The sequence below is a fragment of the Lactuca serriola genome, chromosome 5 (genome assembly GCF_051521515.1).
Source record: "Lactuca serriola cultivar US96UC23 chromosome 5, Lser_US96UC23_V15, whole genome shotgun sequence".
NCBI classification, from domain to species: Eukaryota; Viridiplantae; Streptophyta; class Magnoliopsida; order Asterales; family Asteraceae; genus Lactuca; species Lactuca serriola.
The window spans coordinates 361,949,768-362,021,513 of record NC_136412.1 but is presented as its reverse complement, the minus strand read 5'-3'; the positions used below and the strand labels follow the sequence as shown (position 1 = coordinate 362,021,513).

Genomic DNA, 71,746 nt, shown 5'->3' with positions numbered 1-71,746 from the left:
ACCTCTCATGAGCTCGGAGGCGTAAACACTTGTTCGATCAGTTCATATTAGAGTTAACCCTAAACACAGAATTAATCCAATATTTGTTACTTTTTACCAATTAATCTAGACAATTACAGATCTAAACAATTAGATAACTAGAATGATTCACAAACAATTTAAGTGGCCAACAGAAATTGAAATCAAAATCAAACATTCAATTTAACACAAAATTGATCAAACTAAATAATAATCACAGTTAAACGTAGTGTCTAATGATTAATCATACAAAGAGGTTACGTCTTTGCGAAACTGAAATCATAGTTTTTAGCCTGACATGGCTAAAAACGAATTACAAACAGTAGAAATAGAGTCTAAACGATAAATCTTACTAAACAATGAAAAGAAATTGAATCGTCTCCTTCGGATCTGCGTTCTTCACTTGAAAGTCTCTAAAAATCGCCTTAGAATCGCTAGGAATCGCCAATTAGGGTTACTAGACAAGTCTGTGGCTCTATTTATACGTCCAGCTGCAAAAATGTTGTGCATATGATCGCATAAGGACAACCGTCGATCGCATGTATTACCGAAAACGCATCACGGGCCTTTTAAATGAAGGATGATACCATTTCGATGCATTTTGGCCAACCTGCGATCGCATGAAGTGGGTTTTCTCAATTTTTGGCATGAAAAATCTCTGAAGCGAAGCTGCAACAAAACCTGCGATTGCAAGGACAAAGCTGTCACAACCCAAAACCGGAACGGCGGAAACGTTCTGGGGTGGATGATGTCATGTCAAGTATCACAACACATGCATTATAGTAATCAAAGTATAACAAAACATTGCATTAATAGTAATAATTTTACATGGTTACATTACAACAATTCAAAGTATACAAACAAATATAATAAGTATAGCAAGGTACTAAGCCGTCTTCATCAACAGCTCCGAGGGTGTACCTGTCTAATGCTAACCTGAGATTACAAGTTATTTGAAAAGCGAGTATCAGCATTTTTACAAATGTTGGTGAGTTCATAAGTATTTAGTGACATTTCATTCAAATAGCTTTATAAAGTAATAGTTTAAGTGTTTACTGTGTATTAGAGTTCTTTCCAGAAAATCCTATATTTTCTTTAATAAAGCAGCCTTCTACCAAGACTGGTCAGTGTTATGTGGTAAAAAGTTATTTTCCCTAAATTTTTATCATTATCAAAATACTGAATTTGATTATTGAGGAAAGCAAACGACATCAGGGAATAACATATGCCTCAGCAGTGAGGACTGCTGACTAAGGCAAGGAATCATAGACTCCAGGAAAGTATTGAACGAACGACACGCCTGGTTCAGTCTAACAAATGGAGGCACAGACCCCAGAAGGTACCAAATGAAAGGTACAACTGGTAAGGTCTGAAACAGTAAATACAGACCCCATACAGTATCAAATGAAAGATACGTCTTGTAAGGTCAATACAGTGAATACAGACCCCAGACAGTATCAAATGAAAGATACGTCTTGTAAGGTCAAAACAGTGAATACAGACCCCAGACTGTATCAAATGAAAGATACGTCTTGTAAGGTAAAAACAGTTTATTCAGACCCCAGACTGTATCAAATGAAAGATACGTCTTGTAAGGTCAAAACAGTGAATACAGACCCCAGACTGTATCAAATGAAAGATACGTCTTGTAAGGTCAAAACAGTGCGACTCTGAAAATGAGCTACCAACATACAGTGTAAATTGCTGGTGAAATACATTTACCTTAAGGCCAATGAATTATAAGGTAACCCGGGATACTCGTAACCATACTGACTAGAGTACCAGACGCCCTACAAGCGTCTAAAATATGACACTTGTCACCCGTTGGCTTGGTAGGCCGGGACTGTAGTTAGCAGTTTGGGTGCGGGGTTGTCAATCCCATATAGATCTATACACATAATGTCCGCTCTCCCTACAGGAGATTCTGGTTACCAACTAGACGACGGAGAAGGCCGTGTCCTGAAGATGCATCCCAAATAGTGGGTAGAGACTTCCAAATAGTGGGTAGTGTGTTTCTAATGTAATTGTAGACTAGAGGTAGAGACTCTTAACTGGATTAACTGAAGTAAACCCATATGTCTATGCTTGTGTACATAATATATAACTAATGAATCAAATGACCTTCGGATGGACATCCGATCCCACCAGACCACATCTTAACGAAGAAAAGGAAATAGGGCGGACAAGCCTTCCTAAGTCCTTCAATCATTATTTATATGCATCTATACAAGCACAGACATACATCTAACTACGCTTGAGTGTGTATCAAGTAGAAGGGATTCTTGTGAAGTAGGAGTGTCTAACGAGTGAAGTAGGAGCGTCTAACAAGTGAAGTAGGAGCGGTCGTAAGTGAAGTAGGAGTGTCTAGCAAGTGAAGTAGGAGTGGTCATAAGTGAAGTAGGAGTGTCTAGCAAGTGAAGTAGGAGTGGTCGTAAGTGAAGTAGGAGTGTCGAACAAGTATAAGCGTATCACGAAGTAGAAGCGACAATAAGTGAAGTAAGAGCGTCTATCAGGTATAAGCGACTACGAGTATAAGTGAAATAGATACAATAACAGGTATAAACGTATCGCGGAGTGAAAGCGTTATCAAGTAGGAGTTTAAAATACATGAAAGCAGAGCAGTAGTAACTAACAAGTAAAAAAAATATACATTGTGAAAGAGAACTTTGACGAAAACCTTGGAAAACCTTTATATTTAGGAAAATCGCATTTTGTATTCTTTGGTAAAATCAGTGTGAAAACCTTTAGAAATCCTTGGAACCTTTATAAACCAGTTTGAAATAATTTTAGATAAAACCGTATAAGTAAGAGTTTTGAAACAATTGGAATCCCTTTTTGAAAACCATTATAGTGTCCTACTCGGTTAAACAGTGTATAGTGTGGTAAAATCTTGTGCATGCGGGTTATCAATCACATGTGATTGATATGATAATTGGCATGTTTAACTTGTATCCCCCCCCCCCTATAAAACATGTAAAAACATTTAAAAGGTTCATTCAGGGGTATGAACTCACCTGGTGTAAGTAGGTCCGACGAAGGTGCCGTTTGGGCGTTCGGTGTCACGTAAAGACTCGAACACGCTCAATGCCCTATTTAACATATGATAACATATGTTCACATACAATTAGTATATTTAATACTAATTAAACAAGTATACTCACTCAAAGGAGCGGAAAACACTTTAGTTAAGTGTTTGGGGTGTCCCGGGTAGCGTCTAAAGGTGTGTATGGCTTAGGAATGGAGTTTACTCTCCGAGAGTAAACTCTTATCACTTAGTTTACGGCCCAGGGACTACTCACCATGAGTTTACAGCCGTAAACTCATGGTGAGGGGATCTAGTGTGTTTTAAGGCTTCAATCTTGTTCATGGAATTATTCTAGGTCCAAAACTATATAGTATGAGTGGGTTTAAGGTCTTTAAGGGCATCTTAATGGAGTTTACGGCCCAGGGACAACTCCTAAGGGAGTTTACGGCCGTAAACTCTCATTCCTTGAGTTTAGTGAAGTTTTAAGCCCCTAATACCTTCCTAGCATTTTATAGAAATAGTCTAAGGCCATTTGGGGGGCAAAAACCACATTTTTGGCTTGGTTTGGGGAGTTTACGGCCTTGACACATGTCTGGGCCGTAAACTCCTTTTAATCCTCCAAATCCTTATGTTTAAATGATCTAAACCCAAGAGGATAAGCCCCTAATTAATTTATGTATTAAGTCCAAGGGTGTTTTAAGAGTGTTTTTGGGGCATTTTGACATGTTTAAGGGGTGTTTACGGCCTTGGCATATGCCTGGGCCGTAAACTCCATTTTACACCCTAAATCCTAGTGATTTAATGTTTAAACACTCTTAGGCAAATCCCTTAATTTATTTCCAAGCCTTTAGGGACATTTTGGGGTCATTTTGGCCTCATTTTAGGTGTTTACGGCCTAAGGAGGAGCTTAGGCCGTAAACTCCTCTTTCACAGCTTCCAAGTCTGATTTATAAGCTATAAACACGAATCAATATGTTTAGAACAAGTTAGGATAAGTGGACTTACGATTTGGAAGCGTTTGGTTGCGGATTTGGGGCGAAAATGGGTCTAGAGAGAGAGTGTTTAGGGAGTGTAAAAAGTCTCCAATGGACTCCACTCACCTTTATATAGGGGTTCGAGTCGGGGCTCAGTGGAATTCTACCCGATACTGCCGTTAAACGGGGCTTTTGGTCGCACCCGATTTAGTGGTCGTAATAATAAATTTAACATTTTCCAATTAAATGGAAATGTGTGTTATGTGTTTTTATTTCCTTTTATCATGACTTAACGGCATATTAAATGTAAACAAATGGAATGTTTATTTACTTGACGACCTCTAATTAACGAAACTTTTATAAACTGGAATATTCCGTTAACAGTAACGGGGAAATGTAACGGGACAACTTGGGTTGTCACAAAAGTTGTGATCGCATAGGGACAACATGCGATCGCATGTTCTCATTTTCGTGTCTTTTGATCGTCGTTCCTCCTTCCAATTAGTTCTTGATCATTCTTCGGCAACCTTCCTTAGTCTAGACTCCAGTTGAGCTCCAAAGTATCCATTAACGCAACCCAAACTAGCGTAATCATCCATGTGTTCCAAATTACCCTGAAAAATCATAACAAACGTGAGCAGTAATGGGCATTCTACAAAATAATCACGAAACACACAATACATAATAATAATCAGGAGTTAGTTAGCATTTTAAAACAAAATAACAAGGAAATCATGCTAAAAGATGCATATAAAATGCATCTAACATGCCCACTTTATGGCTATTCGATAGAGTTCTTCGGTCTAGAATTTGGCTGATGTGTATGTGTGCATGATCGTTGCTCGCCATAGGGTGCCAGTGTCTATTTTATCTGATCGAGATGTGCAGTTTACTTCTCGGTTTTGGTAGAAGTTTCATGAGGATCTAGGAACGAGACTGCATTTCAGCACCGCTTATCGCCCTCAGACTAATGGATAGAGTGGGCGGACCATTCAGACACTCAAGGATCCGTTGAGGGCTTGTGTTATTGATTTTGGTGGGATTTTGGATTCCTATCTTCCCCTAGCTGAGTTTTACTACTACAACAGCTACCATTCTAGTATCGGTGCACCGCCTTTTGAGCTTCTATATAGGAGGAAGTGTCACACACCGGTTTGTTGGGGAGAGGATCAGTCACAGAGTTATGGGTAGAACCGAGGTAATTCTTCAGACTACAAAGCTTATCCAACAGACCAGACAAAGATTTCAGACAACCTAGAGCCGATAGAAGAGTTATGCTGACCGGCAACGATCAAACATTGAGTTCCAGGTGGTGGATTTGATGCTTCTGAAGGTGTCACCTTAGAAGGGTGGCACCCCAAATCCATGACTATAAATAGAGAGGTTGGTCAGACCATTTCTGCACACCACTCTCATTCACTCTCTCTACAATCTTAAAGTAGCTTCACTTATGAGCAATCCTCGAAGTCCCAACCCCGATTAAATAATAAGAGTATTATTTATTTTCAATAGTTTTGAGACTATAGGTAATTAGTTTATTATTGTGTTTCACTTTGCATGTTTTGCTTCCTGAATAATTTGATTATTCGAAATTCCACAGTCGTTCATACTTTTGGAAGTAAGTAGAGAATTAAGACTGTCATGAATTGAATTGTAGATTGTCTATGGAGATTAGACATTGCAATGATTGCTATAATATTCATGAATACTTAGAAAACGGAGATTTTGAGTATTGGAAAAACCCACGCTTAAAGAATTACTTTATGGATTATATCACGAGTAATTATGAGACGATAATATCTTATATTCTTAAAATGGAGATATATGAGTTGTAATTTACAAGTCGGTTGTACATTGGTATTGCGAAAACGTATCAGTAACTTGATGTTATAAAACTTAGTGTCATGTGCGATTTGGTGAGTAAAAGATACAAGCATATGAGTCAAAGTTTATTCGTTCCTTTTACCCTAATGGGAAAAGTGATATCTTTGGGCCCTTCCATGATTTGATGTTGACTTATAGTGTTGGGCATAACCAGGACTAAATTGATGTGTTCAATTAGAAGTCTTATAACGTCATTTCAATTTAGGAAATTGGGAAATAGAATTTTAGACAATGAGATTGGTTTTAATCCATATCTTATATCCATATGATATCTTGTAGAATGAAGGAATATTTGATCACTTATCTAAGGACAAGTATTTGATCAGACCAAAGTTCGACGGTTGCATTAGAAATCACCATTTGTTGTTTAATTTAAAAGTTATACTTGTAATTTAGTTTTAGACTTATCTAAGTGGGATAATGTTGGATTATGTGTCTAAACTAATAACTAAATTGGTATACTCTTTAATTATTAGGAAAGACCTTTTGGGTTGCCCTTAAACCTAGTAATTGATTGGAATGCTTTTTGGAGAGAGAGACTGATTTATTAATTTATTATATGATTAATAAAACTATAAATTAAAATAAATGATTTATTAATATATTATGAGAATAATATGTTAATTAGAAATAGTAGTGTTTAATTAAAAATTAATTAGAATTAATTGGATTAATTAAAAATAGAAGGACTAAAGGTGACAATGTTCAAAAGTTGAACATTGACCAAGTCTATGACCTCCCATAAGGGGGACGGTTTCTAGAGGTTTTCTAGAGTTTTTTTTTGTTCTAAGGAAGCTTGGATGCCTTAGGAAGGAAGCAAGAGGATTAGGGTTATCTAAAAGGAACATGCCTTATCCACTACTTTCTTAATACCTATATAAACCCCCCAAGGGTTTAGATTTTCGGAATTATGCTTGCTAGAGCCTCAAGTCCGAAAATGCTCCTTTTCATCCTCTCTCCTATTTAGCCTCCAACTTGCTATGGTTTGGGTGTGAGCCATTAGAGACATAAGACTTCTGGTGCTTGCTTTCCGAAGATCAATCAAGAAGGATTTTTTTATTTGCTATATTATAAACAGAAGGTATGGATTTTTATAATAACCATTCGTCAATTTCAAAAATAGAAATGTACTTCTAGGTTTTTGATATTCAATTATTAGTTGCAAATCATAGTGAGAACATAGATCCGTTAGGTTGCTTGTGAACTTAGGGTTTAATTTTTTCCGCCAAAATAAGATTTGTGTAACCTATAAAACCCATTAGAAGTTTGTTAATCGTACTTGACAAGGAAATGGACTCGTCTATATTCATTTTGTGCAATTTGAATTGACCCAAAATACGAAGGGGTTCATTTATTCTTCAATGACAGACCTTGAATCAACTGTTTTATAATTATTAAAGTTGCTAACTAGAAACTTCTTGCTAGAAGCATCCTCAACGATGTACTTTAATTCAAGGGTGTCCCACAATTCCTTGCACTTTTAACGTTACTATGGGTATCAAATAAAGAATCAAACACACCATTCAAAATATGACATTTGCATATGTAGTCATCGTTGACCCACTCGCATCTCTTTTTGGTCTCTTCCAATGTCTCATTTTCAACCACCTCAAGTCGTGGAGTACTCAACACATATGCAAATTTTAATGTGGTCAGCATGAAGTGCATATTCTTCGGCCAACGCCTGAAATCAATGCCTTCAAAAATTTTGATTTTGTTGAACTTTGTGGTCAACTTGCAGATTGATTATGCCATGTTCGCTATATTAGTTCGAATGTTAGTGTTTTAGAAGGGTTGTGGTGGAGATATGGATTCCTAATGGATTATGTAAGATCGTTTTCCAAATTGATATTTCTACCATATGCCCGAGTTATAAGAAATTCAATATAGAATAATCCAAATGGACACTTACGAATCTAAGCATGGGAACGTAAGTCAAATTGCTAGAGAATTCTGAGTTCATTAGAGAAGAAGAAGAGTTGAGAAGGTTGTGATCCGACTCAAGAGAAAAGCCACATTTTTATACTTGATAATTCGAGTTTTCATCTTCTAAATTAGTTAACTAAATCACAAAATTAATGGCATAATCAATGGTTTTCAAAACTAGCGAGATTTGTCTGTTTGATCATAATCACCCACTAGAATTTAGATTTTCCACTATGATACTAATTCAAAATTTTGATGATCTTTCGGAGCGTTGCCCCTAGATCCCGCTCATTAGTCGGTCAGCAGGGCCATAGCCAGGGGCTCTGCCCTCTTAACCCCCGTAATTTTGTTGTATTGATTTATAATTCGATCTTATATATGTGTACACTCCGCACACACCGAACATATAATATATAGTACAAATCATAAACATGTTACCTCACATAATAATTTCAATTACACAAAATGTTTAACGACACTAAAATCACCAACATGTAGTTGTTAAAAGAGCCACACACTCTAAAACCTAAGAGTTCAACCACAAGACTAATTAGACCTCTAAGGGTCTAACTAGCGGTGCACATTTCAAACCGATTTTTTTAAATCTATCGAAAAAAATTGAACAAATTATAACCGAAACCAGTCTATCAAAAAAATGGTTTTTTAACACAATTTCACTTCAAAAAAATCAAACCAATTATAACTATATATAAAATAAAAATAAATAAATAAATAAATAAATAAATAAATAAAAAACGGTATTGTACATCTAGATCTAACGCATACCAATTAACGAACTTTATTGCTGTGGAAAGCTTACATGAATCCAAAACCAAGAAGTTTAATCCACATTTTGAGATGTGTATTTTATTTCTTTTGCTTAAAAAATAAAGAATACAGTAAGTTATCTTTAAGTCACGATGAAATTTAGAATAGGTACAAAAGGGAGAGTAACAACAAAATTAAAGAGCTTTTCCAGTTGACACACGATTGTAAATAATTGATTCGTTTTTTAGAAGTTACTAAATGTTAGTTTTTTTCGTGAAGTTTATGATAATTCTTTTTAAATGGTATAAACTTTTACAGGATATTTTAGAATATGATAGTTTTTTTTTTCATCGTGAACGATATGTCATTTCTTGGATTTGACTCTTTAAAAAACTGAAAATGGATTTTCTCCTGAATTTTGCAAAAATAAACATTGTAGAAGTTAAGATTTAATCAGGTCATCATTTAAAGACAATTATATAAATGATTATAATATTAGTATATTACTAAAAGTTTAGGGTTAAGCGTAGTGGTGGGGTTTGAAGGAGGGTGGTGTCATATGAACACTTGTATATGTATATAAATATATATAAGCCAAACAATGACACATAATACATGCAAACCTCCTTCTTCTCCTCCTTCAATAATTCAAACCAGAATTCATCTTCTGGTTTTGAAGGTTCTAGATAGCTTTTCTCTTGCTCCATATAAAAAAGAACAAGCAATAAATTACACTAAAATTTGGTGGATTTTTTGGCAACAAAAAAAAATATGTCGAATATTACAGGAGATGAAGGGAGTTTTTCTTCAGCAGAAGAAGCTCAAGGAAAGCAAGTTCAAAACTTGAAGAACCATTTCCATGGCGGAAATTCTAGCAATGCAACCACTTCACTCCCACCTCCTCCTAAAAAGAAAAGAAACCTACCAGGAACTCCAGGTTTTATATATATAATAATTAGTGTACTAATTGATATATGGTGTTAATTAGAACACAAATCCTTTTAGTGTCTTTACGAATTCATATACATATTCATTGCCGAAGTAAGTTAAAGTGATTAATAGTTAATAATGTGAAACTTGTTTTTGTATCTGTCGGAAAGATGTTACCGCCGGTAATCTAATTGGGCATTTTTTGTCGGCAGTAACACCGCCCCCACTTCTTTTTTCACCTGTGGTATTATGCCGCCGGTGTTCTGTGGTAAATTGAACTTTTGATTCCATGGTTCTTGATTGGTCATTTGTAAACTTTTCTTTTTTTAATTTCATAGGTAAAAAATTAACACACAATTATCATAGGCAAAAATTATTAAGAAATACAAATGCTTACATGGTGTCTATATGGCATATCTTTTTCATTGGTAAAAAATTTACACATCCTATAACCTTATATTTCATTAAACTCAAAATGTATAGGTTGAAATAAAAATATATATACTATACAATTCTAGTTTTGTTAAAATTTGTATGTTGTTTACACTTGTTATTATTTTTTTAATACCGTATAATGAAAGTGATTATTATATAATTTTATTTTATTTTTTATTAGATTATTATATAATTTTTTTTAGATAGATAATAAAAGAATATATCTGAAATAAACAAAGCTAACATCTTGTCTTTTCAATTGCTATGGATGAATAGAAGTATTTTTTTTAGATGGACATGTCATGCATTAAATCTTCAAAATACCAATTTAATAAAAAATAAGAATAATAAATAAATATATATAACAAAGTATTAATATTAAATAATATTCACTTTTAAAAAAAAAAATTAACATACAGGAACAATCGTCGACGGATATTAATAACATACCCAAAAAATATAAAATGACTCAATGGATACTAGACGTGTGCCCGCGTAAAACGGTGACGTCAAATAGCTCTTTTGGATGATAGTTTTTTTATGGGAAAATATTATTAAAATTTATTATTAGTTATTAATTAATAAAAGAATTATCAATTTTAAGTAAAATATATATTTTTATAGGTTATATTTATATTGTCTATATAAATTAATTCATATACATGACTTCAATATTTTTATTTTGCTACAAATTGAATTTATTAATAATCTTCCTTTATGTCTTCATATTTTTTTGCAAGTATTAATAATTTATTTATTTATAAATCATTTGTACAAAAAAAGTTTCTAATTTATATCTTTTAAAATTCAAGATATGATGAATACACTTTATAATATGGTATGATATATAGATATAGATATTAAAAAAAAGTTAATTGTTTAAAATACGAACCACATTTATAGACATGTAATTTTTAAATTTCTCACTATTATCCTCATGTCTTCAAATATAACTTAAAAGACCCATTTTTTTAGAATGATTTGTATATAATATTTTTTATTCATAGATAACAATTTATGTTTTAGATGGTTGTACTTTACAACAACTGTATAAAAGATAAATTGTTGTGTATGGCTAAAAAATATTGGGTAGGGATCATCGCCTTTCTTAAATACTTATATAGGTAGGATTATGCACATTTATGATCTTCATAATTGATTAATAAAATTAGAATAATTCTAATACTTAATTAATTTTTTTATTTTGTAACACAGACCCTACAGCAGAAGTTATTGCTTTATCACCAACGACACTCATGGCAACTAACAGATTTGTGTGTGAAATCTGCAACAAAGGGTTTCAGAGAGACCAAAACCTACAATTGCACCGACGAGGCCATAATCTTCCATGGAAACTAAGACAAAGAACTAGCACAGAGACTAGGAAGCGAGTGTATGTATGCCCAGAGCCATCTTGTGTTCATCACAATCCAGCTCGAGCCCTAGGTGATCTCACAGGGATAAAAAAACATTACAGTAGGAAACATGGAGAGAAAAAATGGAAATGTGACAAGTGTTCCAAGAAATATGCAGTTCAATCTGATTGGAAAGCTCATCAAAAGACATGCGGCACTCGAGAATATAAGTGTGATTGTGGGACCATATTCTCAAGGTTTTGTTTCCAAACTAGTGGTTTTATCTTTCTTTTAATATGAAAGCTTATGGATCATGAATTTATGGTTTTTTTTTTTAATGTGCAGGAGAGATAGCTTTATAACTCATAGAGCATTTTGTGATGCATTAGCCGAAGAAAACAACAAGGTGAACCAAGGGATGTTACAACCTCAACATATGCATGATCATATAATGTCATCAAATTCAATCGACTCTGGGAACATGTTAATGGGTTTACCCGATTTTAACAATTATGAACCAAAAGCCTCGATTAAATCATTGCCTCGTCAAGACTTGGTTCCAATGCCATTCAAGTCTTTAAACATGTCAGCAGACATGTATTCGAGTAGTTCCGGTACCCTTTTTGGAAACCCAAGAGGTGGCTCCTCATCGTCTTCTGGGTTACAACTCAGCTCGACAAATGGCTCGTTGGGTTATGGATACTTCCAACAAGATAGTAAGGTTGGTGGACTACTTCCTGGTCTCGCAGGCCATATGTCGGCTACAGCGTTGCTTCAAAAAGCGGCTCAAATGGGTGCTACTGCTACTGCTACTGCAAGCATTGGGGTTAATTCTCCAATGATGCAAAAGAGTTTTGTTACAAGCATGACAGGGTCGGATCAAATCAATTCACATAGGCCAAGGCCTGTATCACCTTATGGAATTCAAGGAACAGGGGGTTATGATACTTTTCACATCCAACCTAATCAAACAACTATGATTGGAATCAATGACGGGAGTACTGAAGGGTATAATCCCTTGCAAAAGCCCGACCCACAAGATTCGTTCGGGCCAGACCCTAATCCAAATATGAATGATTTGGGAATTTATAGTGAATTGCTGATGGGGGGTCATCAAGATCATGAAACTAATCATGAAGATAGAAGTGATGAAAATTCCACCTTGATTCAAGAGAGAGGGAAAATGAGTATGACGTCAAAGTTAGGCGGCAATGACATGTTAACGGTTGATTTCTTGGGGATCGGAGGATCGAGATCACTAAATATTCAGGAACAAGAACAAAGATTCAACCGGTTCGAAGCAACAAGCCAAGCAATGAATCCTTTTCAGCAACAACTTATTCATGGTGAGTCTTCAGCCCATGAAAAACCCATTTGGGAATAACAAACCAAGAGGCATTAATTTTCAAAACTTCTTTTCGATAAGATGAAGTACTTTGGGAGTTTAGGACTCACAATCATAATTGGGATAATGGGACCCGCCAGACTCACACACTCGAAGAGTCAAACTAACCTTGTAATAATTATGGATTCATAATCATAGAGTTAGTATCAACTTTTGCGGAAATGGATAGAATATTTTGATTATTTCACCTAATGTTTTTTTCATATCAATTGTTCAAATTAACCTTTTTTTTTTAACAACATGATTTTACTAAACTAGTAAGAAATTAGAAAAACATTGTTACAAAGAATTACAAACAAAAGAAAGGATAAATAAACACTTTAATAAATATAATATCTAATTAGCAAATAATATGACAAAGTAGAATTTAAGTTTTAGCTATCTTTATAAAACATTTAAATCAAAAGTAATTTGTAAGACAATAAATATGCATAATCATGTTATACTGATTAATGGAAAAATAGATTAAAAAAATAGTTTATTTGATATGTTTTTAAGATAACTAGGTGTAAGACTCATGAATTATATTAGTTTATTATATAAAAAAATTAAATATGACATTCTAAACATTTAAAAAGTTTGAATTTATAAGAAAAAATTAGAAAAATATTGAATTATTAAAATTAAAGTGTTTATTCTTTTAAATTTTTTTAAAAAAATAGATAAGTAAACAAATGAAACTAATGAGGTTTTAATTTAAAAATTTTGAAATTAGAAGGAAAATCAATTAATGAAATTGATATGCATTTATTATTATATTTATTGCAATCAATATATTTAATTAATTATTATGTGAAATTTAATAAAAATGAAAACAACCACAAAATGTCATTTGAAAAAAATTAATTGAAAATAATCACAAAATGACATGTGGCGAAATCAATGAGAGTATGGTATTTGGCAAAAAGATTTTCATTTATTAGAATAGATAATCACTTTAAATATGAAAGAACAACTTTTACTGACCGGTGTTCTTGTTTTTTTTGTTAACATGTGTCCAATTTATCTTTAAAGAGTTTGGGTTGCAAAAGTTAAAAAATAAAATGGATGGTGCTAAAAGGACCCTTTTATAGACACTTTTAGTAAAATAATTTCTTTTTAGGCCTTTATGTTAATATTGTTTTCCTGAAAGAAAAAAAAAAACTTATTCAAAAAGTAATCGATCATTAAATTTTATCATTTTTTAATATTATTCTATTATTATTTTTATTATTTAAATATTACTTATTCTAATAACATTTAAATATTGATATATTTACTTTTCAATTAATATTTTATTTTAATAAAAATGTTCCACAAATACATCTATACAACTTTCTATTTATTTATTAACAAAATCTATAAAGAAATCTTCAGAAAAGTCTCAATATTTTAGTCTAATTTATGATAAAATCTCAAACTAAATTTTGTTTACAGAAAAGCACAGAATACCGATTAAAACTCCGAAAAAAACCCTTTTTGGACGGTTTTGCAGATTTAGCCGGTATTCTGTCTTTTTTCGTTAGTTTCCTTAAAATTTTGGGACTTTTCCGGAAACCACCTGATAACCAAAATATTTGGACTTTTCTAAAAATTACATTGAATTAATGGATATTATTATTTACAAATCATTTATAAACATAACAAATATTTTTATTATAAAAAAGAAAAATACACTTGTTTTTAATTACCACATCAAACTCTCTATGTTCCTCATATGCATCGTTGTGGGTATGATGGTGAGATGTACTCAATGAGTGTTCCTCTAATGTTGGTGTTTCTCTTATGTTGTTTAACTTAACTACCACCCAACATCCATATCCCACACGGTAACAACCATAGGCTAACACACATTTATCAAATGTGAAAAAGTGAATCATGAATGATAGTTTATATGGAAAAAAGTGTAGGGTGATTATCTATTTAAATTGTCATTCAAAGTTTATTTTTCACTATGTTTGTAATTTGATTGTTGTTACCGAATAATGTATGGGAATCAGTTTGCATCAAGTACAATTGAAAACAAGCATAGGCTCTGATACCACTGTTGGGTTTTGAGCATTCTAACACTCCTAAGGTGTTCATGCAACCCTAAATACCTTGGATCTATGTTTTCACTAATTATACATGCAATGGTGTTTCCAAGGTATTAAACCTATAACTAGCATACAATTGTCATAGAATCTAGTTAGGATAACATACCTTATGGTGGAGCTTGAAGTATTGATGTATCTAGCCTTAAGAGCTTGGCCCCAATAGTGTGGAAGCCTTAAGTGGAATCACAACACACCATAGACAAAGGAAGAACTTGAGAGAGAATCTTCATGCATCTAAAACCACCATGAACTCCAAGAATCCTCAAGTGGTGATTTTGAGCAATGAAGTATGTATTTATATGTGGGATTTCTAGGGTCATGGATATAACCCAAATCCATACCCATGGGTCTTATTATCCATGGTTCATGTGGCCCAACTCTTTATGTATCCATACATAAAGTTAGTCCAACATGGATCATAAGCCCAACACACATAAATATAACTAATTAACATAATTAGTCCTCATAGATTTCATTAGTCTCTATTGATCACTAAACTAATTCCAAATTAATTCTTGATCAATACTAATTAACTCATATGATTTCATATTAATATATTATAACTTATAATATATTAATAAATCATATATAACACTTTCTCTCTAAAGTCCATCCTAACAAATTGTCCTGATGATATGCAACCCAAATGGACCATGCTACTCTCGGGTCAAGTACATACCGATAATAGCTATGGGCTTAGACATATAATCCAACATGTTTAATCTCCGTCATTGTTTGGATTGCCCTTAGTTGAAGTTGTAAAGGTTTGTCATTCTATGGTAACTGTCTCTTTCTCTAACGGGTGTAGAAAAGTTGAATTTATCAAAGGATTGAGTCTGTTTGAATAGCGAGAAGGCAATTCCAGCTATAGGGTACAAATGAAATGGTGGCAAGACTTCGCCAACGTCGTTGAGTTCAATAACATTGAACTACAATAGATTAGATCGACATGGACAGTGTAGTGAGTTGATATAACAGTTTATGACACAAACTGTTTACATAGCCCAAAGCATGGATTGATAATGATGATCTTTAAAAGAAGCAAGAAGTCTGTCATAATAGTTGGTATAGAAGTTACATAGAATTCAGAAAACTTGACCTTGGTGTAGGCCTACAACATACCATACAGGGAAAAATTGACAGCATAGAGGTTTAGTGAAACAGAAATTGCTAGACGGGAATATTTACACGAAAAGAGTACTACTTTGAGTACGCATGAAGGTTTTTCCACAAACCAAAAGAAGGAGTGAGTAGAGTATATTGGCGACGGGAACTGTTCTGCTGAGCCTTTTGACCTGCCAACTGATGTTCCATTCGAGCAAACGCATATCATACCTTGCATGGCATGCTTTAAGTTCCCTGACTTCAGTTTGAGTTTCAGTTAGCTCTCTCTGCCAATATTCATTTTGATTTATGATTCTACCATGAGCTAATCCTAACTGTCGGATGCGAACTGTATTGACTCTAGTGTCCCCATCATTCTCCTCAATTCGATGGATGGTTATCCTTCCTTGTTCATCAATGCGAGCAATTCGGCGAACCAGTATAGGAAGGACTCTATCTGCTGAGCCTCCCTTGCTCAGATTGTAGAAGCTTTGGTCTCCATTGTATGGAAGGGGTTGACCCTGTTCACGATTCCACCTATTCAGGTTGGTTGCCCATAGAGGTATCGAGCCATGAAATTCCGGTCGAGGATTAAGATTTTGAATTAGAGCCGCTAAGGGTAGGTTATTGTCCTCGGGATTTGGGTCTGAGTCTTCTTGCATTTCTTCTTCTGGATCATTCTCTATCCCTTCTCCACTGTCTTGGGTCGGGTAGTAGGGGCCTCCTGGTAGGTGGAATCCAGCCATTGTGTCTGTACGAGAATAGGGAGATAAGGATTTTCTAGAACTAAGGCACATAAGGTTGAACATCAAAGTTAAACTTAGTGTATGCATAAAATACTCCTATAGTATTCTAAATGTTATGTTTGATTCTAAGGTTTATAAGTCGGGTAAGTTTTAGATTTGTTGTCCATTGTAGCTATCCCCTGGCATATGCTAGTCGGCTCTCGGACAAATATAGTTGATCATGATATATTCATCCCAGTCCCGATTACATATCTCAAGGCATACCTATATTGTACAACTCATCTCTAATACTTCTATATTGTTTTCATTATGATACTGGCCCTGTTATATAATGTATGCATGTATACTTTATAAAAATTTCATTTTAAAAGTATAACTCTCACTCATAGTGTTTTTGCTCAGTTGTGTTTATAGTTGTATATCAAAAAATGGTTTTGATATACTGAGTTCACTATAAACAATGCTCTGATACCAATCTGTCACACCCCCAAACCAGAACGGCGGAAACGTTCGGGGCGGAGGACGTCATGTCAAGTATCATAACAAATGAATAGTAAAGAAAGTTCACACCACCATATTATAAATATATTTGAAAAGGTTACATGATTGTATGTGTTACATGTTTGCAAAAGAAATCAAATACAATATGGTGATCCAAAATATGTTACTAACGCCGACATGTTAGTCTTCAAAAGTAGTTGCTACCTGGTTTAGCGGTTTCCTGAGAATACAAGTTATTTAAAAGAAAAAGTTGGTGAGTTCATAAGTAGTATTTTAAGAAATGAATGTCATTCGAAAGTTCGTGTATGTTTTCCAGAAAATCCCTTATTTTCTATAAAATGTATGAAATGAGTATGAAAGATCGTTGTATAAACTATATGTATTTGAAACAGGAAAATCCCTTATTTTCCTAAAAGTGAGATTTAGTCTCAAATGAGAAAGACCGTAAATTGTAAGCAACTATGACATGCTTAAAAGAATGATGTATAGTCGTATTATAAAACAAAACTATAAGAAGATCGTATTTGTAAATGAAAAGTGACTGTAATAGTCACTTTCCCCGTGAAAACATAATACCATAATAATTGTCTATCCAGTGAGTTTTTATAACCGTACTATCATAATTTTCCTGTAGCGACGTTCTTCAGGCGTCGAAACGTTATGACACTTGTCATCCCGTGGAGTGTAGCTAGCAGTCAGGGCGCGGGATCATTAGTCTCGTATAGATCTATAAACACTTGTCACGTTCTCCAGACGGAAGATTCTGGTTATAAACAAGACTTCTAGCGGTACCTTAAAAGGTATATTGAAGATGAATGACTCACGAATTCTCAATTAAGTCACGTATTAGAATGAATATGTTTGTCTCTGAAATATTACCCTTTTCTATAGTTTTCACAAGGCATAATAATGATTTGTATGTTCTTGCATGTTTACGAATGTTATAGTAAAAATGGTTACCCTTGATATGATGCCAACATATAAATAAGCTTATAGTATTTATAATCATGTTTTATTACGAGAGGGTAAAGTAAGGTAAGATGTTTTGTATGTTAACCGATCCATATGATAGTTATTAAAAACAATCTGAAAGTTATAACGAGAGATAGATGTTTTCACACGAGATTAACCGTGTGTTTACTTGTATTCTCCCCCATAATGTGTTAAAAGCATTTAAAAAAGTATTTAAAAACGTAGAAATGGGGGTATGAACTCACTTGATTGAATTGGTGGTTTGAAGAGGTTGAGACTAAAAATCGAGCAGAACTTCGAATGGAAAAGCTGATTTCTTGGGAATCTCGGGACGTCGGGCCTTGCGTCGTGTAATAGGGGTTTATCGGGACTTGCAGGTAGTTTAGAGGGGCTTTAGAGGGGTTCTAAGGTGAAATAAATGAGTAAGGAAGCAAATAAACCCGGGCAGCCTCGTATGACCGAACCTCGTACGCAGGGCGTTCTTGGCTCGTACGCAGCGCGTTCAGCAGCCCTTGACGTCATAGCTTACTTTAGCTTCGGACGAAGCACCCAAATGTGACCCGGAGCGACATGGACGAACCGAGACCCAACTTTTCCAAACGCGGGGCGTTCATTCGGACCATCCTCAATAATTGAGTCCAGAACCTGTAAAATCTGTAACTTTCGCGTACGGTCTCCGTTTTCGACGTTCTTTATATCTCCACGTAGGTGAGAATGTACTCTACAACTTTCATTTACACTCCGTCGGCTAGTTTTGACTTTATTTTTAATTATTTATTTTTAATAGGCCAGGACAGGAAAAGCCTGTTAAAAATCCAAAACTTCTTCATTCGACGTCCGTTTTCGTCCGACTTTTTACCGTTGTAATACCATTAATGAGATCTTCGATTCTCATTTAGGTCATGTTGGCAAAAATTCGCTCGATCTCTATTTCAAGTTTTTAGCTGTCTACTGCTATGTCTGAAACTTCGAAAAATCATAACTTCCACATACGAAGTCAGATTTGGGCGTCCTTTTTATGTATATTCATGGTTTAATGATATCTACGACTTTTATTTAGATACTTAAGGCTAAAAAGGTATTTTATTGGAATTTCTCATTTTACGCTTAACAGTGTTTTACCGGTATTGTCGCGGATTTTCGAGCGGTCATAACTTCTTCGTTATAACTCGAATTTTAGTGTTCTTTATATCTTTTTGAATCCTCGTTATGATATCTACTACTTGGTACATCCCAATTATGGTTTTATAAATGTTTAATTTTTTACCCTAATTTGACTGGTGTTACAATATATAAAACAGAATCCCATGGCTGTACAGTTTTTGGTTCGGGCAATAAATCAAATTTGTTTCAATAAACAACTATATGAGATGACTAATTTCTAATAAGAAAGTCGAATCTCGAGTTACTGAATCTAGGAAAGTCTGAAAACTGCATGATTGGGGACAATCTTGCTAAACCAAAGAAGAAGGTATATGAGAAACCTTTGAAAGTTTATAAACGATGGAAGCAAAAATAAGATACAAACAAGGAAAATTTAAAACTAGATAAGGAAGTTAAAACCTTTTCACCTGTGGCTTCTCGAACCAGGCGTGGGTCATTTGTAAAATGTTCACAAAGGGTTATAGATGCAACATATAATGGTAAGCAGATTAATGTACTTCGTAAAAGAAAATTGGGTGATTGGAAGTTTGATACATGGAAGTGGTCCAAAAAGAAAAGGACTAGTAGAAATATGAGACAAAATGCAAAACTGACAAACACCTATTCTATCTTCTGTAGTTAAGGGTGTCAATGATGAGATGGAAAAAGGGAAATTCAAGGAAGCTTTTTTCATGTCAACTCTAAAGATGAAAGCACACTTTGCTTCCATATACAGGTCAACCATCTAGAAAGAAACTTTTCAAAGAGTTGCAAGTACATAAATTTGATGTTAGCAACACTAAATGTGTTTCAGCGAGGATAAAGATGATTCCGAAAACTTTAAATGAATTTGAACACTCATTCGAATCCATACCAGCTTTAGGTGGTGAGGAGAAGATAAAAGATTTATCATCAAATGGAAAGAACAAGACACCATTCATTATAGATTAATGTTGTTTAGTTGAATTTTCTTTGAAATCGATGAATAAATTAAGTACAAATGTCAATTTATCGATTTTGAACAAGTTCGTTCATTATCAAAATCGTTAAATTCGGTACATTAACACAAGATCATTATTTTCGGGCTAATGCATGTCAATTAAATCAGATTATAATGAAACCAATAACTAGAAACAAATATGTACACAACAAGTGAGATTATAGTGTTCTATGGAAATAAATTAGATAAGCAATGGTAAAACCTGAGGTGGAGCTGGAAATAAATGAGGTTAGATGAGAAGCAGGCATCCTGTGGTCGTACAATTGCAAGTTTAGGGCAATAAATCAGATTACCGACTTCCTTTAAATCTAGCGATTAGGTTTTCTAATTGTTAATATGCGGAGGGAGGCGAGCAGAGAAGAGATAATCGATGAATAACACGAGAGCGAGAGAGATTGTTGACTGATAATTTAGTTTTTATCATATAAAAAACCGATGGTCGATGTATTTGTTACACATCCGGTGATCTGTTACGAATCCGACAATTTGTTACAAATCCGTCGAGGAGATTGGCAGCAACAAATCAACAACTGATCATCGGAGCATTAGTTACAAATTCGGCGATATGGAGATTACGGAGTGTTCCCAGAGGCAGGACGAAGGGGAGAGAGAGACGGTCAAAGGGGGATAAAGAAGGAGGGTAGGGGTCGATCTGATAAAAGGTTTGACCTGTTTATGCCTGAAATGCCCTTGATTTAATTTTAATTAGATGACCCGTGTCCTTTTTTTCCCAAGTATTACAAAACTGCCACCCTTTTATTATTTTAATCTAACGATCTTTTTTTAGTTCTCAGGTTCTCGGAAAACTATGAGTTCTCAAATGATTCTTCCTTTCTCTATTTTTTTCTCTCTTTTTCTCTCTCTTTCTCTCTCTCTCTCTCTCTCTCTATATATATATATATATATATATATATATATATATATATATATACACACACATACACTAGTTGTGAGACCCATGTATTAGATGAGTTAATTTAAAAAATTAAAATAAATATAAAGGTCTAAATATTTGAGAACTTTAAATTTATAAGAAAATAAGAAAAATAATGATTATTATAATGAAAATATTTTTTATATTTTAAATTTAAATAAATAAACAAACAAACTAATGAGGTTTAATTTTGAGAAATTTTAAATTAAAAGGAAAGTTCATTAATGACATTGATATCTATTTATTATTATTTTTATTGCAATTATTACATTAAAATATTACGTAGAATTTAAAAAAATTAAAAAAAACTTATAAAATAACATGTGGAAAAAAATTTAATTAAAAATAACTACAAAATGATATTTGACAAATTAAATAAGAGCGTGACAAGTGACAAAAGAACATTTATTTATTAAAGTATATATATATATATATATATATATATATATATATATATATATATATATATATATATATATATATATATATATATGTTGTAACAACCTATAAATATTCGTATAGTTTTTAAATGGGTTAATGCCTTAAAAACCATTATTTATACGCCTTCGTTTCAATTTAACCCCAACTTTATTTTTTGTTCTTCATTTGCCATTATATTTTAGAAAACATTTCATTTCCGGGCTCTTGACCAGTCACCAACAGGTCATAATGATGTGTCGATTTTGAATTTTTCTTAATTTGCATTTAGCCCCAATATTTAGGTATAAGTTTTCATTTAACCCCATTTGCCATTGTTTTTTTTTAGAAAAACTTTCATTTTAGCCCTTAGTAATTAATAGGTATTTTCATTCCTTTGGTTTCTCAACAAATATCATTAGAAACATTTGTTTTTTAGATGAGTTACAAATGAATTAACAATTTTATATTAGCATGTCATATTATTTATTAGATGTCACAGACTCAAGACATACACTAGGTCTTTTTTCTTCATTTTAAAATACATGTGTACATTAAATTAAATACAACAAACACTGATAATCCAAACAAAGAACCATTAACTTACCAGCTAACATGCCCCATCCCTTAAAAAGAAGGCACATATTCGACTATTTAGAAATATATAATTTCTCAACAAATATGTCAGTAGAAATAACCAATTGTTTTTAGATGGGTTACGAATGAATTAACATTTTTGATTAGCTTAAAGATTTGCATGTCATATTGTTTATTAGATATTACAGACTCAAGACTTACACTAGATATTTTTTATTTATTTTAAAACACATGTGTAGTTTAAATACAACAAACACTCATAATACAAAAAAAGAGTCATCGGCTTACTAGGTAACACACATCGCCTTTAAGGAGAAGTCACAGTGTGAACTCTTACTTCTATTTTTTTCCTTTTCCATTTTAAGTTATTACGTTTTAAAATATCTATTCGTGACTGGCTAAGGGCTAAAACGAAATTTTGTCTAAAAAACAATGACAAATGGGGAACAAAAAAAATGTTATAGCTAAACACAAACTTATACGTAAATGTTGGGGCTAAATACAAACAAAAAAAAAAATACAAACCTGACACGTCATCATTACCTGTTGATGACCGGTCAATGGTCCAAAAATGAAACGTTTTCTAAAATATAATGACAAATGAAGAACAAAAAATAAAATTACGGTTAAATCGAAAAGAGGGTGTATAAATAATGGTTTTTAAGGTATTAACCTTTTTTAAGTACAATTAAGTGTATTATTGATATCTTGAAAAAGTTTATGTTTCAAGATCGCTCAATTTTCAAAAATCCCATTTAAATGTTAAGTGATAACATTCTGCATATGATGAGTTAGAGAAAAAAATATTAATGGGAAAGATAAAGAGAAATTTAGATATGTTCAACAACAACGTCTTCAAGGAAAAATATGTTAGGGTTTTAAAGAGATTTTGAAATAGAAAATATTGATGGGACTAAAACGTACCTAACCATAAGAATGAAGGGGGCGTATAAAGCAACCATTAATATTTGAAGGTGATAAACTATAACTTTGGTTTTTCTTTTGTGCCCTAGCGTACACACTATACACATTACAGCCGCCGCAGATATACACAAGCTACACTATAAATAAATAAATACACACAACCGATTCGATTCATTCCATATCCCCATCGGCATCGCTGACCAGATGTCAAGGTAGCTCTTTTGTAACATGCTTTCGATTCGTCTCATTTTTTTTTAGTTAATAATCTCTCGAAGTTGAGATGCAGTGATGCTGAAAACTACCTATTTTATGAGGGAAAACTTGATTTTCTCCTTGTGATTAGAAACTACCAATGGATCCTTCTGAGCATCATCTACTATTTATTATCTTATTTGTGTTTTTTTTTCTTATTTAATAGTATATTGATTTTAAGTTTTGACATTGAGGTGATGAGCAAGTTGTCGGAAAACATAATGTCGATCTAAAAATACTTCCAGACTACAATTATCTGATCAATGGTTTAAACTTATGTTTCTATTATTTCATAAATTTAAGAGTTCTGAAGTTTATTGGTTTTTATTATTAATAATTTATTTAACGTCTTCTGGATTTTGGATTTGTATTTAAAGATGAAAGTAATTTTCCCAGAGTTGATTTATTAGGTTTATGTTTAAAAAGGGAAATGATGGAAGTGATGATTATTTCCCCAGATGATCGAATCTGATTATACTGTGCGCTATTTAAACATTCTCCTTTTCGGAGAATCCAAGCCAGAAATCTGATCCGTCTATTTTCCAATTTGTCTATTTAATTTGTATTTTAAACAAAATGCCTTTTTAAAGTCGAAAAGTACTTGTGGACGACAAATATTTGATGGTGTATTCGTAAAGCAGTAACCAAGTTAATCCTGACTTGTTTTTGTTAATTTTGTTGGATTCATAAGAACTGTATATTGTGTTGAATAAAAGGTGGAAATGATGATTATTTCCCCAGATGATCGAAGCTGATTATACTGTGCGCTATTTAAATATTCTTCTAAATTATTAGAAGAATCCAAGCCAGAAATCTGATCCACTTTTTATTTTTCCGTGTCGATAGTTATCTTGAGACAGTGATGACTGAACGGTGTCCACTTTAACACCGCCTCAGCAAAAAAAAAAATTGCCGGGTGGCAAATCTAAATGGTGAAGTGAACACATTTTTACCATAAGATAATAATCATGTTACAAATCCAAATTAAATGCAAAACAAACTCTAATTGTAAAAAAAAAAGTTAATGAAATCGTGACAATTGTAATAACTGGTTTTGCTTGTGTAAAAAAATTTACAACAAAAGTACATATTTTAATCAAAAAGTTTTGTAATTCTGTTGTCTATCGCGACTCTTTTTTTCATTGAAATGATCTGGCATTGGTGACAATTGAAACTAAATCTGGTTCTTTATTGACGACGATTCATTTCATGGGGACTCATTATGCAAGTTGCAAGATGAAGGTAACCTGAACCTGCGTAGGGATAGGGTTAGGGTTAGGGTTAGAGTCGGAGGTGTCCAGCGACTGCAAGATATGGCGCTTGGCTTCTTCTGCCACTTTGATTGCATCACTGTTGTAATCAGAACATAACCAGTTAGTATATTTAATTACTAATTACTGTTATTATGCAATTGGATAAAATAAAAATCATACCTAATAGTCTTATCTTGTGGCATGGAAACCTCGATTTGGACCAAAATCTTGCCTTGCAACTTCTGTTTTCTTACGTGCTTCACATTCATTTTCTGAGACGAATCGAAACAAGAATATACCATTAATTAATTGACAACACAACAAATCCTAATCATAACCATTCTAAAATAATTTTCACAAATAAAGCATATAGTCATATCATTTCTCAAAAATGCTTGATCAAATTTTTAAACACAAACTCATCCTGAGACTTGGATATGTATTTTTCTGGAACCCATTAGAGAATCAAAAACATTACTTTCATATATAAAAAAAAAGGGTGAACAAATATACCTGAGAGAAGTTGGAAGTGAGCATATCAGTAATCATTTCTTCAATCCTATTTTCTTGTTGTTGCTGGACATGAACATGAGTAGTAGTAGTAGTAGGCTGAGAAAGTTTATTGTTAGGCTCTGCAAAGTCAAACATCAACAAGTAAATAAAAGAAAAGAATCCTAGTTTATTTTTAGTTATAAAGTATGCAATAATCAAGTAACATAATATACCCAAGTGTATGAAGACTTCGGAGACTTGAGGATGGCAATTCTGAATCTGGTAACGAACAGTTTCACCAATTTCATGTGCTGTTCTCACACTACACAAGGGATCAACCTGCAAGTTCAATGCAATCAAACAAACAATCCCTATCATTGTATCTGTATGTAAGTATGAGGTAGGTAAGTCACCTGGATCTTTACATCAAGATACAGATACGAACCAGCTCTCCTTCCCCTAATGTGTCTGCATCCCTGTGTAATATGTTATATATATATATATATATATATATATATATATATATATATATATATATATATATATATATATATATATATATATCAGACCAAAGTATACAACAAACAGGTCAAGAATAAGATGCCAGAGACAACTTACCTCCACTCCTTTGACTTGTAACACTGTCTTTCTGATTGGGTCCAAATGATGAGATGGTATTGCAGCATCCACCAGCTCCAAAATACTGGACAAAGGATTTAATAGGTTTCTAGTCCTCGGTACAATTTGTTAAATATAATATTACCTCTCGTAACCAGTTTGGAGTCCAGCCTTTAGTATCATGCCAGAGACAACAAGCCCAGCAAGGGGATCAAGAAACCTCACCCCAACAATAGATCCACCTGAATGAATGAATGAATGAATACCCATTTTTCATATGTTAAAATCAAAGTGCTTAATGTTTCTTACCAACCCCTATAAGAGCAACAAGTGATGAAACAGCATCTGCACGATGATGCCATGCATTTGCTTTCATCAATCCACTGCCAGACCTCTCTCCTGCCCTCTTTGTTATCCAATATAACCTGTGCATTGCATCCATTGAATTCATAAACTCAAAACATCTCTCAAGGGATCTATCAGAATTAGAGTAGGAGTACAGACCCTTCTTTAACAGCAATTGCAACAATAGTAGTATTCAAAGCTAGCACAGGATGATTCATGTCAATCCCATGATCATGCCCCCCACCTATATGTTGATCAGAAGCTGCTGAGTACAATACCCCCTGCAATATGAAATTTCATTACCTTTCTTATATATTATTATTATTATTATTATTAATGATTAATGATGCATCTGTCAATGTCATAGAAAAAAGAAAAACAGGATTATATATTTATATATACCACTAAAACATCCAAAGCATGCCATGCAATACCCCCAGCCGTTACTAAAAGCACGCCAGAAATTCCAAGTGCGCCTAAAGTCTCAAACTTACCATGCCCTGAAAATCAAATTACTTTGCAAATTATAACAAACATAAATTAAACGAATGTGAATGTGAAACAGATGTTAATGTTGTTATTCAAATCCTTAATCCCACTACAGAATCTCAAACTCAAACACATATCATCATCAAATACTATTTGTTACTGAAAGTGAAAACACAATCAATCAGGCAACACAAATAAATTTTATCAAAGGAGAAGAGAGTCGGTACAAATCAAAAGTGACCATATGGGTGTTCTTTGTCCTTGGGAACCCTTGAAGCTCTAAATGATACCAAAGCAACACCACTAAGCACCTGCATCACATCAAAAACATTACTAGCTTTTACTCTCTCATTAAATGCCACATACTGCCTAAATAAATTAACTCTTCGCAAAATTAGTTTCATATTTCAAATTCAAGATCTATTATAGCAAGTGCCAGAAGCGAATCATGTTTGGTGTATCCTCTACTTGCTGCAACAAAATTGAAATCGATTTTGCCCATCGCATTATTATGTGGACATGAAAGTCAGAACATAGTAAGCAATGATAATTACTGAATTTAAATATTACCACATCGGAGAGAGAATGAGCGGCATCGGCGATGATGGCGGTGCTACCGGACAAATAACCCGTCAATACTTTGCCGGCAGTTAACCCGATATCGGAGAGTAGTCCGAGCCTGAAAATCCTCTCGCCTTCTTCACTGGTTTGCTCGTGGTGGTGATGAGAATGACCGACATGCCACCTCTTAGAGATCTTTAAGCTATGATTTTCAGGGTAGGGGGGAGATCGATCGTACAACCGAGGAATCAAAGGGTACACCGGTTTCTTATGGGCAAATGATGGAGGAATGGATCGTGCCGATGAATTGTGAAATTTTTTGAGGAGATTTACACCCAAGGGTCTGAATCCCATGTTCCTAAAGCGATAAAGGAATCCGATATTTTTCTAGCAGGAAAATGCTTTCAAATGTTTTCCCTGCCATCTTTGCACATTCATGCCTCGTTCGATAACAGTTCTTTTGGATTTTTTTTCTTCACTATTTTAAAAATAAATAAATAAAAAAAGAAAGTCCATTTGTTTTAAAATGCCACTAATGTTATTTTTTATTTTTTATTTTTTTAACATTCTAGAAGCATAAAATTGAATTTTACCTGCTAAACAATCTATTAAACTTGTTATAACAGGTTTTGTTTAGGGTGTTTGGCTTGTCTTTTTTAGAGACAAAAGTTCTTTTTGGAAAAGTTATAAAAAATCAGGTTATTTTAACTTTTTCAAAAATCAATTTTCCTTTTATCTAAAATCCAAAGATAGTTTTTAAAATTTTTCTACCAAACTGATTTTTGAAAAAGTTAAAATAACTTGATTTTTTGTAACTTTTCCAAAAAGAACTTTTGTCTCTCAAAAAGACAAACCAAACACCCCCCTTAGATGACTAATTAACGCATCAGAGGCGAGACAACTGACTAGACACAACTTAACACCCCGTTCCCTAGTTGTAAGGAAGAAAAAAAGGGAAGAAAAAAGAAAGTAAGGAGAGAAAAGAAATAAAAAGAAGAGAGAAGTGGAAGAAAAGTTAAACATTTTTTTTTCTCTCCAAATCCTTCCAAATCGGAAGGAAAGTTAGGAGGTAATAAATCTCAGGAACACCAATTTCTTTTACTTTCATATGTAGGCATGTTATTTTGTTACCTATAAAACCTGGATAAAAAAAGTTTCATACCTTTTTTAGTAGGTAAAATTCGACTTTATGGTCCTAAAATGCTAAAAAAAAATAACATTGATCACCTTTTAAAAAAAATGAGATAAGTTCGTTGGTTTAAAATGACATTAACCCTAAAAAAATTAGTCTGGTTAGTAATCACCAAAATAAAGAAAATTAAATACCAATTTTTGCTTTTTTTAAGTAATCAAGTGTTTATATGTTTTGCAAAATAACAACGTATTTTGTAATGTTATATTTGAAATCGTTATTCATTGGGTCACTCACATCATTAACACAATCTGTTATTATGGTCCCTCATATATATAACATTTCGGACAATCACTCTGTAAGTGTATTTAGGACTAATGAGATTCTCTCCATCATACGTTTTAGAGGTGCAAAAAAACACATTTTAGACTTACTATTTTCTAAAGGATGTCGTTTGATAGCGAAGAGCTCGATGCTCTATGGGTATGTGTAGTTATTTCAATCATAGAATTTAGGTTTTCAATTGTTATGTGATTCCTAGAATTATGTGTCTTGTTTGTACTTTATTAAAGGGCATATTCTGTTTAAAGTAGTTGTAGGTGGTATGTAGATTTTTTGTGTGAATAATATTTGTATTATGACCTGTTAGTCTAAGTAAAAACCTAGAAAACATATCTTGGAACATTTCAAATTGCGAATAAATAGTCTGGAATTCATAGAACTAGTCTGAAATACGTAAACACGTTCAGACTGTAGTCCGAAACATAGGAAAATCTATCATTACTTGTTATACAAGGAGGTAGTGACGAATCCTCGATCTTATGTTGAGGCGTTGCAATTTTCGATAAACGACTACTGGCTCTGGTTTTTATAAAAGAGTTTTCTACTTTGTTAGAAGCTTGCGGTTCGATGAGTAATTTATGACTCGTTTATTGTCCACACAATTCAGAAATCACATGTTTCCATTTCTCTTGGTGTTGGACTCGATGAAAGTTACTAACGTGTAATCCACTTAATGAGTTATCTGATGAAGATGTAATTCAAGCGTTCTTGTTTTATATTTTAGAGCAAGGATTTTATGGTAAATACCCTACGCAGGCAGTTCATGACGAATACCTTGCATTGATATCAGATATGGGGACGAGTAATCAAGGATTATGTGACATTCTATAATTTTCAACACAAATTAAAACTTTTCTTTACGCTTTAAAAATCATTTATTTATATTTGCAGAAAATCCCAGTATGAAAAAATCATTTTGATTACAAATGTTTGTTTCCAAAATGTAAAAACCCAAGGATGTCATAATCAATACATATACATAAGTTACAACGTAAAGACCTAGTGGTCCTGAATACTATTGCAGGCTGTCTCTTAATCACTCAACATGATAATCAAGTTCCAGTGGCTTAAGTCTTGATACCTGTGATGCATATGAACTGAGTGGGTCATGTTAGGGAAACCTGGTAAGATACATAGGGATTTCAACCCCACAGTATTGATACGATAATATTCTTTAATTATCAAACCCGCAAAACCAATCGCTGCCATACTAAATCCATATTGGCTTATATTCCTACATATCTATTCCTACCGATCCTCACATATCCTAGTCCAAGATTATCAAGGAGAAATTATTTCGCCTAATAATCCGTTAAAAGATTGACTAGACATTTAGGGGTTTCATTTCGCCTAATAATCCATCAACATCTATGCTGTCTGGCTCATAGCAATAGTCCGGTTGTCTATTATCATAGAAAACAACCTCGTTGTGTATTCTTATAACAGCCTTGCCTATGCACCATAGTCTGATACGACTACCTCCACAATACAAAAAATGACCCGATTTTGCAAACCAAAAATCAGCAATTTGATACTCGCGCACTGCAAGCTCCGCTCAACAGAATGCGTTGCGACTCGAACTCTCGCGACATTTTCAAGAAAAAAAGGGGGGAAGGAGGAGAGTAGTGTACTACCACCACTCGTGAAGCGTTTAGAAACAATCGTGACGAGCAGTATGAATCGACTTATTATTTCAAGAAAAAATATTAACTATTTGATCGAGTTGTCTTTTCAGATAATCCCTCTAGGTCTGCGATACTCATAGTGCGCCAACAACAAACTCGCGGAGAAAAGCTCGGACTGTAAAGCATTTACAGGGGCCTTGCAAAGTGTGAACCATTGACCAGTCACTCAAAGTTCTCATTTGGCGGGCATAGAAATATAACTCCCCACCTGGTGTTGGCTGCGGGTCTCGTCCCCCTCACCGGGGTGCGCGCACAACGCTCAGAGCGTCTATTTCTATTAACAACTTTCAGTTGTGACTGGAACGCAAGAATCATGGACCAAGTGTGTTGTATTTATTTACAGACTTCGGAGCTCAGCAACGGTCTTAGAAACTGTGTGGCGAGGTTACGGTTCTTAGCTACCCCGACCCGACATTCTATCGACATCATAGTCGCGTAACGCTCTTTAGCAGCCCCACTCTACAAAATATTGCCAGCAATAATTGCGATGCATCACGCCGATCGGCTCGCACTCCTCGAAAGAAAGGAGTATCAAGTCAGCTCAAGCTGCATAAGCAATGGTTGGCTCTTCGCACAACCCCACGGCTCTCGTGGTCGAGGTTCGGTCATTTTCTCTATTATTTAATGCATTGGTGCTTTATCCAGTTCGATCCGATTGTCAGCAACCCAATCGCATTAGACTAGGGGGACTTGACGACATACGGTTTATATGACTAAGTCCAGTCCGATATCATTGGCCGCGTACCAATAACATCAGACTGGGGGGACTTGATGATATATGGTCCATTAGCATGTCCTAGACTGATCTAGAGCGCCAGCTTGGCCTGGCGCGCTCCTGCCAGCCCTGTCTGGCGTTCCCTTGCCAGCCTTGCGTGGCGCTCCCTTATCAGCCGTGCTAGGGACTCTCCTGCCAGCCCGACCTGGCGCTCCCATGCCAACCTTTCCTGGTGCGCGCCCGCCAGCCTTGCCTGGGGCGCACTCGCCAGCCCTTCCCGACGCCTCTGGGTGGCCTTGCCTAGCTCATTGCTAGTTGGTCCTGAATTGGTTTAGCCCAAGGCCTGACCTAATTCCCTTTGACCTAGTTTTCCCCTATAAATAGAATAGTGCCTCCTCCATGAAGGAGGACCTTTCCCTAGATTCTTCCTCAAGTGGCTTAGCCACCACCAGACTTCCCCTACGACTCAGCCACTACACTATACTCCAGTCGGGTGGCTCAACCGCCACCTGCCGCCGTTAGCCACCATACACCACCACCAACACTAAGATGGTTCTCTCCAGCTATGGAGGACCATCTCAGATCTACCAGCTGATCTAACTTGATCGTCGGAGTTCGCTCCCGGGGCACAGTCCCTGGGGCGACTCTAACGTATCTCTTTGTTGTGACCTCGCAAATCCGTCTCTGGCGTAGAAGCATCTCCTCAGAGCAGGTGGTTGGAGTCGATGTCGCATCAATGACAAACTCGAGTTATAAGAAATTATTCGGTTGATGGGCAAGACAAATCAAAAAGGAAGGGGCACGGGTCTTCTTCAAATGCATCAGATTTTGGCAACGAATATGAGGAAAAGATAAAGATATTTCATTGATACAAAATTAAATTTTGTTGAATGTTTGACATTTAAAAAAAAATAATATCATCAATGAAAAAAACTAGATGATAAAAATACAAATAAAATTTCGCTTAAAGCTTAAGGTTATGCAAATCACCGATCATTTTTTGGGATACATCTTCCAATTTGCTTTGAAGATGAGGAAAGTGATCTATCAAAAATATTTCCTCGTGGATTGTTTTGTGCTTGGTCTTTTTTTTTTTTAAAATCTTGTTTTTTTTTTTAATTATGTAATTTCCAATTTTATTAATATTTATTTTTTAAAACTAAAGTAACTGTATTATGAAAAAGAGAAAAAAAAAAAGAGGTGATAGAAAAATAAAAAGGAAAAGATGGATACATCTTTCTAAAAAAAGTAAAACTTATCGTCCCATATCGCCTAGGGAGAAGAGCTTATTAGGGTTTATAAACACTGTTCGAACTTGATGATCGCCGGACTTGGTTACGCGAGTCTGTTACCCAAGTGGGGGCATTAAGGTGGGTTTGGAGGGGATTCCTTGGTGGGTGGAGGGGCACAAGCGACGCCCGAGTCCAAAGGGAAGTATGAGGTTCGCATAGCGGTCGTCAGTCAGTCTCTTTGAATGGTGTCGGTAAGGATCCACGGTATAAATAATTAACGGGGGGCCCGAGTGCAAGACACAACCGTGCGCTGGTGGCGCGGTCTTCAAGTCCTGAAGAGAGTGCGTCACTAGAATATCTGTTTCACCCAGGCTCAGGAGTGCCTGTGGCGTACGAGCTGACTTATCAGAGCCAGCAACCGGCAACGCTATTGACTGGATAAAGATGGTGTGAAACCTTTACTCATCCATGGACTTGGGCTCTACTGTCTATCCTCCCTCCCATCAAACCCCAACTCCCGATCTTTTTTATTACTGTTGTTTGCGACCATCTCTTTCTGTTCTGGGAAATTTGGCGATGGATGACTTTTGTTCTTAAACCATCAACTTGTTTAATTATTTGTAACATCAAAAGAATCAACAATCAACATTGCTTTTCTTTGGACCCTTTTCCTTCTAATGCTCTGCATTAATTGGATAGTTTCTGATAAGAACAATGCTATGGAGATGGACCCTTGGAATTTATACATGATTTTCTCCATCAACTTTTACTTAAAACAAGCACATACAATTTTATCAATCTTTCAACTGAAAGGACAAAAGATGTCTATCTATGGAGTTATTGTGAAAGCATTTTACAGAGTTTTTTATTGGATAAGTATTGTTAACTAATCTTAAAAGTTCATAATTTGTTAAAATCTGATATTTTTGTAATCCTTGCAGTTTCTCAAAGTTGGTTGCCATTAATTACAGTTTGGTGTTTTACTGCTGCCATATGGAATGGAATGGAATGTTGCTGCTTTTTCTGAAGTTGTCAAAGTTGGCCTCCTGCTTCTGTTTCATATAGATGTCTCAAGATTCATTGCCTTCTGAAACATATAGACATATTCAAGAAGACTCAAAGCTCAAACTTACAAAAAGTCAAAGCTCAAAAGTCCGTGTTGTTTTTTAACTTTAAAATCCTTGGGGAAAGAAGAATTGATGCTATTTATGTAATATTTTTTGTCAAAAAGATTATTACAAATGATTAAAGATAAATATCTATATTATATGTAAGAAAACAAATAGATCAAATTATAAGAGCATGCTCTTCTCCTTTTTGTGATTGTAGATGTATAAACAGTTTTAGCAAATACAAAGTATTAAAGATGTTGTTTATCAGCTAATAGCATTTTGACACCGTATAAACTGATTGAAACACTTGTTTTTTATAAATTCTATTTTACACTTGTTTTTTATAAATTCTATTTTGCCACCGTGTAAAAACTGCTAATGAACACTTACATCAAAAAGCATGTGTGTGTGTGTGTGTGTTTCTAAAAAAAAAAAAACACAAACCCAAAACATCCCTAAATATCTGTCTGTCTGTCTGTCTGTGTGGTTTTTAGCAGGATTGCAAATAAGTTGAGTATGGATGCAGCTTTCTGATGACCAATATAGTTAGATATGTGTAAAAAAAAGAAATTAAGTGGTACAAAAACGTATCCATAGCCTCCTATTTTTACATGAAACAAGACACGCATAATTTGGATTTTGTTTAACCAAAAAATGGAAGTCACTAGGTGGTTGCAGCTCCTACTGAATCCGCAAGCTCTTCCAGTAATTCCCTTTGCTCCATAGAAATACAAGACTGCACCCACACAACAACAACAACATAAATAAAATCATAGATTTTGAAACTGGAAATTAATTTAAATTAGCTAACCTGAATTGCAGTCTCAATGTCACCATCAAGAAATGAAGTGAGCTCGAAATTCATCTTCAATCTGTGATCAGTAACCCGGTTGTCCTGTTTAAGGAATAAAGATTTGTTAAGACTACAACAACTTGTGTCATTTTCAAAAAAATATTAAAAGAAATTATAATACCTTGTAGTTGTATGTGCGGATCTTTTCTGAGCGTGCACCACTACCAACCTGAGATTTTCTTTCATTTCTTTGAGACTCCTGTTGTTCCTTTAGTTTGATGTCATACCTACAATCAAAATTCAAAAGAAAAAGAAAAAAAAATCATGGATTATTAATTATTATTATATATATTTATAATTGGATTATTATTATTATTATAATTTCTTACAGTTTTGCTCTTAACATTTGAAGCGCCCGGTTTTTATTTTTAAGTTGACTCCTTTCTTCTGTGCAAAAGATTCTGATTCCAGTTGGCTTGTGGAAAAGATCCACTGCTGTTTCAACCTTATTCACATTCTGACCTGCAAAGTAAAATCAAAAATCACATGACTCAACTCAACCGAACCAAAATAGCAACCTACTTTTTTCATTACATGAAATATTATATTATTATTATTATGTTTGTTGACTTAATAATAATAATAATAATAATAATACCTCCAGCACCACCAGACCTTGCAGTCGTAAGTTCAATTTCTTTTGGATCAATCACCACATCCACCTCTTCAGCCTGAAACCAGAAATCACTGATTATAAAAGCTAAGCTGACGTGGCAGTGGCACAATCATCAATCTACCTCTGGCATGATGGCCACAGTGGCGGTTGATGTGTGAATACGACCTTGGGCTTCTGTTTGAGGAACACGCTGAACCCTATGGACACCTGATTCATATTTCAGTTTACTATATACACGTGCACCTTTCACTTCCATCACATACGTCTTGAATCCTCCTCTTTCAGCCTTATCATTATATTAATCAAAACACTTCCATCTCAAACTTATAAAATGCAAAAACAATATGTATGTATGTATGTATTATACCTCGGAGCATGAAAGTGGGGTGTATTTCAATGAGTTTCTTTCAGAGTACCTCTGGTACATACGAACCTATATTATTATATGAATTCATAAGTTAGCATGCATAAGCATATATTATTAATGCCCAAAAACACATCTCTCATCTGACCCATGTTATTATTATTATTATTATTATTATGTTTCTATGCAGTACCTACAAGGTCAGCAGCCCACAGTCCAGCCTCTTCGCCACCTGTACCAGCCCTAACTGCAAAATAACAACAACATTTTATTACTTCAACATTTTACCAAACCTATAGTTTATAGTATTTGCTAAATAACACACCTTCAAGCAATATGTTCCTAGAATCCAAAGGATCACTTGGAATCAACAGCATCTATCACAACAGACCAAGTATCCATCAACACTACAGCAACTAATCAAAATCAAATTCAGACAATACCTTAAGTTTCTCCTCAAACAATTTAAGCTGCTCAGATAAAGATTCAATTTCAGAAGCTATCATCTCAGCCATCTCTTCATCTACATCGGCATCTTTTGACAAAACTGACAAAGAAAAAAAAGGTAACCACTTGGCAAACAGATCCAACTCATAAACAGGGACAACATAGTGAACCAAACCTTTGGACTCTTCAAGTTGTTTCTCACACTCCTTGAATCCTTTGTATGTTGCTACAACCTACAAGTTCAAAGCATTTGGCAATCGTGGTTGAAAGAAGAGCTATTTGGGTGTGTATGAATTATGATGTACTTCACATTACCTCATTGAGTTCAGACATAGATTGTGCCAGCTTTTGGTACTCACTAGGATTTGAAACCACATCCGGATCTGCTAGCTTAACCTATGTCAAGATTGTCATTAACATAAATATAATGAGGGCATGAAATTTTTAGTCAAAATATAGATAATAATAACAATCTAGAAATGTCAAAATAAATATGTGCAGACTGTTTCCAACAGCTTTTGTTGTGCTAGAAACAATATCATTTATCTATATTTGCACCAAGGTTTTCCTCTACTTTTGACTCTTGTACACCTACTGCCCATTACAGGTTAATAAATACTACCTATTACTCGACAGCCTTTGGTATGAATAGCTTCTCTATTACTGCTCATAAAAGCCATTAAAAAAATCGGGACCCTCCTGCTACACATTAATAACATGAATCTATTCTCAGGGATTCTGAAGAGACTCGTTTTGACATTCATTCAACACAGTACTAGTTGACAGCTAGCTCTCTTTAAAAGCATTTCTCCATTCTTTTTCTGGTGGATTTCTTCTTATCAATTTGCGTTCTATTTCGAAGCATTGTTGTGCTTAAACAACTGACAACGCAATCAGTTCTGCCCTAATTCCCGGAAGAATATACATAAACATATGATACTTTGACACACAGATGCATCGAATGATAACATAGAATTACCGATAGTTCTTTCCAAGTTTTCTCAGCTGATTCGAGTTTTTTCAGAAGATAAGGCTCCTAAAATCACCACACAAAACACAAATATCAATAACATAGACCAAATAATCAACAAACCCCTATCTTCTGCTTCTAAAAAGAAACATCAAACAAAATTCGAACTTTACCGCCATGCAAACGATTCTCGTAAGAGGTTTGTGATATCGCAAAGGCCGAACGGATAAGAACTTTTGCGGTAGCTCGAAACGAGGGCAAAATTGTGATGAAATTGAAGAGATGCTTCGAGTCGTGGTCATTTGGATATTCATGGCTAACAGAAACACCATTACTGGACACAGAGCTCTCTTGTGAGCCGTCAATGGCTTTGAACGGATAAAGTGAGCTCCTGGCCGGATCCAGTACGGATAAAACTTGGATCCGAACCCGGTATTAGTTATGGGCCGTCGCATACAACTTTGCTTGGACTATGGGGCCGGTAGCCTATTCATCGTGTATTCGTGTAGTTGTTATTCTTTCGCATAATCGCATTACAACTTACAAGTAAAGACTTGATTTTGATAAGCTCACTAATTTCTTGTCATTTTAAGAATTTTTCTTAAAATCACATTATGTCATTACGACAATCTTCTCAACAAAAAATACCATTTAATTATAAGATATACCAAAATATATCCCTATTTAAAACAAAATATGTTAGGTGTAGGAAAAAAAAATCAAATGTTCTAACTCAAACAAGACTACTATTACCAATGTTCTCAACACAGATATCTTCGATGCATTATACCGAACAAGGAATGTCCTTACCAATGCTCCCAATAAATTTATGTTTGGTCACGCAAAAGGAACTCCAAATTTTACTCAATCAACCATACAATTAAATTATAATTTATACCAGTATATATTATACCTTTATAACAAATTGCAGCAAATTTAAAACGTTCTACTCAATCAAGAATACAATTAATAGTGCCGAAAACAAACACATGTTCGGTATCTAGGAAGAAACTTCAAACTTTTTATTGTTCTAATCAACCAAGAATATCAATACAAATGCTGATAACAAATATATGTTTGGTGGAAACCAAATAAACATTTATAATGAAATTTATCATATGATACATTGTCAAGTATTCTAAAATGCTAAAACCAAACTCATTCGTCAATGACATCTTAAATTAACCTACACAATTGCAAACTTCTGCGGAGAATCTAACAATCCACATCCTCTTAGTGAATCACCACCATTATGTCGTTTGTCTCTTTTAATGGAATCGTCGTTATCAATCACAAAACTGGCATGCAGAGACAGACGATGTAATTTTCATTAATAACTTATATCTATATAAAAAATTAACAAAACATTCAGCCAAAAATACACACCTTATGTATTAGACTATGCGATATTTATTATAAGTGTATAGTTAGAGGGATAAATGTGTAACTTAGAGGCTTATATATACTTGTGTAATTATCATTCAGAATACACAATACATATACAATTCATACCATATTATTATGGTATTAGAGCCAGCCGAAGACCTCACAAAACCCTAGAATCTGTCGCTGCCCTCTCCTCTCAAAATCACTGTTCACAAAGGCATTGTTCACGAGACTACTGTTCAAGCGACTACTATTCACGAAGGTACTGTCACGCCCTCTTCTACCTCCGATCAGCGTCACCTCTGTTGCTTCTATAAAGACTCTCACACATTTTTCTTCTAAAGATAAAACAACACACAACTATCGCAAATTCAGCTTTACTCTATCTCCTACAAACTATAGGAATTGGAAAGCTATGATTCAACCTTTTTTCCTCACCAATGGCTTACTCGACTATATCGATGACACAATTCGTCGACCCACTACCACAATACCATCAACAGAAAAAGATGTTGCACCCATTCCTAACCCTAGTTACTTGATCCGGTTGTCGAATGATACCTACGTCTGAATGTTACTCATGTACACAATTTTTGAGGCTGCCTTTCGACATGTATATGGTACAACTTCTCATTATCTTTGGCTATATCTGGAATGAGCATACGCCCCACATAAATCCTCCATAGAATATACTCTTAAGACATAACTTCTTAAAATTGAGATGAAAGGTGATGAGACCTCTACTGCCTACCTTACCAAAGCGTAGGAGTACTCTGCCGCATTAGCAAACATCGGCAAACCAATAGATGAATAAGATCTGGTGATGCTTGTTATTTTAGGGTTACGAGAAGAATACTCTCGCCTCAAGTTCACCTTGCTTGGCAGGGAGAACCCTATCACCTTTTCAGATCTGTATGGATTGTTGGGTGATCATGATTGTTTACTCCGAAAGAATACTCCATCTCCACCATATATGCAGGCCTTTAAAGCTACCATATCAAATTGTCTGTCTTCGATTTATCCATACACGTTGCAGTCTCTTCAACAATTTATGGCTCAATTAGGCCTCAACATTCACCCAAACACACTACATGCTCTCTATTCCAACGAAACTAGTAACGACAATTCAAGCCACAGTCGCAGTAACTACAACAATCAGGATCGTGGAGGACACGAAGACAACTACAACAATAATCAAGATCGATCTCAATGTGGTAAAAGTCGCAATCAGTTTTGTTGGGCCTCAAATCAGAACATGGTGTATGGGACCTGTGTAACGTCCTAAATATTACTAAGTGAAATTTCATTTTAAAAGCCAAAAGAAACATCATTCATTCATTTCAAACCCATCAGAACGCGATAATGTATAAAATAGTGATCAGAATACAAAGCATGTCATAAAATGCGGAATGCTGGTGGAAGCGGTGTGATCATGTCAGGCCTCCCTTTTCGAATTGGAAGTACCTGTAACAATAACATAAAGCTGTAAGCACAAAGCTTAGTGAGTTTTCCTAAAATACGACATACATATAAATAAGCCCCACCCATAGCATAACGGGCCCCGCCCAAATTGCATACGGGCCTCACCCTCAGCATAACGGGCCCCACCCCAAATCTCATACGGGCCCCGCCCACAAATATATATCTAAAAATACATACACATACAAGAGTCACAAAGACAACAAGCACATACAGGCATAACAGTAAGTGTCACAAAGACAACTATCATCCTACAAACATAAACCAGTGGGCCGACATTGGTGCCTTCGACTCATGAGTACAGTGAAGGAACTCACCTCTCAGATGATAATCAATTGTTACTGCTCTCCTTGATAGTTAAGACAAGTGCTACACCACACCTAGATAGTCACACAAGGTAACTCTTAGGTGTTGTTTGTTTTTTCGAAACGAAAATGCCTGAAGTCTGCGGACCACCTCTGCAACTCTCTGTAGCTGAAGAGGGGGACCAAACGGCTACAACATTTATAAAAAGTCGGTTTGATTTTTAACCTTTGCAGATTGCTGCAATAAGTTAAAGGAAATTTTATAAATATGGTTTTAGTAATGTTTTAAAGAAAATTTTTAGTCGTAATTTTTGGGTCGTTAAATACGTGTTTCAGGTACTTCTCAGGATCACGAGAATGAACTGACTTGATTGTACATACATGAATTGGAGATATGTTTTGGAGGATCATGGATTGTGTTTTAAACAATTTATGAACATGTGTTTTTGATAACTCGATATTTGGGGGTTTTTGTGACTGTGTTAATGAAATTATTGTGATTTTTAAATGAAAATTTTGTTTGGAAATTTACGGTGTTACAGGTAGTTTAGGTATTTTGAGTTGATTAATTGAGATTAGGTCCTTGGTTTTGGTTAGGTGATCGTTGAGCTAATTTTCAGGACCAAGATTTATTCAACTTGCATTCAAAATGAGAGGTGTGTTTTCCTCATTGTACCCATGGGTCGAATGCACCAATGCCGACCCACTAGATTATTTATCTTGGTCGGGATAGTGATATGATAGTGTAACTGTTCAATAGACCCGTATGATTATCTGTATTTGCTGGCTCTATGTTTATGTTTATTTGTTGCATATGTCGACATGTTGTGTTGGGTTGAGGCGATCTTGCTTTGTGTTGTAGGCCAAGACACCCGGGGATGATCGGATAGGTTGAAGGCCCTGTGAGGCGGTCCAGTCAGGCCGATGACCCATGGAGCGGTCCGGATAGGCTGTAGGCCATGCGAGGTGGTCCAGTCATTCTGAAGGCTCGTAGAGCGGTCCAAATAGGCTGTAAGCCCTGTGAGGCGGTCCAATCAGACTAGATGCTCATATTGTATGCTTGTTTGTTATGTGGTGTGCTAGTACTTTGGGGGAGCTCATTAAGCTTTGGCTTACTGTTTTAGTTTATCGTTTCATGTACTTTAAAGGATCGTGGGAAGGCAAATATGTGATCTTATGCAACTTCCTGTTTTATGTCTCCGGGTCTTGGGGAAAACTCTGATTTGAAATAATGTTTTTGAAACAATGACTCTTTTTGTAAACAATATTGATTTATGGTTGGTTTTGAAAATTTTAAATTTATTGTGATTTTTGGAGTGTTATACAAAAACGTCTGAAAATGCCACTCATGAGGTCTGGAGTAGCTCATACTCAACTAGATCAAGAATATTGGACAAAAGAACATAAAACTAAGGACTAACAAGATTTAACAAATCATTCACCAAGTTAAGAATTTTATACCTCCTGGAGAATGCTTGGGAGGTGCAAATTCCATATCTACAATGCTTGAAGCTTTGCAAGCAACACTACCAACTTATTCTTCCTTCAAAAGCACCCAAAACACACTTTTAGCTTACAAGGCACAAATATGGGATTAGGGTTTCAAGGGAGTCGTTTGGAGAGATGGAGGATGAGAATATAAATGATTTATGGAGGTTAATGTGTTTAAATAGGGCTCACACTACAGGGGAAGCCATATGTCACGACCTTAACATACATGTTTTTATGAAAATTTAGTTTAAATATGTGATATGTAGTTTTCAAGCGGGAAAGGTTATCACCAACAAAGAAATTAGAAAAAGCATACACGGTTCCCTCCTTCAACAATTCTTTCAAACTTGCGAATTAAAGCCTTCTTGATGGTAGTTGAGATACGGTTTCCATGAAATTATCATACAAACAAACGAAGAAAAGAACTATACCAATGCAAACCAAAGGAAAAAACTTATCCATGGTAGATTGATACATTCTCATTCATTAAAATTATATCAATGCTGTTCAATTCATATAAATTCAAGTAAACATGTTGCTTCCATAAACAAACAACACTTCCTTTGAACTTCAATCCATCGGTATGAACATTCAAGTCACTAATCAACTGATATTGTGAACCCATCTCAAAAAACCACAAGAGTTCCAACGGTTATATCTAACACAAAAATTATATCTACAATTGATACATCCCATATGTCATTTATACAAACAACTGCCATCCTAGATTAATGAGTAGACACCTTAACAACATATGCGGTTATAATACAATTTAAATGCACAATAAATTGAATGACATATGAACAACCCAATATAGCCTCTAGAAGAACTTGTAAACGCAACCCACTCAAGGGCTTCCCCAATCGAATGACACATCGAAAAACGACTACTTACCAGAGGTTGTTTTTTTGTAAATAACATCGACTTAGACATGTAACCTGGCCTTGAAATATGATGTTTTTGATAACTCAACAAAATTCTTTTTTTGTTACATAGGATATAGATATCCAACCATACATCATTGGTCACATTACATGTTTGAACATCTAACTCAATGGCATATTCCGAAGAGAGAGCATATATTGGTTGGTTTATTAATTCCACATAATTAACAGAATTTTACAAAGATAGTTGTTTACGAAATAGATAGTTATAGTATAAAATATGGTCATTTGATGATATTGTACCTGCCATTTTGAGGTAGTAATTATTCCCATGGGTTCTTATATTTAAGTTATAGCATTATATCACAACTTTATAATTAAATCAGATATAAAAGTTTTAGCTTGACAAAATGAACAAAATTTGATCTAAAATAAGTAAAAATTTTAAATGTGTCATAATTTTTATGAAAAATATAGATACTCACCGAAAGAAAATACTCCGTGTTAGTGTTTTTACCGTATATATGCAATGAAGTTTTCGGAAAACGGATAGAAAGTAGTATATTTTATTTTGGGGCAAACATATGAGAGGAATTTACTTCATATTCATACATCCAATAATTAGAACTCCATAACCTAATGCAAATGACGGAATTGCCCTGTGAAACCACACATCTTTACTGCCGCACCAACACCAAAACAGTAAAGGCAGCCACAAGGGTTGTTTCGTAATTACCCAAACAGCAGTGTCGGTTACTCATCTTGTTTTTCTTTTTCCACCAAACAAAATCAAACAAATAAAGTTGCACTTGCAAATGCATAGAATCGAAGCCCTTCAAATAAAGTTGATGCAGTCAGAGCATACAACCAGCAAAATCACCACTTGATCGAGCTCCAGTTCCTCGATCATTTAAACAAATCAGCGAGCATTAGTCGCTGGGAGTGTGTGTGGCTTCGATTGTGAGTTGATTCCGTTGAAATCTTCGTGAGCTGTTGTAAATAGGAACTCGAAAACCTAAAATAAAATGGAGCTGTACGGACGGAGCACGGGGAGAAACGGGTCACAGACGGATCATACCCAACAACCCGAATGGATACAGCCGGGGACGGAGACGGGACTCGAAGGTAATGCTTCCACAGCTTAGCATTTTACAGTTCCAATTTTGACATTGTTAGAAGTTTTTTTTAGGGTTTTGAACAATGTACGAACTTTTTTTGTCTGTCTGTGTGTTTGATTGATTTTTTGTTTCCATTGGTAATTTGATTTGGGGAATGTATGTAGAATCGATGAGGCGGTTGGGGTTGTGGGGTGGAAGAGGAGGAGAGTTTTATCCGGAGCGACCTGGAACGGCGGATTGTGCTTACTATATGAGAACTGGGACATGTGGATATGGTAGCAAGTGCAGATATAATCATCCTCCAGATCGTAGTAGCTCGGTAACCCCTCCCTACTTGTTTGTTTTATAATCAATTATCATGTCCTGTTAATGATAAAGTGCATATTCTTTTTTCAAACATGATGTATTATTAACCACGAAAGCGATGTGTCTTGAACAAAAGACAAACAGGGTAAAAAAGCAAGTAACATGCATTATGAAGCATTGCATCTAACTCTATTCCTCCATGGACTGTAACTTTGAGCTGTGATATGGTTTTAGGCTGGAGGAGCTGCAAGAAGCGTAGGAGGGGGAGGAGCTTACCCAGAGCGGCCAGGAGAGCCTCCATGCCAGGTACTCAAACTTGCACATACATACACTGAAATTTGGATCTGTTTTTCTTTTTATTGATAGCGTTCCATCTGTTTATTTGTAGTATTATTTAAGAACAGGCACCTGTAAGTTTGGTGCATCCTGCAAGTTTCACCATCCAAGACATGCAGGTGGATCATTAAGCAACGTGCCACTAAATACTTATGGATATCCATTACGACCAGTAACTATTTCTTTTCTCATGCTAAATTCTTTCTTCTTCTTCCAAAGCTTCCTACCTTAATTTTTGTTTTTTTAATGAAAACAGGAAGAGAAAGAATGCTCCTACTATTTGAAAACGGGGCAGTGCAAATTTGGTATAACTTGTAAATTCCATCATCCTCAACCCACTGGCGAATCCATGTCAGCATCGGCATCTGCACGTCCATTTTATTCGACTGTGCAGTCAACTTCACCTGAACAACAACAACAACAACAACAACAGTTTGTGGGGGGCCCAGGAGGTGGTTATCGGGTTGCAAGTGCAAGGCCTCCATTAGTTCCTGGTTCTTACGCCCCAGCAGCTGCTTATGGTCCAATCTTACTTTCCCCTGGCATGCTTCCTTTACCCCCTAATTGGAGTCCTTACTCGGTAAGAAACAATATAATTATTGGAGTATAAAACTGTGTTTTCTTCATTTTCTATTTCTACTTCTTCTTATAGTGTCAATAGTTTACGAGATGCAGGGACGTGTAAGCCCGGTCCTGTCTCCGGGTGCTCCTCAACCTCAGCCTGCTTCTGTCTATGGAATCAATTCTTCTTTTGCAGGAGCAGGAGCAGGAGCTGGAGGACATTTCCGTCCTTTACCACCACCGTCACCTGGCCCTAGTCAAACTGAAAGGGTGTTTCCGGAAAGACCTGGTCAACCTGAATGTCAGTACTACATGAAAACGGGTGATTGTAAGTTTGGAGCCTCTTGCAAGTATCATCATCCACCTGACTGGGTCTTATCTCAGGCAAACTGTATGCTCAGCCCCATTGGTCTCCCTTTGCGTCCGGTAAAAGCTTCTTGTATAAAAATAAATTATTAACTAAAAACAACAAATTACTCAAACAAACTCTTTTGTGGATGTGGATGAACAGGGGGTGGAGGCTTGCAATTTCTACATGCAAAACGGACACTGTAAGTTCGGGCGCACCTGTAAATTTGATCATCCGCTTCCAGGTGCAGTCACCTATGGTGGTCCATCAGAATTACCAATTCCTACGATTCCAGCCTCCATATCATTCTCAGAAAGGTCCAAAATGGACACCATGTTTACTCAGGGTCAGACCCAGACTGGGTCTTCACCTGAAGTTCAGATTTCCGGTCAAACGTCTCCTCAGACAAGGTAGTGGTGCTGCTGGTGGATTTAGATTATTCCACTTGCTACATTTGTCAGGTGTTACGTATAGTAAGTAAGATATATGTGGTGAAGTGTGTTTATTTATATTATTATTATTATTATTATTATCTGTATAGCAAATATTGATGCTGCTGTGTAATTTTGAATTTATGACACTTTTGGTTGCATTGAATCTGATCTGGGAATAAAAGGATGAGACAGAAGGCTGTTAAGTTAACTAACCATTTTTCTTACTTTTAAACTGTGTTTAATAATTTCCCAATTTGGTAGTGGGGATTGGGTTCCATTTTTGAAATTAGTTAACCATCTCAAATTCGATCAACTTAAAATACGTAATTCTTGGTGTATATTCTAATGTACGTTATTTATTTTCTTGAGGAAATGACGAAAATATATTATTTTATTTAATAAAGTAAGCAAAAATTGAATTAACCAAAAATAATATTCGATCTAATTTTAAAATATAGTTCCAATTCAATCTAAAAATGAAATATTTTTTTTATTAAGTTGGAAAGCAAATATTATATTCTACTGGTTACATCAGAACCAAACAAAATTAATTTAGTTACTAGTAAAGTTCAAAAGAAGAAATAAAAAACCGGTTATATAAAGGTAAAGTTAAAAAGAAGAGTTGTATATAAAAGCAAAAAGATTATTTAGTAAAGTAGAATTGGGGGAAAAAAAAATTGGGTTATAGATCCACCGAAGTGGGTAGCCTTAACCGGATGTGTGGTAACAGGTAAGCCCGAAGGCTGTTCCCGTCCCTGTCAGGGGAGATGCCAACCATCTCTCCTTCTTACGAACACGTCATATTGTCTTCCAGTTTACTTAATAAATCCCTTTTTATTTTATCACAAATCCGATGTGGGACGCTTCTTCAAATGTATTTATCTAGAATATCAAGTTTCGTTAGTCGATTTGCCATATTTTCTAGCGATTTTCTCGTTTCTACCGAAGAGTCATCGATTTGAAGATGATGCTACTCCTTACTGATCCTTATTCCAGCAACTAAAGGTATAATTCTCTGTATTTTTTTTTGAGCGATGAAGAACCCTTATTTCATTCTTTGAGTTCGGAATTTGCATTTATCGATTGCTATTTTGTACATCATAGATGATTTAAGTTTGAAATTATTGACTGCTGCATTATATTGATAGACGATAGAAACGTACTGGTGTTATTGTGTTTTTTTCTTTTCTGATTTTTTTAAAGGACAATTTTGTAGATGGATTTGAAAGTTTGAACAAGCCTAAATTTGTACAAATGGCGATCATTGTGTCTCATTAGGAAAGTGAGACTTCATATATCAGTAATCTTCTGACCAAAAATGATGACGTGATAGTTGTTGCCATGACTAATGTTCATGGTGAAAACAGTTTGAGATCAACGTTTTGAGAAGTTATAAATTTTCCAAATTTATGTTGTTGCTTCAAATTAAAGTGGTACAGATGATGATGAAGATTATAAACTCGATCCTGTTTATTAACTGAGATTGTGATCTCATGTAGCTAAGGATTCTCCATTCATGATCTGTTAATTATTATTCAAAAGAATAAGAAGTAATGTCATACATATTCTGGATTAATTGATACATTTTGTTATATGACAATTAGATTAGAATATATATATATATATATATATATATATATATATATATATATATATATATATATATATATATATATATATATATATATATATATATGTTAATTACAGTCATCTTGCAGACTCCATGTGGACACAACTCCTGGTTGAAATGCTTTGAGAAGTGGATGACACAAATGAAGGCATGTATCTATCTAGTTGTTAGGTAAAATATTACATTTTTTATTCCATCATTAATTAAGATGTAGTTCTTAGATGAAGCAAATTATTTGCAGCTTCCATTAAACATCATGCTCTTCGACTTCTTTAGCAGTTAAATGATTAGGCTTGTTGTTGAATGTTGAGATCTACCTAGCTATATCTTAGGCAAGACATAACCTTTCTTCCAATTTTGCATCCCACTCTTGTCAAAGCCATAACCCGGCCCACATGCATGAAATACAAGATTTGACAGAAAACCTTTTTTGCATTTCTTTGTATGCTTGCTAGTAAACCAATTAATGACCTACTAATTAATAAGATCATGAAATATTGATATTTGTATGATGACATTTCAAAAGATTTCTATTATGGTAAATCAGTAATGGTGCAAATTTGGTCTTTGTGTTTAGCAAAAAGTTGGAGTAGGTTCTGTCAGGTACAAAAGACTGCAAAGAACATCCAATAAATTATGTAGGTTATTTATTTTGATTCATCTGATTTCTTTGTGTTTAATTTTTTGGTTAAATAAGCTGAGAAGACGATGAATAAATTTTTATTGATTCAAGAAGATGAAGCTTAAAACCAATTCAAATCAGCCAAAATGAATTCCAAACATAATCATAAACATTGATATTATGGATTTAAGAAAAGGAATATCAAAACACATTTAAACATCAATACAATCGAATATAGTCATCTTCAGCCTATGAAACCCACTCTTTCTGCAAGTAACCCAGATTTTTTTTGAAGATCAAATAGAACAAACCCACAACTAAGAAGAACAATGAAAAAGACGAAAGAAGGTTTAATATTAAAATTCAAGATCAAATCTACACAGAAACAAAGAAATACTTGTGCTTTATCTTTTTTCTAATAATCAACACATTGCATACAACTTTAGTTATTATTATATACCTTACATACACCTACTATTTTAGTCTTAAATCTACACATTTTATCCGAAGCAAGATATAAACCCTCAACTTATGCTAAAGGGTTCCTATCCCTATGATACTGCTATGCCAAAGTCCATTTTGTAACACTTAGAATATTGTTTAATGTTTTATTAACAAATGAAGGGCAAAAATATAAAAAAAAATGTTTTTTTTTCAACATGATAACATAAATTTCTTTCCAACTTTAGAACACACCTAATCAATTCTTTTTCCATTATTTTTTCATCGATTTCTTTACCTTCCCTTTCCTTAATTGTAACTCGAGAACAAGGCATCAATGAATCATCAATGGGATAAAACTCGAGAACATGAATAGTTCCGCATGTGGAATCTCACTAAGAACCCAAAACAAGATCCAAACAAAACGGTGAAAATGAATAGTTGCTTATGTTCCGGATTAAGATAAAATTTGTCTCCTAGCAATGATAATTTAAACTGACTAAATCACCATGATAATTGGTCAACTAGATTTTACAACTATAAAGACCATTCATATCAATTTTTTCAACACAATTTAATATGTTTTTATGTTAATGGTATCGATATGTACAATCACTCACTAGTCACTACAAGCACCCAATACTTAAGGGTCAAGGCCCTCTTCGTTATATAGCCCATTGTCATGGGCAAATATCTAATGAACGTGTTGACCGAGAAGACGAAGACCATGCCACTAGATTAGTTTGTCATTAGGTTCAAAAGTAGGGGTGACAAAATGAGCCATCATGTCGTTTTTTTTTATTTTTTATTTTTTATTTTTTATTTTTTTTTCTTCTGATACGACACCACACGAAGTCGTGTTTTTTTAACTAACACAAAAATGTACCAATTAAAAAATGACAAACACGACACGACATGACAAAGATAACATAATATAACAATTAGTTTATTTAACTAATATTTAATCATACATAACACGACAAAAGCGAAAAAACATGTCAAAAAAATGCTAAATCGTGTTGAATTTTGAACACGATCACAAATACGACACAACGCGATATCGTGTTTTTTACACTTAACACAAACATAACACGAACATGAATTCAAATTTCATTTTCGTCCAAATTTCATTTCGTGGTGTGTATTTTTATTATGATGTGTCATCAATTGCCACCCTTATTCAAAAGGGCCCCGTCTAAATTAATGACGTTATTAGTCTAGTCGTTGTTTGGCCAAGTCACTGAAGAGTTTGACAATGAAGGGGACAATAGCAGGTTAGACACAACTGGTCATGAGGGGGGGGGGGTAGGGGCTATTGTCGCTTCCCTGATGAACCCATGACAAGGTTAAACCAATTGTCATACGTAATATGGGACCTCGGTACGTTACACATGCAAGAAGTTGTGATATCTTGTTTTGGGACGTTTCTTAATTCATGGTTTGTGGATCGTAATTCGACCATGTAAGGCCTTGGGTTTTAAGGGAATGGAGTTTAGACTCTATTGGATGTTGTTGGTGTTGGATAAGTAATTTAAACCTTGGATTGTTCGTTGTAAGCTAAGGAATAAAATGGGAAAGGTAATGTTTTAGGCTTCTTGCATAAATTACAGATTTTAGTTCGAGATGTTTTTAGTCATAAGTAACTAGATAGAGTGGTGGGGCTCGTCGATACCTTTTTGTGTATATAAAGATCATCAAAAACGGAGTTGAAACAAGAAGTTATGGCTGTTTGAAGTTAGGCAAAGGGTGTCTGGTAGTACGCAACGCGTATACAAGGGAGTATGCAGGGCGTACATGCTGAGGGTGGGATGTGTTTTTAGTGGAGTACGTAGGACGTACCCAAAGTTACACATGACGTAATTCCGCAGTGTAAAAACGCTAATTTCAGGGTTTTGAGCCATATTTAAGGTCTCTAACCCCTAGGGGGTCCTTCCTATCATGAGTCTCCACCCTCTTAAGTCTCTGACTCGAAACCCTAGCCTCATCTCACTTATTTTGAGCCGTGGTATAATTTATGAGCTTATTTCTCCATTAGAAGGTGGAATCTTGAAGAACAAGGTGGTGGCAAAGTGTATGGAAGAAGGATTCAAGCATAGATCCAACAAGATCACATCATTTTTGGACCATTGTGAGTAAAAAGCCTCAAACTTTCTCATTAGTTTCATAGATCTTGTTAATTGCATAAAGTTTAGATATTGAAAGTTTGTGACCTTGTTATGGATAAAGTTGGAAACTTTATCCATCTAAACATCATATTGATTCAGATCTGAAGGGCGGAGACTTGGACTTAATGGATTAAGTTAAGAAAGATGCATTTTGGTCATTTTTGAGACTTAAAAACTAGATCTTGTTTGTTTGTGTAACATCCCGAGTTCAGGAGTGCAAGTTCAGGGTTCAAAGTACAAATGTGAATGGTCAACTCGGCGAGTCCATGGGTGGACTCGGCGAGTAGGGTCGCGATTCTGGTCGTGTGTTAAGTGGCCAACTCGGCGAGTCGGTGGCTGGACTCGACGAGTTGGTGCTGTGTGGAGAAAACCCTAATTCCGGGGGTTGAGCCTTATATAAAGGACATAATACCCTCTCCCCAGCCTCCTTACTCTCCCTTGAAGTCCAGAAACCCTAATACGGGTTTGTGAGTGAATTAGAGAGCATTTGGACCTTGAAGCAGTGTTTGTGGAAGAGATCTTTGAAGGCTAAGAGGCTTGGAGCAAGGGGCTTTGCAAGGTTTTGGCTTATTCTTCTGTTGGAGTCTTCTTTGGAGGTAAGGATTCGTTGCTTGAGCTGTTACCCATCTAGATCTATCATTTGTGGGATTTTTGGGAATTTATCTAGTGATATCTTGAGTTTGGAGGTTGGATCTGAGGTTGCTACCTCAGATCTAGAGTAGTGATGATCCAAAAGAGCATAAAGTCCCTGTTCAAGAGCTGTTGATGAAGCCTTTTAGTCCCAAACCCTAGACCTAGAGTGTATTATGCTTAGATCTCCTTGGATTCACATAAAGTTTGCCACTTTACATGATGGATGGCTTGTATAAGAGTAGATCTATGGATTGGAGACCCTGCATGGCTTGGAAAGACAAGACCGAGTCACATGGGTGTACTCGGCGAGTTGCATGAAGACAGGCAACAACTCGACGAGTTGGAAGAACAACTCGGCGAGTTGGTTGAAGATAGCCTTGGACTCGGCGAGTCTGGTCGTGAGGTCCTAACCTTTTTCTGGTTAAGTTGTGAATCGGTGAGTCAAGGGATGACTCAGTGAGTTGAGTATGGATAGACTCAGAGTTGTGGGACTCGGCGAGTCTTGGGGCGACTCGGCGAGTTGAGTCGTGTTATGGGAGTTTCAGAGCATGGGGACTCGACGAGTCAGCGGGTTGACTTGACGAGTAGAGTCAGTTAGGAGGTTGACTTTGACTTTGACGAAGTGTTGACCAGTTGACTTCCAGGGGTATTTTGGTAATTGTTGGAATTATTTTAAGTTCAGTGGTTTGGTGTTGGCTGGTGATTGAGATCGTGTCAGTGGTCGGAGCAGCTCGGTCTTGTCTTTTCAGTCAGCAGTTGCGAGGTGAGTTATCCTCACTATATTGACAGGGTCTACGGCACCAAGGCCGGCCCTTTATCGGATTGTAATCCGGGTATCGTTGTTATGTTGTTGCTTTGCTATGTTTGCATCCTGGTAGTTAGGGTGGTATATGTTAGAGAACTGGTTAAGGTCGGTATCCTGGTATATAGGATGATGCTATGCTAGTGACCGGTTATGTCGGTATCCTGGTTAGGATGATGTTATGATATGTGATCAGCTAGATCGGTTTGATTTGGATGTGAATTGTTATATGATTGAATGTTTATGTGCACATGGTTGTTGGATTGGGGTTGGGTTGAGGTGGGTCCTGCTTTGTGCTATAGGCCAACATACCCAGGGCAGACCGGTTATCCCGAAGGCCCAACTAGCGGTCCAGATAGGCTGTAGGCTCCAAGAGGGCGGACCAGACGTGCCGAGGCTCGGAGAGTGGACCAGGCCGACTGAAGGCCCGGTGCAGGCGGACCAGTCATACTGTAGACTCAGAGAGTGGACCAGGTGGATTAGAGGCCCGGTGCGGGCGGACCAATCACACTGTGGACTCGATGTATATGGCTAGACTCGGAGGGTGGACTAGGTGGATTGAGGCCCGGTAGGGCGGACCAGTCACACAGTAGACCCGAAGTGCATGACTGTTCTGTGTTCTGTTATGATATGGCATGTTATGTGTATGGTATATGTGGTTGGTATTTTGGGGGTATCTCACTAAGCTTTCGAGCTTACAGTTGTGGTTTAAATGTTTCAGGTACTTCAGGAGACCGTGGCAAGGCAAAGGCGTGATCGTACCGCTTCTCATGTTCTTGTTTTATGATATGGTTCTGGGAATACTCTGATAATAAATGTATTAAAAACCTTTTTGTAATAACTTAATGAAACTGGGTGGTTTTTGAAAAGTTTAAATTGGGTTGAAATTTTTAGAGCGTTACAGTTTGTACCGTCCAACTGGATAAAGTTGGAAACTTTATCCATTATGAATCTCTTAGGAACCATAAAAAATGTGATCTTGGTCCTTCTATTTCTTCCATGCAAGAGTTATGATGTCTTTTCTAGCCTTGAAAAGTCATAAATGTGGAAACTTTATGACTTAGAACGATGTGTTGGGTTTAGATCTGAATTTGGATGAAAAGTCTTTAAGGAATAAACACTTAATGAGAGGAAGTGGGAATCTGCCGAGTACTCTGGGCGTACCGAATGGTACGCTGTGCATACCTGGTTGATGCCCCACAATCTGGCCAATGGTGCACTACGCTGGGCATAGTGGCTGAGTACACTGAGCGTACTCAGTCTATGTTGACTTCCCTTGACTTTTTGACTTTTTGGCTTTGACCTTTGACTTAGGGACTGGCCAAGTTTGACCTAAGGGCATTTTGGGTAATCTGAGTAGTAGTTGGAGTTTAAGGCCCAATTATTTGTATAGGTGATCAGTAGAGGCAATGTTCGAAGCAATATTTTGTCCAACTATCTTTTCTGACTGTGATGTGGGTTTTCTTCACTGTAATGTTGACCTAGTAGATTATGTATCCTGGTTTAGAATGTTGCTATACTGTAGTGATTTGATGAGATCTTCATGTTTTTCTGTTTGTTGTTATATATTTATCTGTTGCATATGTCGACATAGTGTGGTTTGGGTTGAGGCTGTATTGCTTTGTGCTGTCGGACAACAAACCCAATGGCAATCTAATTGGGAGATTGTGGGCCAGAGTAGTAATTCAATCGGGAGATTATGGGCCAGTAGCAATCCGATCGAGATAATATGGTCCAGAGTGGCAATCCAACCGGGAGGCTGTGGGCCAGGGTAATCCAGTCAGGAGACTGTGGACCCATAATGCATTATGTATATTGTTTTGGTTGTGTATGGTACCTTGGGGGAACTCACTAAGCTTTGGCTTACAATTTGATTTTATGGTTTCAAGTACATTAGATGATCGGGGCAAGACAAAGGTGTGAATGTGCACATCATCCTTGGATATTTGGTTGATTTAGGATTTCAGGATACTCTAATTTGACTATGTGCTTGAAAACAATGTTTTTGTACGGTTTATGGATTATTAAAGGGTTTTTTTTTTTTTTTTTAAAAATGAAAATTTTTACTCTGGATTTGGGATGTTACAAAACTAGTGTTGAACTTGAAACCGTGACATCACGATGCAAATGTATTGGTTTTATTAGGCTTAAATCAAATGGGCTAACATAATCATACCTTACCAGGAGAAAAAAAGGATTTGGAAATATAATTTAGACAAAATTTCATAATTGGTCTGTGTGATTTGCAAAATATCTCACTTTGAGACTTTCAAGGAAAATGTCACGTCGGTGGTCCCTGTGGTATGCAAAATTACATGAAAGGTCCTCATGCTGTTAAATCTAACTTTTCAGCTATTAGATTTTAATGAAAACGAGTATTTTACCCTTGTACCAAATTTGCAATATACTACAAACCTCAAGGAGCATTTGTGTAATTTTGAAAATTTGAAATTATATATATATATATATATATATATATATATATATATATATATATATATATAATATTTTAGTTATTTATAGTTTTTCTAATATTTTTATTTATTTTGATTCAAGTAAATGAATAAAACTTCAATTTAAAATATACCGGGACCCAATTTTCCCCTATTTCTGAAGCATATTATACCCTTCCAGGGTGAGACATTTAGTAGAACCATATTACCGACCTGAAATTCCAACTCCGATCAGCGCTAGTCAGGGTAACTCTTCTGCCGACTCTGAGCTATCTGCAGTCTTTGTCTGATCTGGTGAATAAGCTTTGTAGTCTAAAGACTATGTCAGACCTTCCCATGACTCTGTGACAACCTCTCCCCAACACACTGGGGTCAAAATCTCAGATCATACAAGAGCTCAAAAGGCGGGGCATCAATGCTGGAGTGGTAGCTGTTGTTGTAGGAAAACTCTACAAGGGGTATGTAGGAATACCAACTCCCACCAAAATGTATGACCTAAGCCCACAACATATCCTCAAGTTTCTGGATGGTTCGCTAACTCTGATCGTCGGTTTGTGGATGATAAGCAGAGCTGGAATATATCCTCGTGCCGAGTTCCTCGTGGAACTTTTGTCAGAATCGGGAAGTAAACCGAACATCTCGGTCTGATACAATAGAGACCGGAACCCCATGACGAGCAATAATCTCCCGAACATACACATCAGCCAACTTTTTGGCCAAGGAGCTCTCCCGGAGGGCCAAAAAGTGGGCTCTCTTGGTCAATCGATCCACGATGACCCATATAACATCAAATCCCTTGGCGGTCTTCAATAACTAGGTGATAAAATCCATGGTGATCTGTTCCCCCTTCCACATGGGAACCTCTAAAGGTTGCAGATTGACATGTGGTCTCTGATGCTCGACCTTGACCATCCTACAGGTTAAGCACATCTTAACATACTAGACTATCTCCCTCTTCATACACGGCCACCAGTAACTCAGTCTCAAATCCCAATACATCTTGGTGGCACCCAGGTGTATCGAAAAGCGAGTCTTATGAGCCTCCTCAAAAACCATCCGTCTGATCCCATCAGAAATTGGAACCCAAACCTGACCACATTGGGTCAACAATCCCCGACTATCGGTGACAAACCTGTCAATCTCTCCCCTGATCCTCTCCTGCTTCCAGTTCTCCTTCCTGGCTCCTTCTGCCTGTGCCCCTCTGATCAAATCCAAAATTGGGGAATCAATGGATATCCTCATACACATCTCTCCAGCTGAAGATCCCGCCGACTTGCAGCTCAAAGTATCCGCAACTACATTTGCTTTACCCAGATGGTAAATGATCTCGCAGTTATAATCCTTGACTACGTCAAGCCACCTGTGCTGCCTCATGTTCAGGTTCGGCTAGTCAGTAAGATATCGCAAACTCTTGTGATCAGTGTAAACGGTACAACAGACCCCATATAGATAATGTCTCCAAATCTTGAGGGCAAAAACTACTGCCCCCAACTCCAGGTAATGAGTAGGATATCGTGCCTCATGCGACTTCATCTGCCGAGAAGCATACGCAATCACTTGTCCCTTCTACATAAGAACTGCCCCCAAACCAATGATGAATTCATCACAAAATACCACGAAATCTTCAACACCCTCCGAAAGGGTCAATACCGGGGCCTCACATAACCTCTGTCGCAGCGTCTGAAATGCCGTATGCTGCTCAGGGCCCCATCGGAAATCAACTCCCTTTCTCTTCAGACGAGTGAGGGGTACAAAAATCTTAGAGAAATCTGGATAAATCTCCGATAATATCCCGCCAAACCTAATAAACTCCTGATCTATGAGCGAGATTTCAGAACATCGCACTGCATCAAGGCCTCGATCTTAGCCAGATTGAACAAAATCCCATTTTGGTTAATGGGATGTCCCAAGAACTAGACATCTCGTAAACAAAACTCACACTTCAAGAACTTTGCATATAACCGTTCTTGCCTCAACACTCCCAAAAGCTCTCGAAGGTGCTCCTCGTGCTGCTTTCTGGTTTTGGAATACACAAAGGTATCATCAATGAACACAATAATTGATCGATCGAGCATTGACCTGCATACCCGATTCATCAAATCCATAAACACTACAGGCGCATTGTTAAGCCTAAATGGCATCACCACGAACTCGAAATGCCTGTAACGAGTCCGAAACGTGGTCTTCTCCACGTCCTCCTCTCTCGCCCTCACTTGATGATACCCCTACCTCAAGTCGATCTTGGAAAACCAAGATGCACCCTACAAATGATCAAAGAGGTCGTCAATCCGCGGAAGGGGATAATGGTTCTTCACCGTCAACTTGTTAAACTCCTGGTAATCATTGCACATCCGGCGTAAACCATCATTCTTCTTGACGAACAGTATCAGCGTTCCTCACGGCGAACTGCTCGGTCTGATGAATTGCTTGCTTAACAGCTCTTGAAGCTGAGAGGCCAACTCTTACATCTCAGGTGGTGCCAAGCAGTACGACGCCTTGGCAATCGGAGCTGCACATGGCACTAGGTCAATCCTGAACTCAACCTGCTTCTCGGGAGGCACAATGGGTAACTCCTTCGGAAATACATCAACAAACTCCCTGACAACCGGCACATCTGAAACTGAGACCTCCTCTCCTACCCGAGTATCAACTACATAGGCAAGGTAACTTATACACCCATAGTGAATATACTGCCGAGCCCTAGCCGCCGAACAAAACCCTGATCCAACCCCTGTACCCTCTCCGTAGATAACTAGTTCTCCCCACTTGGGGTTCGAACTATCACTCGCTGACCCTCGCAATCGATCATAACACCAAACCTGCTCAACAATCCATCCCCTCTATCACACACACATCCCTCATGGGGATCGAAATCATATCTATCGGATAAGTGACCCCAAAGATCCTCAATACACAACCATGGTATACTCAGAAACCCCATGATCGTTGGCGATAGAAACCTGAAACGGACACTCCAACTCACTATGGGTCATACCAAAATCCATACTAAAAGATCGAGACACGAAGGACCCACTCGCGCACGAGTCAAATAACACAAGAGCATGCAAAGAGTTCGCTAAGAATGTACCTATTAGAAACATAAACATAAGAATACCATAAGTTAATCGACATAACAATAAATACAAACATAACTGTTACAATGTATTGCGCTGCCCTGGCCTCCTCGGCAGTGAGCTGAAAAGCACGACCCCAAACCCTCGGGGGTTCCGCCCTACCTTGGCGCTCATCGGTGATCCTCAGGGTGGTGGGCGTCAGGCCTTATGCCGACTTGGCGGCGAGCAATGGACAGTTGACCTTTACAAGATGGACCTGATCACAAGGGTAGCAAATCCTGGTGTTCGGTATCGGGGCTGGCTGGTGACAATCCATCGCAAAGTGCCCCTCGTTGCCACATTTTTGGCATCTGGAAGTAGATCAACAAGGACCCTCATGAACCTTGCCGCACTTGCCACAAGTGCGACCCTTCTGACTCCCAAATCTCACATCAGCGACCTTGAACTGTTTCACCGCAGGCTGCGATTGCACCGGAGTCTGCCTTTGCTCTCTTTGCTCCTCTGTCTAGAGCTCCAACTCAATCTCCTGCCGCCTAGCGGCATCCTGTAACTCCGCAAGTGTACTATAACACTGAGTAGACACACACTAGCAGATGTCCGTCTTGAGCATGCTCTAGTACAGGGTCATCTGAGCTTGCTCAGAAGTAGCAAACTCAAGGAAAAACAACACTCTCGCAGTAAACATCTTGGTGATCTCGGTCCAGACTCCGTCCCCTGCCTTAGGTCCAAATACTCCCGGGCTAATCTCTCTCTCTCTCTCTCTCAACCAAAGGGACATATCTCGAGCGTAACATATCAGAAAACTAATCCCATGATACAACAACTCTCTGTTATGGAGTGTATGAACTAGTAACCAACGTCCACCAATCCTCCTCTCCAGACCGAAGAAGGTTTAGAGCGCACTTGACCTTCTGGTCAATCGGGTAGGAGCAAGTAAAGAAACATCCTTAACGTGAGACAACCACCTTATGGTAATGATCGGATACTAAACCCCATCAAATATCGGGGGATTCATATTTTTGAAGTCCCGATACTAGAAAGCTCTCCCCCTCTAATCCCCATAGTAGCAGCAACCTTAGAAAGTGCAACATATCGGTCATCAAAGAACTCTATCTTGGCGGTATTGATAGAACCAAACAACTTTGATATCTGGCCCCAAACAATAGAAACAACCTCAGCATGAATCATCTCCCTAACTTGCTACTCAGACAATCCTGGCCAATCCTGATCACCCGCTCTTGCTCCTGATCCAGATCCTGACTAAAATCGCCTTGTAACCACCACACTGAAAATAAACCAGAAAATATCAGATGAGGTGTATATCATACCACATGAACCATTCCACAACAAAACCCTAGGGGTTGTGACTTCCCTGCTACGCGTACGGGTGTCCTGTGCTTCCAGTAGTACGAGCCCATACTAACTTCCGCAGCTACCTGTATTTGTCTCAAGAGATCACCACAACAACCCTAACAGCGCACACTAGAATAATCATAAATCCTATTCTCACTCCCTAGAGAAAGGCTAGATATTCCTCAACTTTTCGAATGACCCCACATAACTCATCCTTGAAACTTCCACCAACCCTGCAGCACTCATGTATGCTAATCATACATAACACTGAATCCTATAGACAGTCGAATACTTGATTCTACCTTAAGCCCACAACCAGAAAAGGAACAAGAAATAGGGCAAAATCAAACATTCTCAGGCTATAAAATCTTAGTTATGTATAATTTTGATGCATATACTAAGCAACTACATTAATGTTGTGAATTTCATTGAAGAATAATCCTAGGCTATCAAGCATCATATAATCAGGCAATTCTATCATGCAAATTCCTGAAGATCCCGAGCCTATCACTAGAATGTTGTTCTATCATAAACATAATAACAAATACCTGTGTGGTAACTTGGGGTATACTTATTGGCTCCAGTTGATCATACACATCACGTCCTTCCTTGGTTACTTTTGAAACAATTTAAAAAAAATCATTTTAAAACTTTTACAGTTCCTTAGTTTGATTCTGGATTCACACAGATATTCCTCAAATTTGCTTAAACCAAGGCTCTAATACCAACTTGTAACATCTCAAAAATCACAACAAATTTAAACTTTTCAAAACAACCCATTTAGTAAAAAGAAGTGTTTACATAACCATTCTTTCCAAAAACATTATTAAAAAACAGAGTCTCCCAAGATAAAAAAAAACATAAAACCAACGGGCCGCTCCGGATACGGTGGTTGGAAAGAAAATGCACCAATATTTTTTTGTCCAAGTAGTAAGCATCCATTGTCCATCTGTATTTTCTATGTGGTCATCTAGATCTCCTGTTCCGTCAGATTTTCTAATTTATGGTGTATTTTCTTTGATTGGTAGTTCATATTCTCTTATACTTCTTACTAAAGGTGAATTGTCGAACTGTAGGACCCATCTAGTATTTGCATCTCCATTTGTATTGTTGCTTCTGTTATGGACCACCAATGTGGTTTGTTTCTAAGGCAATGATTGTCCTTCTGGAGGTTGACGGGCGTATGTTTGCTAGTGTTGAGGCGTGCAATATGCTTGATAGTGTGCATACAAGAATGGTGGTGGAAATGGCATGTATGGATGCGTGTTTTGATGTCTTGCTAGGGTGTTCGTAAGTTGTTGTTGCAACAAAGGTGGCAATGTTTTGAACATTATTGTGAGTAGTAAGTCTTGTTGGTCGTCCAGTTGTACTTCCCTTTACCGTGCTTAAAACGTTGACCGTCTCCATCGTGATTGAGGTTGTTTGCCTGACTTTTTTTTGTAACACCCCGATTCCCAAGTATAAATTTTATAGCTTTATATTCATATTTGAAGGCCTACTCGATGAGTTGGATGCCCCAACTCGTCGTGTAGAAAAGGATATGGCCGCGTGACATAAGGGACCTATTCAACGAGTTGGAGGACCCAACTCGACGAGTTGGAGCTGGAATGTGAAACCCTAATTTCCAAGGTTTTGGACCCTATTTAAAGGCTCATTAGCCACCCTTTGCCTCTCTTATCGTCCCCTCAACCTCAGAAAACCCTAATCATGTATTACTCCTCATTTTGTGTGTGTAAAAGCTTAGAAGGTGGTTTTTGTGAAAGAAACTTGAAGACTCAAGAGCTTGGATCAAGGAGAAGCTTGTAGATCCAGTACATACTCTGTCTTGGCTTCCATTTGAAGGTAACAAGTCGTTACCTTGATCATTCTAGTGTTAGATCTCCTTATTCAAGGGTTTAAGGCCATTTTTGGCATATTTGTGTGTCATTTCTAGTATTGAGCATGATATGAAGTTGTAACTTCAGATCCGGACTCCTGTAAGCCTCATAGTCATAAAGTTATTGAATTTATCAAGCTTTGGCCCTTCTCTTTGGCTTAAACCTCTTCCTTAGCTTGGTTTTGGCATTTAAGGCTTTGCATGCACGTAAAGTTTGCAACTTTACGTGGTAGCCATGCCCTAGGAGGCTAGATCTACAATTTGGAGCCTTGGTTTTGCTTAAAAGTGTCTGAATAAGAAAAGGACTAAAGGGACTCGATGATTTGTTGTTGGATTAGGTGTCTAAGCCCATAACTATAATTTGTATGTACCTGACCCGATAGCAGCATGATCCATTTCGGGTTGCCTTCACCAGAACAATTTGATAGATGGATATTTGAGTAAGAGGTTATTTATGATTTATAATGTATTATATGTATAATATATTAATTGAGGAATCATATTATTTAATTAGTATTGATCAAGAATTAATTTAGTGATCAAAAGAGACTAATTAAATTGATACATATGAGTTGGATTAATGATCCATGGTTTGATTTATGATGGGCTTATTGGTTAATCCATGAAGTATTTATCCAAATAAGATGGATGGATATGGGCTAATGTGTATGGATTAGGGTTACACATGATCCTTGATATTCTACACACACACACACACACACACACACATATATATATATATATATATATATATATATATATATATATATATATATATATATATATATTTACAAGCCTACAATCGGCTGGACTTACTATTACTTGTATTATAAGAAGAGAAATCGGTTTTGAGTCTCCTTAGCCTCTCTCATATCCATCTAGATGTTTATTGGTGTTTGTGACTTTTTTGAGGCACAATAATTGGGGTGCTAAGCTCTTGAAAGGCCAAGTCTTACTAGCTACATCAAGAGGTAATCTTCTAACTAGTTTTATTATGTTGTTTATGTCAAATTGCATACTAGTTAGGCTTCGTGCTTTGGAAACCAATATTGTGTGTATAATTAGAGAAAACTTAGATCCAAAGCATTAGGGTTGTATGTGCACCGTAGGAATGTTAAAGTACATAAAACCCAATAGTTGCATGGTCAACTCGACGAGTCGGATGAAAATTTCACGTTTTTGGTTTTGCATGGACTATGCGAGTTAGAGAGATGACTCGATGAGTTGGTTAGGGTTTTCCCGACATTTTGGACACTACATGGACTCGACGAGTTGTCTGGAAACTCAAAAAGTCAACTAGGGTTTTCACGATTCTTTGAGTTTTGAAGGAAACTCGACGAGTCAGTGGTTATAGTCGACGAGTTGGGTCAGCATGGACTGTTGATCTTGACCGTTGACTTTGACTTTGACCAAGGGTTGACCAATTTGACTTTTAGGGGTATTTTGGTAATTTGGATATTTATGGAAGTGGATTATTGGTTGCTATAGGTGTTGGTGTTTGGAGCCGTGTTTCGGGAGTTTGATATTTCAGTTCCGATCGACATTGTGAGGTGAGTTGTCCTCACTATACTAACAGGGTCGAAGGCACCAATGCCGACCCTTTTTGGATTTATATATGGGTTTATTGCATGATGATATGCTTAGTGACCTGTTAGGTCGGTATTCTGGTATATAGGATGATGCTATGTTAGTGACCTATTAGGTCGGTATCCTGGTATATAGGATAATGCTATGATTAGTGATTTGTTAGATCGGTTTGACTGGTTGTATATGCTAGCATTGATATCTATGTGTTGATTGTGTTTGAGGGTGGGCTGAGGCAGACCTGCTTCGTGCTGTAGGCCAACATACCCAGGGCGGCCTGGATAGACTGCATGCCCGGTAGGGCATATCAGTCAGGCCGAAGGCCCGAAGAACGGTCTAGACAGGATGAAGGCCTGGGTAGGCGGACCAGACATGCTGAAGGTTCTGAGAGTCGGTCATATAGACTGTAAGACCGGTGAGGGCAATCCAGTGATTAGTAGACTCTATATGCATGTTGTTTATTTGCTATGATATGGTTATGTTGTATGTCGTTGGTATTTTGGAGGAACTCACTAAACTTCAGGCTTACAATTTTGGATTTTGTTTCTGGTACTTCAGATGATCGCGGGAAGGCGAAGGCGTGATCGTGCACCTCCTCGCATTTTTACGATTTGATTTCTGGGATACTCTGACATGAAACTATTTTGAAAACAATTTGTAATAACTATGGGTTTTTGAATGTTTTAAAAAGTTTTAAATTGGCTTGAAATTTATGGGTGTTACATTTTTAGTTCTCCCCGCTGTCTGTGTCCTGTCATTCATCTGGTCGAGTAGGAAGTGGGGTATGTTGTTGGGGTTCTGTGGTCAGATTTGTTGATACTGCTGATGTGAAAGCGGGACATAATTTGATTGGACTGAAAGGCGTATCAGTAATTGGGCGAGTTTTTTTGCTGTTGTTTTTGCATGGTTATATACGGATGGCGTCAATGTTGCTACGTGGAGTCCCAAATACTGGTCTGGCTATCCCATCCTGGGCTTCCTGCAATGAGCACTCCAGGCAACACACTGCACAAAGTTGACAAAATGTAGGTTAGAAACCCATACCGAGGGTGGAACCCCGATATTGATCTCAGATGCCTAATTTTAGATGTCATATTTAAGGTATGGATATGTGTTATGTATGATTTCAAATAATGTTTGGTCACCTTGGTTTGCTTGGAACCTTGATTTACAGTTAGGAACTATACCGGTTCGTGGTTTCTTCTCCTGAGCCTTGCGTTGGTCCTCAAGTTATAAGGGTGAGACTCCTTTTTAATAAAATAGGTTTGCATTATCCATGTTTCCTAGGGATGCTTCATAGGTTATGTACGGGAGTAGGGTGATTTTTGCTATATGTGCTTGGTATCGCTTATGTATTTGTAGCTATGTTACCCGACCGGGTTCATTGGTTGGCCTGGTATTATGTGGGCTACCGCCCATACCCCATTACCTCTTAAAACATGTTGTAACATACAAGAGCTCAGCTGAACATCCATTTTCCCCAAAAGACTTACATGACCTTATGTTGCCTCCTTTGTAGTATCTACAATTAATGACAATTAATAAGTTGCTATGCAAGAATTAGTAACACGCTTTATTTATTTATCTATCGTTGCAGATCTGATGGAAATGATTTGATAACTGCAGATTCAAGTTAACGAAGGGAAGCTTCACAATTAAGAACAAAAGGGAAAATCGTGCATGATGAAGCTGAAAAGTTTAAGATTTTGCACTCAAAAGGGTTCCATTAAGTTCATGTATCTTGTGCCATCTTGGTTTTGCGGTGAAGTACGATCTGATTTTGAATATGATGAAAATGTTACATTAAGTTCATTGTCATGAATGTTTGTTAATTTTATTTGCTTAGGTATCAAATTTCGATAGTTATTTAGATATTTGTTTGTAAATAAAACGTTTTGAATAATGTTATTTCTAAAAGGACTTAAATTTACTTGCAACGAAAAGATGATGTTAAAGAATAACTTTTGATTTAAAGCAAGACAAAAGATATACAGTTAGTGTTTTGACAGAAGCATAGCCTAATAAAACCAATTTTAGAACCGTTCGTTCATCACTTCTTATGTTTAATTACTTAATCAAAATGTTTAGAAAGAAAAGTAGATAAATTTTATAATAAAAAAATTAAAAGAAATCGTTAGTTATTTCTTAAATATCGTATTAAGGTGTTATTATTATTCTAATATTATTAAAATTAGTAATTTATTAACAAAATATAATGGTTTTACATTATCATTATTTATTTTTAAAAATACAATTTTCTTTTAATTTTTATTTTATTTCCATGAGTTTCACAATTGTTAAATAAATGTTCTTATTTTTGTGTTTGTGCTTTTGTAGATGAGAAATGTGAGCCACTAAGTGTGAGAGTTTTCCACACATGTATTCATCCTAAGATCACAACCATCTGGAACATTGACCGTTTTCGTACACAAGTAATTATATATACATATTAATTTAGAAGTACCAGATAAACAGTTCTTTGCTTCTACTGGCTGGATTTTTTTTTTTTTAATTTTCTTTTTGTCTATTGTGTCTTCTTCAATACAGTGGTTTCCACGTGCTTTGATGGCCAATACATGTCTCTTCTTTCTTTCTTCTTTTATTATCGACTCTTCCCCACCGCGTCTAATCTCGATTTCCACAAATCTCCCACCGCCTGCTGCCTCAAATCTATCGCCTCGCATAATAAGAACATCAAGAACGTTTATCGGTTATCTTCATCAATACAGACCCTTCTTTTGGTACTAAAATAATCACTGTTTGAGTTGTGGATCCCATTCTACCAGGTTCTCCATTGTTACGTGTTTCCCATCGGCTTCTTCCAGAAAAGCACCACCGCCTACCATCTGGGTTTTACCCAATTTCAATCTCCTCTAGCCAGTCCATCGCTCTCTTCGCCACCATGACACTCAATCACATCCTCCGCCAACACCGGTAACTGTAAGTTCTCTTCTTTTACCATCTTCTTTTCTAAATCTACTCCACTTGGACCTCCCGTTATTCACTGCTCCCAGGTTCGACAATATGCGATGAAGATCAACAGAGGATAAGTAGTAGTTCTGGAAAAAAAAAAGGAGGCAGCGAACGTATAACATCGAATAGCTTTCAAGAATTTCAAAGTAATTTCTTCGATTTCTTCCCTTTTTTGTTTCTTTTCATGTTCTTGCTGTATTTTCGGTCAAATAGTTTTGCTTCTAGCTATAGTATTGAAACCGATGGAAAGTGGATAAGTGAAATATGTGTAATATTGATTGCAAAAGAAGTCGATTTTTTCGTTGGCGAGTCCGCCTCCACTACAGCAGACGCCGACAACTCTGCCTCTTCCAAACTCAACTAAAACTTTAATGCGATGTTTATCGGCTCTTAAGCTTCATACTTCCAGTTCGATCTGGACCGACACCCTTCAAATGATAGGTTATGCCTTTTCACTTTCTAGGTCCCATAAAATCACGTAATTAGCCTTTGTTGTGTGTTTTCAATAATCCCAATAATTCCCTTTTTTTATCTGTTCGCTCTGCACATTTTTCCATATAGGTATGTGTACATAGATCATATGGGCAACGTTTGTTGTTGCTAGAACAATGCGAATCGAATACCCATTTCTTTTTGGCCTGGATTGTAATTTATCCTATCTATCTTCTTCTTGATCAGAAATGTGCGTCCTGAATTGTATACAATGTTGAAGTTTGGTCATCATATATCTTTGGATAATATTTCATTCTTAGTTTACTGAACCTGGATTTATAGTTTTTTTTGTTGCAGTTTTCTTATATTTTTAACCTATAACTGAAGAATTTGATTTACCAATCATATTCTCAATGGACTCTATAAATCAAATTGTCAAATTTATCATTATAATGTTGTACATATACCTTTAATTTTGTCTTAGAATTTGTATATTAGATAAATGGGCGTGAAGCAAACGCATGGTTATATGTTCATTTTTTTGGGTATCATTTAGATTGCATATTATTTCATTTGTCTTTCCATCTTCTCCCGCTCTAACTACAATAATATACTTATAGAGATGTATATATGGTTTGATTTCTTATCCATTTTAGCTTGATTTGGATGTCAATCTTCAACTCACTCATATGTTCGATTCTGAAACACAGAGGCAAAACATGAGGGTGTTCATTACCTCACCCCTAATACACACAAAATCAAGTATACATTTATAGGGGTAAATCTGTCCAAAATTTAGGTGACGCGTCCATTAGTTGTGTGATGCATCTTTAACTTGGGACAGTTAAATATGTTCACCATTGATGGTTTTATTTGATTACTTTTTTTTTTTTTTTCCATTTCTTCACGGTACATTCTTTTAATTGCTTTGAGAATACATTTTTTTCAATTATAGTAATGATTATGTGATGAATATCACAACTTTGTCATTCTGGTTAATCATATATGTGCATGCACCTTTGTCATTCTGCTCTTCTTATAGGTCTATTTTTAATGTTTGACAAAGTGGATAGATTTCCCCTTGAACATTAAAGAGGTCAATAAATATCCCCACGAGCTTTAGGCTGATTGGCTCCCTTTTTAAGAAGAAAGAGTCTAATTTTTTTGGGTATTTGAGGCCTGAAAACTTTACTCACACATGCCTATCAGGCATGTTGGCACAATACAAATATACAATCAGGCTATTCATTATTTTGACATCAAATTTTAATAATAAATACATACATATGGTTTATTTTTTTAGTATTTGTTGTTTTTCATGTACACTTAAGATATTTTGTATTAGTATTGGATATAATGATCACCAAGACTCTTAGGGTTCTATTTGTATTGAGAAATTGATGTTTCATGATCGCTTTGAAGATGCTTTACACTGATCAATAATCACAAAGTCGTTAAACGAAGCTTCTTAATTTTTCGTTTATATTTAACTCGATTGACCTCCAACCAAAACTGTTAAAGCAAAAAAATCTGGAAAATTTTTTACTTCATCGGGACTACACTCCTATAAACTATAATCAATCATCATCACATGGGTCCCTTTCATTCAATTTTCACAAACTTTACATCAAAATGTGCGTGATCTTAGTGGAAAGATAATTTCAGTTATGGATTGATGTATTAAATGTTAACTTTGCTATTTAACTTCTACAAAGGAAGTAGAGAAGATTACATCAAAGTTGGTGTTCCCCTATATGAAGCAGCCATTAAAGGCGATTGGAAAACTACTGAAGCGATTCTTGATAAAGATCTAAAACTGGTACGCTTTAGCATCACTGAAAATCATGAAACAGCCCTTCATGTTGCAGCATAAGCAAAATGAACAAATAGTTACAAGAGTTTGTGGAAAATTTAGTGAATAAGATGGATGAAAAGGACTTAGAAATTCAAAAAAACAGTTCCAATACCGCCCTTTGTTTAACTGCTACAGCTGGAAATGTTGAAATGGTTAGGATTATGGTGAATAAGAACAAGAGGTTGCTTTCAATCCATAGTACTCAAGCAATGATGCCTCTTTATATGGCTGCTTTATTTGGTCAACATGACATGACGAAGTATCTCTATGATAATATTAAAAACTTGAGTGATGATGGTTGGACTCCTCAGAATCGTGCTGTTGGATGGAGAAAGAAAGACCAAAAAATGGCCGTAGCAGGAGATTAGGGTAATTTTTTGTTTTAAAAATTAGTTTTGTATTCATTATTTGAAATCATTTGTTAAATTTGATATCTAGAGACATTAATTAAAGATAAACCGGAGAGAATCTTTCAAAATGTAGCGAATGTTTGTAAAGTTTATGCTTAACATTCTTGGAGTAGTTATACAATTTGCAACCTTTGTAAACCATCTATTAGGAATTGTCACTATTTGGGTTCTGAATCTACTGATTTTATCCGTATGTTTCTCAGTGGTGTTTTTCGTAACCAATCCCGCAACGCGGGACTCTTCCCTAGTTATTTACTATTTGAATAGGTCGTTTACATGAGTTGAACATGTGACCTTATATATGTAGATAGACACACACAAACATGTAGCCTGATAAACAAATTATTTTTCATTTCGATCGACTGCCTAGTTTTATACCGTTAGGGTGTGTTTGTTTCATATGATGTTTTAAAAGAAGTTATAATCTGTCAAAAGGAATTGGAACGTTTCAAATAAGGATGAGAATTTGGCCCGAAAACCCGAACCGAACCGAAAACCGAATCGAACCGAACCGAATTAGACCCGAATAAGCAATTCGATTCGGTTTTTGGGTATCTATATAAGGCTTATTCGATTTTCGGGTTATTCGGTCCGGGTTACCCGAATAAGGGCTTATTTGGTCCAAAAGGACCGAACCGAATAAGAAAAGTCACATTTTTTTTTCCACTTGCACGATTGTTTATTCGGTCTTGTGTTCTGTTGATCATTACCCAAATACCCAAGTAATGTTTAATGCTTAACTTATATACTTATAGATAGATTTTTGGGTGTTTTAGATATTAGTGTTTAATATATTGCTTAATAACTATATCTTAAGAATGTGGTGGTTGGATTTTACATTTTATATATCAAGAATAGTTAATCCGTGTTATTTGTGTTTATCATAAGCTAAAAAAGTCATACAAAATACACTATTTATAATCACACTGTAAATGTTATTTGGGTTATTCGGCTCCTTAATCATCTTGTACATGTTATTTGGGTTATTCGGGCCGGAACCGAACCGAATCGAATAATACCCGAACCGAACCGAACCCGTATTTCTTATTTGGTTCGGTTTTCGGTTCATATAAGTACCCTTATTCGGTTTTCGGTTTATTCGGGTTCGGGTCGGTTCGGTTCGGTTCCGACCCGAATAACATCCCTAGTTTCAAACATTTATTTGGTAGGTAAATAATGACACACTCTATAAATCATATTTATTTTATTAATATATATTTAAATTAAATTGTAAATATATGTGAAGATATCTAAATTACCCTTTTATTAGGTTCTTCTTCATGAAACTTTCATAAAACTAATTTAGAATTATACATAATTACTCAATGACACAATAATTTAATAAAAGTAAATATAGTTGGTAACTGAAAGCCTATTTATGACTAAAAACGTTGTACTTCCCTTTACCGTGCTTAAAACGTTGACCGTCTCCATCGTGATTGAGGTTGTTTGCCTGACTTTTTTTTGTAACACCCCGATTCCCAAGTATAAATTTTATAGCTTTATATTCATATTTGAAGGCCTACTCGATGAGTTGGATGCCCCAACTCGTCGTGTAGAAAAGGATATGGCCGCGTGACATAAGGGACCTATTCAACGAGTTGGAGGACCCAACTCGACGAGTTGGAGCTGGAATGTGAAACCCTAATTTCCAAGGTTTTGGACCCTATTTAAAGGCTCATTAGCCACCCTTTGCCTCTCTTATCGTCCCCTCAACCTCAGAAAACCCTAATCATGTATTACTCCTCATTTTGTGTGTGTAAAAGCTTAGAAGGTGGTTTTTGTGAAAGAAACTTGAAGACTCAAGAGCTTGGATCAAGGAGAAGCTTGTAGATCCAGTACATACTCTGTCTTGGCTTCCATTTGAAGGTAACAAGTCGTTACCTTGATCATTCTAGTGTTAGATCTCCTTATTCAAGGGTTTAAGGCCATTTTTGGCATATTTGTGTGTCATTTCTAGTATTGAGCATGATATGAAGTTGTAACTTCAGATCCGGACTCCTGTAAGCCTCATAGTCATAAAGTTATTGAATTTATCAAGCTTTGGCCCTTCTCTTTGGCTTAAACCTCTTCCTTAGCTTGGTTTTGGCATTTAAGGCTTTGCATGCACGTAAAGTTTGCAACTTTACGTGGTAGCCATGCCCTAGGAGGCTAGATCTACAATTTGGAGCCTTGGTTTTGCTTAAAAGTGTCTGAATAAGAAAAGGACTAAAGGGACTCGATGATTTGTTGTTGGATTAGGTGTCTAAGCCCATAACTATAATTTGTATGTACCTGACCCGATAGCAGCATGATCCATTTCGGGTTGCCTTCACCAGAACAATTTGATAGATGGATATTTGAGTAAGAGGTTATTTATGATTTATAATGTATTATATGTATAATATATTAATTGAGGAATCATATTATTTAATTAGTATTGATCAAGAATTAATTTAGTGATCAAAAGAGACTAATTAAATTGATACATATGAGTTGGATTAATGATCCATGGTTTGATTTATGATGGGCTTATTGGTTAATCCATGAAGTATTTATCCAAATAAGATGGATGGATATGGGCTAATGTGTATGGATTAGGGTTACACATGATCCTTGATATTCTACACACACACACACACACACACACATATATATATATATATATATATATATATATATATATATATATATATATATATATATATATATATATATATATTTACAAGCCTACAATCGGCTGGACTTACTATTACTTGTATTATAAGAAGAGAAATCGGTTTTGAGTCTCCTTAGCCTCTCTCATATCCATCTAGATGTTTATTGGTGTTTGTGACTTTTTTGAGGCACAATAATTGGGGTGCTAAGCTCTTGAAAGGCCAAGTCTTACTAGCTACATCAAGAGGTAATCTTCTAACTAGTTTTATTATGTTGTTTATGTCAAATTGCATACTAGTTAGGCTTCGTGCTTTGGAAACCAATATTGTGTGTATAATTAGAGAAAACTTAGATCCAAAGCATTAGGGTTGTATGTGCACCGTAGGAATGTTAAAGTACATAAAACCCAATAGTTGCATGGTCAACTCGACGAGTCGGATGAAAATTTCACGTTTTTGGTTTTGCATGGACTATGCGAGTTAGAGAGATGACTCGATGAGTTGGTTAGGGTTTTCCCGACATTTTGGACACTACATGGACTCGACGAGTTGTCTGGAAACTCAAAAAGTCAACTAGGGTTTTCACGATTCTTTGAGTTTTGAAGGAAACTCGACGAGTCAGTGGTTATAGTCGACGAGTTGGGTCAGCATGGACTGTTGATCTTGACCGTTGACTTTGACTTTGACCAAGGGTTGACCAATTTGACTTTTAGGGGTATTTTGGTAATTTGGATATTTATGGAAGTGGATTATTGGTTGCTATAGGTGTTGGTGTTTGGAGCCGTGTTTCGGGAGTTTGATATTTCAGTTCCGATCGACATTGTGAGGTGAGTTGTCCTCACTATACTAACAGGGTCGAAGGCACCAATGCCGACCCTTTTTGGATTTATATATGGGTTTATTGCATGATGATATGCTTAGTGACCTGTTAGGTCGGTATTCTGGTATATAGGATGATGCTATGTTAGTGACCTATTAGGTCGGTATCCTGGTATATAGGATAATGCTATGATTAGTGATTTGTTAGATCGGTTTGACTGGTTGTATATGCTAGCATTGATATCTATGTGTTGATTGTGTTTGAGGGTGGGCTGAGGCAGACCTGCTTCGTGCTGTAGGCCAACATACCCAGGGCGGCCTGGATAGACTGCATGCCCGGTAGGGCATATCAGTCAGGCCGAAGGCCCGAAGAACGGTCTAGACAGGATGAAGGCCTGGGTAGGCGGACCAGACATGCTGAAGGTTCTGAGAGTCGGTCATATAGACTGTAAGACCGGTGAGGGCAATCCAGTGATTAGTAGACTCTATATGCATGTTGTTTATTTGCTATGATATGGTTATGTTGTATGTCGTTGGTATTTTGGAGGAACTCACTAAACTTCAGGCTTACAATTTTGGATTTTGTTTCTGGTACTTCAGATGATCGCGGGAAGGCGAAGGCGTGATCGTGCACCTCCTCGCATTTTTACGATTTGATTTCTGGGATACTCTGACATGAAACTATTTTGAAAACAATTTGTAATAACTATGGGTTTTTGAATGTTTTA

The 71,746-nt window shown here is 36.2% G+C and overlaps 4 protein-coding genes, 3 long non-coding RNA genes and 5 other non-coding genes across 12 annotated transcripts; 9 read left to right on the top strand and 3 right to left on the bottom strand.

Moving 5' to 3' along the window:
• The first annotated feature begins 9,223 nt into the window (after positions 1–9,223).
• Positions 9,224–12,923, top strand: LOC145052237 (zinc finger protein JACKDAW-like). The gene is made up of 3 exons (XM_079000024.1): positions 9,224–9,532; positions 11,176–11,572; positions 11,661–12,923. The coding sequence occupies exons 1-3, from the start codon at positions 9,367–9,369 to the stop codon at positions 12,697–12,699; spliced, it is 1,602 nt and encodes a 533-aa protein (XP_078856150.1). The 5' UTR covers positions 9,224–9,366; the 3' UTR covers positions 12,700–12,923.
• Positions 12,924–23,257: 10,334 nt separating this feature from the next.
• Positions 23,258–24,058, top strand: LOC145055723 (uncharacterized). Its single transcript, XR_013685317.1, has 2 exons — positions 23,258–23,345; positions 23,796–24,058. It is a non-coding gene; the product is annotated as an uncharacterized LOC145055723 (long non-coding RNA).
• LOC145056205 (small nucleolar RNA R41) lies at positions 23,411–23,505 on the top strand. The gene has a single exon (XR_013685736.1). It is a non-coding gene; the product is annotated as a small nucleolar RNA R41 (small nucleolar RNA).
• Positions 23,573–23,651, top strand: LOC145056216 (small nucleolar RNA Z155). Its single transcript, XR_013685747.1, has one exon. It is a non-coding gene; the product is annotated as a small nucleolar RNA Z155 (small nucleolar RNA).
• On the top strand, positions 23,819–23,920 carry LOC145056200 (small nucleolar RNA Z103). Its single transcript, XR_013685731.1, has one exon. It is a non-coding gene; the product is annotated as a small nucleolar RNA Z103 (small nucleolar RNA).
• A 43-nt stretch (positions 24,059–24,101) lies between the features above and the next one.
• LOC145056201 (small nucleolar RNA Z103) lies at positions 24,102–24,208 on the top strand. The gene has a single exon (XR_013685732.1). It is a non-coding gene; the product is annotated as a small nucleolar RNA Z103 (small nucleolar RNA).
• Positions 24,209–24,391: 183 nt separating this feature from the next.
• Positions 24,392–27,599, bottom strand: LOC145055722 (Cation efflux family protein). The gene is made up of 12 exons (XM_079004105.1): positions 27,153–27,599; positions 26,824–26,893; positions 26,496–26,593; positions 26,253–26,374; positions 26,058–26,173; positions 25,894–25,990; positions 25,749–25,833; positions 25,544–25,606; positions 25,364–25,469; positions 25,152–25,270; positions 24,819–24,910; positions 24,392–24,735 (listed from the first exon to the last, which is right to left on the bottom strand). The coding sequence occupies exons 1-12, from the start codon at positions 27,495–27,497 to the stop codon at positions 24,606–24,608; spliced, it is 1,443 nt and encodes a 480-aa protein (XP_078860231.1). The 5' UTR covers positions 27,498–27,599; the 3' UTR covers positions 24,392–24,605.
• Positions 27,600–32,218: 4,619 nt separating this feature from the next.
• LOC145055721 (uncharacterized) lies at positions 32,219–33,628 on the top strand. The gene is made up of 2 exons (XR_013685316.1): positions 32,219–32,387; positions 33,191–33,628. It is a non-coding gene; the product is annotated as an uncharacterized LOC145055721 (long non-coding RNA).
• A 260-nt stretch (positions 33,629–33,888) lies between these two features.
• APG3 (Peptide chain release factor 1) lies at positions 33,889–36,974 on the bottom strand. The gene is made up of 14 exons (XM_079004104.1): positions 36,785–36,974; positions 36,621–36,677; positions 35,957–36,037; positions 35,817–35,874; positions 35,638–35,741; positions 35,520–35,571; positions 35,392–35,441; positions 35,198–35,263; positions 34,952–35,116; positions 34,813–34,885; positions 34,544–34,676; positions 34,336–34,441; positions 34,173–34,256; positions 33,889–34,097 (listed from the first exon to the last, which is right to left on the bottom strand). Exons 1-14 carry the CDS (start codon positions 36,941–36,943, stop codon positions 34,026–34,028), a joined length of 1,260 nt encoding a protein of 419 aa, XP_078860230.1. The 5' UTR covers positions 36,944–36,974; the 3' UTR covers positions 33,889–34,025.
• Positions 36,975–42,940: 5,966 nt separating this feature from the next.
• On the top strand, positions 42,941–45,472 carry LOC145055719 (Zinc finger C-x8-C-x5-C-x3-H type family protein). The gene is made up of 7 exons (XM_079004103.1): positions 42,941–43,281; positions 43,439–43,593; positions 43,815–43,886; positions 43,969–44,088; positions 44,173–44,496; positions 44,592–44,903; positions 44,989–45,472. Exons 1-7 carry the CDS (start codon positions 43,182–43,184, stop codon positions 45,238–45,240), a joined length of 1,335 nt encoding a protein of 444 aa, XP_078860229.1. The 5' UTR covers positions 42,941–43,181; the 3' UTR covers positions 45,241–45,472.
• A 415-nt stretch (positions 45,473–45,887) lies between these two features.
• Positions 45,888–47,194, top strand: LOC145052236 (uncharacterized). The gene is made up of 2 exons (XR_013684033.1): positions 45,888–46,265; positions 46,979–47,194. It is a non-coding gene; the product is annotated as an uncharacterized LOC145052236 (long non-coding RNA).
• On the bottom strand, positions 45,931–46,057 carry LOC145056223 (U6atac minor spliceosomal RNA). Its single transcript, XR_013685754.1, has one exon. It is a non-coding gene; the product is annotated as a U6atac minor spliceosomal RNA (small nuclear RNA).
• Positions 47,195–71,746: the final 24,552 nt, after the last annotated feature.

Excerpts from the sequence above, each read along its gene's own strand:
- LOC145052237 (XM_079000024.1), top strand. The coding sequence starts at position 9,367 with ATGTCGAATATTACAGGAGATGAAGGGAGTTTTTCTTCAGCAGAAGAA. Across the intron at positions 9,533-11,175 it reads AAACCTACCAGGAACTCCAG|ACCCTACAGCAGAAGTTATT; the intron begins GTTTTATATATA and ends TTTGTAACACAG. Across the intron at positions 11,573-11,660 it reads TGTGGGACCATATTCTCAAG|GAGAGATAGCTTTATAACTC; the intron begins GTTTTGTTTCCA and ends TTTAATGTGCAG.
- LOC145055722 (XM_079004105.1), bottom strand. The coding sequence starts at position 27,497 with ATGGGATTCAGACCCTTGGGTGTAAATCTCCTCAAAAAATTTCACAAT. Across the intron at positions 26,174-26,252 it reads GCAATTGCTGTTAAAGAAGG|GTTATATTGGATAACAAAGA; the intron begins GTCTGTACTCCT and ends TGCAATGCACAG. Across the intron at positions 25,991-26,057 it reads TGTTGCTCTTATAGGGGTTG|GTGGATCTATTGTTGGGGTG; the intron begins GTAAGAAACATT and ends TCATTCATTCAG.
- APG3 (XM_079004104.1), bottom strand. The coding sequence starts at position 36,943 with ATGGTGTTTCTGTTAGCCATGAATATCCAAATGACCACGACTCGAAGC. Across the intron at positions 36,678-36,784 it reads CGAGAATCGTTTGCATGGCG|GAGCCTTATCTTCTGAAAAA; the intron begins GTAAAGTTCGAA and ends TGGTGATTTTAG. Across the intron at positions 35,442-35,519 it reads TAGGAACATATTGCTTGAAG|TTAGGGCTGGTACAGGTGGC; the intron begins GTGTGTTATTTA and ends GTTATTTTGCAG.
- LOC145055719 (XM_079004103.1), top strand. The coding sequence starts at position 43,182 with ATGGAGCTGTACGGACGGAGCACGGGGAGAAACGGGTCACAGACGGAT. Across the intron at positions 43,594-43,814 it reads CTCCAGATCGTAGTAGCTCG|GCTGGAGGAGCTGCAAGAAG; the intron begins GTAACCCCTCCC and ends ATATGGTTTTAG. Across the intron at positions 44,497-44,591 it reads CTAATTGGAGTCCTTACTCG|GGACGTGTAAGCCCGGTCCT; the intron begins GTAAGAAACAAT and ends TACGAGATGCAG.